The sequence below is a fragment of the Pseudochaenichthys georgianus genome, chromosome 13 (assembly GCF_902827115.2).
Source record: "Pseudochaenichthys georgianus chromosome 13, fPseGeo1.2, whole genome shotgun sequence".
NCBI classification, from domain to species: domain Eukaryota; kingdom Metazoa; phylum Chordata; class Actinopteri; order Perciformes; family Channichthyidae; genus Pseudochaenichthys; species Pseudochaenichthys georgianus.
The window spans coordinates 35174129-35241350 of record NC_047515.1 but is presented as its reverse complement, the minus strand read 5'-3'; the positions used below and the strand labels follow the sequence as shown (position 1 = coordinate 35241350).

General features: G+C 42.5%; 1 protein-coding gene across 1 annotated transcript; it reads left to right on the top strand.

Annotated features, from left to right (window-relative positions):
• Positions 1-15242: 15242 nt before the first annotated feature.
• On the top strand, positions 15243-59802 carry kcnj5 (potassium inwardly rectifying channel subfamily J member 5). Its single transcript, XM_034098194.1, has 4 exons — positions 15243-15446; positions 26944-27026; positions 29543-30416; positions 57319-59802. The coding sequence occupies exons 2-4, from the start codon at positions 26964-26966 to the stop codon at positions 57702-57704; spliced, it is 1323 nt and encodes a 440-aa protein (XP_033954085.1). The 5' UTR covers positions 15243-15446; positions 26944-26963; the 3' UTR covers positions 57705-59802.
• The last annotated feature ends 7420 nt before the right edge of the window (positions 59803-67222 follow it).

The window sequence follows — 67222 nt, the reverse complement described above, 5'->3', positions numbered from 1 at the left end:
AGCTATTGAGGCTATGTAAGTTTACTGCCAGGCTCGGATCAACCTGGATCAGCAAGGTCTCACCTCTACTGAAGAACCAGGTTCAATGAACTGCTGTTTCAATTCAGACTCCCGAAGGATTCTGGTATCAGTAATGAGGTGTGGCCCTGCCTAAGTGTGAGTGTGGCAGTTGTGCAGTCTTACCTTTAAGCAGGAGAGGAGAGCGCAGATTTATTTTAAGTTATCACAATCCAAAAAGGTGGGATGATTTTATTTGAAGAAAATGGTCCACACTTTTACAGGGTTTTTACCTTCTCTCGTTACAATGTGACAATCATACAAATATATCATGCTGTGGTCCTTTTCTAATATAAAACCTCAATTCACAGTTTTACATTTCTTACATTAAATCCTAACTTCAACTGGCTCACTTCAGTTGTGACTTTACATTCTAACTTCAACTGGCCCACTTCAGTTGTGACATTACAGTCTAACTTCAACTGGCCCACTTCAGTTGTGACATTTAAATTCCAACCTCAACTGGCCCACTTCAGTTGTGACATTTAAATTCTCACTTCAACTGGCCCACCTCAGTTGTGACATTTAAATTCTAACTTCAACTTGCCCACTTCAGTTGTGACATTACAGTCTAACTTCAACTGGCCCACTTCAGTTGTGACATTTAAATTCCAACCTCAACTGGCCCACTTCAGTTGTGACATTTACATTCTAAATTCAACTGGCCCACCTCAGTTGTGACATTTAAATTCTCACTTCAACTGGCCCACCTCAGTTGTGACATTTAAATTCCAACCTCAACTGGCCCACTTCAGTTGTGACTAGTGCTGCGTACCGGTACGCCGAACCGGTACTGGACTTGTAAAAAGTTTCGGTTCAAGTCCGGTTAAAACCGGAACGTCGGGAACCGGTACTTACGTATATTCTCCTTTTTGTTCTAAACCATCTAAAACCTTCCATAGATCGAGATATTTGCGCTGAGAAAAGACGAAAAACATTGTTTTGGTTTCTGATATGGCGGCCATTACTGAAGTCTCGCAAAATATCGCAACTGCTCGCGAGATCTGTGTGGCGTCAAGGGAAGCTGGCTTAGACATAGTGGACACTGACAGCGTGGGATGCTAGTTGCCATATTTGGTAGTGTAGCTTACTGACAGCGTGGGATACTGGTTGCCATATATGGTAGTGTAGCTAAGCTAACTCCTAAACACAATGCCGCGGTGCTTTAAATCCAGTAAGGTGTGGGACCATGTGACGAAACTGCCGCTAGATACTGCGAAGTGTAACCTGTGCGGGAACGTGATCAAGTGCGCTGGGGGAACATCGAACATAGCGAGGCACTTGAGGAGAAACCACAACATTGAAACAACTCCACATGCGGCCTCAGCCACATTGGCGGCGATGTTTGGCGACCAAAATAACAACGATCGAGGTAAGCTGAACAATACTTTTTGGAGGATTTTCAGTTCAGGAAATAGGCATTCTTAGCATTATAGCAAGATATACTAAATCAAATCAAGTTTTATTTATATAGCACATTTATAAACGATTTTTGGTCGAGCCAAAGTGCTGTACATAAAATAAAAATAGCCTACAGTAGAGACACTTTACAGCAAATACAACAGCACAGATTGTTCAGAATATCAGTATGAGAAAAACGACACCCTCTATCCTATTACATACTAGTAGTAGCATCGGTCCGACTAGCCGACTAGGGCGTTTATTCAGCGTCATCTTTTATTATTATTATATATATATATATATATATATATATGTATATATATATATTATATATTAGTATTATCAACTGATTCTTAAATACAACATTTTTTTTAAATCATGGCAAGTTTGCAACGATAGGTATTATGAAATCTATGATAGTCTTATTTATTTTGCATGATCACCTGGCAAGATAACTAATAAACAAGTAATAATATATTAAAGATTGCTTATTTCCTTTATTATTTACACAGTAACCCTGAGAAAGTAGGACTATGCTTTGGTTCAATTGGTTAATCAATTTTATTTTGCTTTCAGCCCAGGCCCAACCTCCACGTGCCCCACAGCCCCCACCTGCGTCCCACACTGCCACTACTGGGACACCTGCCTTACCATCACTATATTCATTACCGTCAAGTTCCACTTCCACTGTGGCCAGCACTAGTACTACTGTAACGCCTTTCACCTTGGCAAAGCTTACCAAGATGCCTGCAGAGAAACAGCATAAGATAACCGGCAGATTGTGTCATTACATTGTAAAATCACTGCGCCCATTCTCCATCGTGGAAGACACATACTTTCGGGCATTCCTAAGCGAGCTGAACACATCCTACAAAGTCCCAAGTCGTGGAGAAGTATCAGAGAGGTTCCTCCCCAAGATGTACGAAGCAGCCCTTCTCAATCTCAAGACTGAGCTGCAAGAGGTGGAGTACGCGGCCTTGACTGGAGATGGTTGGACATCTAGGGTGGCTGACCATTACTTAACACTGACTGTCCACTACATGAAAGGCTGGGAGATGAAAGTAAGAGTCCTACAAACATTGAAGGCAGAAGTTTCCCAGACAGGGGACAACATCGCGGCCGAGATTGGACAGTGTTTGGAAGACTTCAGCCTCAAGGGCAAAGTAGAGGTAATGACCACTGACAATGCAAAAGCCATGGGTCAATGCTACTACCAGTGCAGGGATTCCACTGTCTCTAGGATGTTTTGCCCACACTCTGAATCTTTCCACACAGAAGGCCATGAATGTGCCAACTGTAGGCACAATGCTAGCTGTGATCAGACCTCCCATCATATTTTTCCGCAACTCATATGTTGGCAAGATTGTGCTAAAGGAGAAACAGAAAGCGCTGGACAGACCATCTCACAACCTAATCCTGGATTGCAAAACCCGCTGGAACAGCTCTTACATGATGGTCGAGAGATTTGTGGAACAGTACCCAGCAATAGTGGCTGCATCATTCGATGAGAGACTTAAGAAGAAAGACAGCTTTAAGAAGCTGCAACGATGCACAGAAAAGGACATTGAGAGGATGGAACACTTCCTGGAGGTGATGAAGCTCCCTTACATGATAACTGTGGCCATGTCATCTGAGAAACGCCCAACATCAGGACAGGTGCTCCCCATGATTGACAAACTAGAAGTCCATCTGGCTGTAAAAGAAGAAGATGAGAAGTTCATCAAAGACATCAAATCAGCAATCAGGAATGATCTATCTACCCGGTACCAGGATAATGCAAGGAGAGAATTCCTTCAAGAGGCTACCGCCCTAGACCCCAGGTTCAAGGGTTCCCCTGTTGTGACTGTGGATGTGTGGGATCGGATAACAAACAAAATCGAAGTTGCCCAGGCCCAAGTACAGGTGAAGAAGGAAGCTGAGGAGGGGGGTGCTATGCCACAGTTGCCACTACAGGTCAAACAGGATGGTCTTCGTGACACTGACACACCTCCTCCTGCTAAGAAGGCAAAGCTAACAGCCATGGAGGAAATATTCCAAGATGAAGACGATGTCATGGTGAACCACGTTGAGCCACCCCTGCCTGTCCAACTACGTATTCAACATGAGATCCTGAAGTTCAAATGCATGCCAAAGCTGAAATCAACAGATGATATTATTGCTTTCTGGGGGGGGAAATCTGATGAGCTACCATTGCTCAGTAAATTGGCAAGGAAGTACCTGATTGTTCCTGGTACGAGTGTACCAAGCGAGCGTGTCTTTAGCACTGCTGGTGATATAGTGTCTGCCGAAAGAGCAACACTTCACCCAGACAATGTCAATATGCTGTTGTTCTTGAACAAGAACACATAGACTTGTACTACTCTTGCATATTGAGTCTTGTATGTACATCACTATGTATGTAGTTGTGTTGTGTAGTTAGTAACACATGTAGAGTTGTAAAAAATACATGGTGTAGACACAAGTTGGAAAGGATCACAATAAACCTGACGAGTTTGAATTTGAGTTGATTATGAGTTTATTTTCAATTGATAATTAGCTCACAATAAGTTCACTTTGGTCACACAACTTGACACAAGTCCGGACTTATAAGTCCGGACTTGAACCTGAACCTCTGGACTTGAGTCCGGACCTGAACCTGAATGGGAGTCCAGGTACACAGCACTAGTTGTGACATTTAAAATCCAACCTCAACTGGCCCACTTCAGTTGTGACATTTACATTCTAAATTCAACTGGCCCACCTCAGTTCTGACATTTAAATTCTGACTTCAACTGGCCCACTACTTGTGACATTTAAAGTCTAACCTAAACTGGCCCACTTCAGTTGTGACATTTACATTCTAAATTCAACTGGCCCACCTCAGTTCTGACATTTAAATTCTGACTTCAACTGGCCCACTACTTGTGACATTTAAAGTCTAACCTCAACTGGCCCACCTCAGTTGTGACATTTCAATTCTAAATTCAACTGGCCGAACTCAGTTGTGACATTTAAATTGTACCTTTTAAATTATTCCAACAGAATTTAGAGCAATATCCTCATAAATGGTCGGTGATAAAAAACACATTGAAACTTTCATTCAACAATACATTCAAAATCAAAGTCAATTTCAGAGAACTTACCAAGGAAAACCCCCGCTCTGGAGCTTTCTCCCTCTCAACCAGTGCTTTTATGCTCCACACAGGGACAGAAGACCAAAGACACACCTTCATACATGTGGGGAAAGGTCATGGCCTCTGGTGTGCAGGACTGGACATGTCCAGACATATTCTCCTATGGTATGGCCTAAACCCATTTTGGGGCTTCAGTACTTTTCCATTGAGTCAGGGGTCTCCTGTGCACAGCTTGCTGTGAGTGAAGACAACTGTCTCCCCTCTTTAAACAGTGACACCCATAGTGATAAACTATAATAGGCCTTAAACTCAATTGACCAAACCCCTTGTGTTTGTAAATACTGTGATTATAGAACAACATGAAATATAATGCATTTTCATTGTGGGTTATACAAGAATATATTTGATTATATTTGATTATTATTTGATAATATTTGATTATATTAACTTTTGTTTTAATTATTCAACTTAATATGGAGACCTCAACAGGTTCCAGAGATATGGCAAATATACCCAAAGGACCCCAGAGGTGATGGGTTTTGTTTTTTCTAAATCTCTCTAAAAATGTCACATTTCACTTGTTTTGCATCAAACTTGATACAGGGTACTTATTATATGTTTTACTTTGGATTCCTAAAGCTTTTAGTCTACTATTCCATCATTCAAGGGTGGTTTTCACTATAAGTAATGGGGTTTTTTTGGACGGAAACTATAATTTACAGTTTTTTACTATGTTCAATCTGAATTTACTTTAAAATAAAAACATCTATATTGATTCTTACTTTTCTACATCCAACTCACAGGTGTATCATTGCTTTCAGAAAAAATATATAGTTATTTGTTCTGGGCATGTCATTTTCGAGCCTGAAACCTGAAAAACATGCTCACGGCTTAACAGGTTAAGGAAGTGAAATCAAGACCAAAGACTGTTGTTTAAAGTCTGTTTACTCTTTATGTAGGCCTTCTTTTGATGCTGGTCAACATGTTGACATGATCTTTAAAGGGAGGCAATCCTCATGACACGCATTTTTAAATAATTATCATCCGATAAAACAGACCAGTCTCTGCCATTCTTTTTTTCTTTTTTTTTTTAAATCCGATGACGTTATCAGTGATTTTAAGCTGATTAATTACCGAAATAACATCAACCCTGTGGGCGGCGCCATTTTGACGAGTCACATGACTTATTTTACCGGAAGTGACGTGAACTATGCGTTTGGTGTCGAAGACAAATTGACGTATTTACATTACATTGCATTTAGCTGACGCTTTTATACAAAGCGACTTACAATAAGTACATTCGACCAGGAAGACACAACCTTGAAGAAAACAGAATCATATAAGTACATCAGGTTTCATAGAGCCAAGCATTTCAAGTGCTACTCAACTCGCTATAGATAAGCCAGTCCTTTATTAGTATATAAGTGCTCTGTTAGCAGTTCTTTGTTAGTAATTCTATCGCTCGAGGTGGAGTCGAAAGAGATGAGTTTTCAGTCTGTGCCGGAAGGTGTGTAAGCTTTCTGCTGTCCTGATGTCAATGGGGAGCTCATTCCACCATTTTGGAGCCAGGATAGCAAACCCACGTGTTTTTGCTGATGGGAACTTGGGTCCCCCTCGCAGCGAGTCGTTTGGCTGATGCAGAGCGTAATGCACGCGCTGGGGTGTACAGTTTAACCATGTCCTGGATGTAGGAAGGGCCAGATCCATTCGCAGCATGGTACGCAAGTACCAGTGTCTTGAAGTGAATTCTAGCAGTTACCGGAAGCCAGTGAAGGGAGCGGAGGAGCGGAGTGGTGTGGGAAAATGTAGGAAGGTTGAAGACCAGACGAGCCGCTGCATTCTGGATGAGCTGCAGAGGTTGGATGGCACATGCAGGTAGCATGTATGTGCTTTGTTCATGTTGTTTACTCTAGTTACTCTCACAATTCTATTGAAATATGCCTTATTGTATCGCGAAACATTGCCACAATTCGGATAGGAACATTCCACGGAATGCTCGGTTCCATCTATTGCCAACGGGTAAGCGTAGTTGGGAGGCAGTGACTAGCGAAATGTGCTCGGCCCGAACCGAAAGATCCACAGGCGCATGTATGCAGCGAACATTTCAAGTTTCCGGACGACTACTCTGAGAGTATGATGAAACATAAAATGGGATTTATTAATCAACCATAACTTAATGGGGATGCAGTGCACTGCCAATGCCAGCCAGCGTAAGCACATTACGCAGCAGACTTTACTTACTGTTTACTACGTAAGGAAGCAGGAATTGCAGGGCCCAGAGCGCACGGAGCACAGAGCGGACAGCAGATAACGGAATTGCAGTTTTATTGCTTATAGATTATCAGAACATTTCAAAGGGGACACAGTCACATTGGATATTAACCTATGGATTAACTACATCATCGTTTTTATCGTTGTAATGCCATTGAAGACCAGTTTAGACCATGCAAAGATGAAGCTAAGCCATGTTAGCCTAGCGCATGTTAGTACCTAGCGCCACTTGTTTTGATGTACGTTTTTGTTGATAACGTCACGAGTTTGTATCTTTCAGTGTTGAGGTGAGCACCGTTAGATTCTGTGTCTTTACGATCATAAACGATGTGTTGGATGTGCAGCTAGGATAAGTAATAAGGGAGCTAGGAGTGATTTTCGGTGCAGTAATAGGTTAGCATCTTTCGCTCGGGGCTCACTGTTAGCATTCGTGTGTTTTTTTTGAAGAAAAAAAATGAAAAAGATCAGTTAAATTAGTTTTTTCCCCGTTATAAGGATATAAAATATTCATGGTTTATTAAATATTAAGGTTCCTTAGACATTGTTTCCTGCAAATGATGCGATTTCGGCCCCGGAACCGGGTCCGTGGGGCCTAAGAGGATAACAGAGTATGTTTTTGATTTTTTTACAGTTGTATTTGGATGGAATGAATACCTATAGTGATAATTCAAAGTAATAAAATGATTTTTACAGTGAAAAAGGTCAAATGGAACTGATGGTTCCCAAATTACCCAGAGGTGAGTCCGCCTGGACTTTATTTTTCTAAACTTCTTCCTCAGCTGACGAGTCTGAACTCAAATATTTTAGATTTTATTGATCTGTGTGAATCTTTGCTGTACTGTTTTTTTCACGCTTACCCTGTTGCTGCTTTGTACAACTGAATTTCCCCTTGGGGATTAATAAAGGTTCATCTTATCTTATCTTATCTTACTCCGCCATGTTTTCGTCTAATGAGCTGTTCGTGTGTTTACAAAGTGAACGCATAGATGACGTCACGACCTAGTTTTTCGGATCATGTGACTACTGAAAATGGCCAAAATGGCAGCTGCCTGACGGAATATACAGGTTTTGATAAAAAAGAGCTATAAAATCATTATTTTCCGGGGAATATCGCTGATTTCTTCAGGGTATGGTTTAAACATAATGTTTTACTAAATACTGACGTTTTTGTTCTATCTAATGACTGGAGCCTTCCTTTAAAGACTCATATCCTGTCCACTTTGGCACCTTTGAGCCCCAATTGCTGACTGTCTAACTTTAATAATTGGATATAGTTTATGAGAAGTTGATGGTAAGAAAAGTTACTTTTAAGGATTTGATTAGGCAATGCAATGTAGTCATGGACTCTGACCTGAGTTTCAACAGTCACATTAAAACAGTTACTAAATCAGCCTACTATCACCTAAAGAATATATCTAGGATTAAAAGACTAATGTCACAGCAGGATTTGGAAAAACTTGTCCATGCTTTTATCTTCAGTAGACTCGACTACTGCAATGGTGTCTTCACAGGTCTCACTAAAAAATCTATTAAATTATGAACCATCCAGATCTCTCAGGTCTTCAGGGACTGGTCAGCTTTCTGTTCCCAGAGTCAGAACTAAACATGGAGAAGCAGCGTTCAGTTATTATGCTCCAAATATCTGGAACAAACTCCCAGAAACCTGCAGGTCCGCTGCAACTCTACTTTTAAATCCAGACTAAAGACTTTTCTTTTTGCCGCTGCTTTTAATTGAACTATTCACATCTTAAACTGCACTGTAACTTTTATCCATGTATTTTTTCTATTAATGTTTATTTTATTATCTTTTCTTTTAATGACTGATTTTAAATGCCATTTTCTTAATGTCTTTCGTTTTTTGTAAAGCACTTTCAATTGCCTTGTGTTGAAAGGTGCTATATAAATAAACTTGCCTTGCCTTGCCTAGGCAACCCTTCACTCTAGCTGCTCCTTTCACAAAAATTAAGTAATTTTTTCCCTTTACAAATGTTAAAAAGATCTTTAGATATCTGAGTGTTTTAATAAAAAAAATCCACTGCAGTCAGAAATAATTATGAAATGTAGCCTAGAGCATTGAGCTAAAACCTTTTAATTAACTTTGGTGTGAATAAAAATGAAGCCTTTGTTTTTAACTTTTGATTAGTGGTTCAGTCATGCTTTGCAACACATAGCTTTACCATTCACTATGTGCCTTCATAACTGTTGGTTTTCTCCGGAAGTTTTTCCTTGTACGATGTGAGGGTCTAAGGACAGAGGGTGTCATATTGCCATACTGATATTCTGTACAAACTGTGAAGTCCACTGAGACAAATGTAACATTTGTGATATTGGGCTATATAAGTAACATTGATTGATTCTATGATTTGCTTCAGTTGAACAGTAAAGATCTATACTTTGGGGATGACGGTTGCGTGTGTGTTTATCTCACTTTGCTGGGTCATCATGCCACAGATCATTCATATATTCCATATCTGTATTCTCAGAGTAAAAATGGCATTGTGCTAAATTCCAGGCATTGCAATCCTAAAATGTGCTTGTCAAGCATTTGCCTCCACAAACATATGCTGCAAATGAATTATGAGTAGAAGTACATGCACTTTGCTGGCTTCATTTCTGGATGTATTTGTTCACTATATCTGTAAAGCGTCTTTGAGCACCTGTAAAAGCGCTAACAAAATACATCTATTATTATTATTATTTGTGCAAGACATCTTGTGTGTAAACTCTGAGATGCAGGCAAGCTGAAAAAGGCACACTGTTTGATAATAATGATTGTATACTGTGCATTCAGTAATGATGCCTTAACCCTAACCCTAACCCTAACCCATATCAACAGAAGCCTATGGACATTAACTTGGACCGTCAGGCCTGAAGGAGAAACCTGGTCAATAACGTCTTTGGGGATTTTCCGCAACAACACGTACACGTACTCAAAACTAAAGGAATCATGTATTTTTTGTACCTTGCCATACTTCATCCCTTGGTCACGATGGTTGTTGTCCAAGACTGTCATAGCCTATTTCAGCTTCATAGACAGATGGCCGGCATGTAACTGCAGTATGTACAGTGGGTAATGATGTGTAAAATGAAAAGCATGACGTAAACATTTAGAGTACAGCTGTGTGATGTGTTAGGCAGCGCTGGAGGGAGATGCTTTTCAGTTATCTCTCTCTTTTGTTTTTTAAACACCCGGGTGGGATTTTCCGTCTGCCCTGTGGACATGAGTACGGATAAAGAGTAAGAAGTAAAAAGCTTGGGATTCGAATCCAGGAATTCAAAACAGAAAATCTTATTTAGACATTATGTTTCATTTCTTTATGTATCAGGGCATGACATATGATAGTATAAGTAATGGAGTGTAAACTCCATGCAATCGGTCTTTGGGGAATTCCTCTTTCCTTGCTGATTCAATCAATTGTGGGTTCCCAAGGTCACAGGGGGATCCCACATGTATTTGTATTCTGCACTCAATATTCTTAGGTCACATATTGCTATAGTCTTTTTTCTTCAGCCCACAACTCAAAGGACTTTGGCCTGACGAGGCAGCCAGAACAAGCAACTCAATGAAAAAAAAAAAAAAAATGAAATCCCTCTTAAAAGCTTAAAATCACCTTTCACTTGACCCTTTTTCTCACCCTCTCTGCTCTGCTGTGGCATGGTCAGCGGCATGAGAGTTCTGTACAATGTAAAGTGAGACTCAGCGACAAAATCCACAAGAGAACACTGACCCATTGTTCCACTCGAGGGATTTCACCTCTCTCAGTTGTGGATACAGCCGCGATATCACGTTTCATGTTTTTTCACGGGTCTTTTATTCCTCTTATACTGCTGCGTAATTTCTTTGTGTATCGAAGAGTGGTGTTCTCCGAATAAAGAATAAATGGTGCTGCAAAGACTAATCTCTGCTTTGCAGTGGTTATAATGACTGCCTGACAGCACTTCTCTTGCATATTTAAATGGCACTGTTGTAAAGGAGGTGTTTCTAAACCTGTATAAAAACCCTTCACATGAATGTCTTGGAGCTTGAGGGTGCTAGAGATCTCAAAGATCTTCCTGCCTGCAGGGATGCTCAGAGGGAACAAGACTTTGTCTCTCAGTCAGAACTCAACCTGACAGCAGTTCCCTGTGGACTTTATGTTAACACACAGAGAAGGAGGTTGCTCGAAAGCAGGAATGCCAACACTTTTTGACATTTGATGGACTGAAGCATACGGAAAAATGGGCGAGTGGGCAGTCGGACTGAAGCCGTCGAATTGACTATTTATTGCATTTTAGAAATACGCATTCTAAGGCTACATAGCATTGGAATATTTCTCCATATTATTGCTTTTAAAATAAGTACGGTAATGTGGTAGTTACACAAGCATATGCATATGGCCCTGCTTCGCACTCAAATAAACGTTATCTTGCTATAAATAATCTCTAATGAAATTGAAAAACATCTCAATTAATTTCTTTATAAATGGTTTTAGTCTGCCCTTCACTGAGCATGGCACATCAAACCACTGCCATGCACACCATTTTTGAAAGGACTTGGACTCAGCAGCAAATCTTTAAATAAGAAAAACAACAGAGAAAATAAAGGTTTTAAATGCAATTTAGCAAGCTGAAAGGTCATCAATTATACCAGCCACTGCATGTAAATTACTGTACAAGAGTCACACTTAATTCCAAAGTAGCAAAGATTAGGGATGCGTTACAGATGCATCGGCTAAACTTGCAGAGAATCTGACAGTTTTCTGTTAAAACCCTTTCTGCAACACCTCATTCCTCCACATAGTGTCACTGTGTCTGGACTGTAGTGGCGTCCAGGCAAGGATCAGTCACATTCTGTTAACCCACTTCAACATATACAAATTAAAGATAATGTATGCTTGATCCTTGGACACAGCGCATTTGCATGGTACATATTCTAATCATACCGTCAACTAATAGGTTATACATGAACAAATATTGTTCTATGAGCCAAAGAGAAATACTCCAAGCTATGTAGTTGAGTCATCGCACCCGCTATACATAATACATTTTACTATGAAGCTTATAATATGTAGTTTTAGAAGTAAAATGTTCATTTGATATGATTTTACGCAATGCTTCTATAGATTTTCTTTATGTTGAGACATCCAGCAAGAGTACTCAACTTTCTGTGCACAAGATAAAAACATGCATACAGTACAGTATTTCTAAATAATGTATTCACATATAACAAGCACAGTGCCGTGCTGTAGGTCTTTATGTTCATGTCATGCATTATTTAAACATTAATAGATGTACTTCTCTTTAAACAGTACTGCATGAATTTGACAAAAAATGGAGTACATATTGTGCAAGTTATATTAGCATTTTGTCTATATGTTTTTAAATGATGCATGTTGACACCGATTACTCTGCAAGGCTAAAGCTGTGCCAGCTGGATCAGACAGATTGTTTAATCATTTATCCAATTTCCATTGAAAACATACCTTAGCTCATGCTTTCACCAGTTCTCCATGCTATTACATATTACCCTCCATCTTTGCTCTTCGTGTAAGACCAAATGCAAAGTAGGCCCTTGGATGAACAGTTAAATATTTTAGATAATACAATACATAGTGTGCATTAAGAGCAGCTTCAACTGCAACTTCAGCAATTCTGCAGAACTGTTCACCCCTGACGCGTGTGACACATTTGTTCCATTTCTTATGGAATATCTCCACGCACACTCTGACGCACACACTCATCTAACTATCTCCATTATGCCCTTGTAGTGATATTTACTGTGGTTGTCCTCTGATTTCCTTCCACGCTCCTACTTGTTTTCTGGCAGCTAGTAAGAATGCAGTTCATCGCCCTGACAAGAGGATCAATCAGAGCTAATGGCGCCTGGGAGGAGGTGAGAAACCGCAAAGAGGGATGGAGCTAAAGGAGGTGTGCATGGCGGAGTAAGGATGGGGCTTCGGGGGGAGGGAGGGAGGGGGGAATGTTGGGGTTGCAGGGTGAAAAAGAATACCGGAGCCAAGGGAGCAAGCGAGAGGATTAAGAAAAATGACACTTCCTTCTCACCTCCTCGCTCTGTGCAAGGAAAAACTAATTCCCCCTTCCTCAGTTATGACCTCTGAAATAATCATTTTCCTCATCTGATGGCCTGACACACACTATCGACTGGGGGCTGCTGTTGCTGAATTAAAATGAGGCATTGTGATACTGCTATCCCGTCTGAACGGTTTCAGCAGAATGTTTAATTTATAAAAATGTTGTGACGTATTTCCCATTTACTATCTCTTTTAGGCAAGGCAAGGCAAGGCAAGGCAAGGCAAGGCAAGGCAAGTTTATTTATATAGCACTTTTCTGTACGCGACAATTCAAAGAGCTTTACAAAACAAATTAAAAGACTTTTTAGGAATAAATACAGTAAAACACATGATATAATGGCATTTTACAGGCATTATAAAGCAAAGATAATAAAATAATACAAATAAACACCACAGGTATACGATACATGTTTAAAAGGCATACTGTGTGAATATGAGCAGCTCAATTAAAAGCAGCGGCAAAGAGATATGTTTTAGTCTCGATTTAAAAATAGTAAGCGTTTCTGCGGACGTGCGTGATTTGGGTAGTTTGTTCCAGATTGTTCCAGATTTTTAGTGTCCGATCAAGCCATACATAGAATGCCTATAAACTGTGGTGATATGAGTAAGTGCTCAGTTAATTTCATATAGAGATTGACTGCATCGATGAATATCAAATCAGACTCAGAACACTTCACTATTTGTGTCAAGACGTTTTCATCCCGCAGTTCATTTCAGCAGGATAATACACACTTTGCTTTCTAACGGATCGTCTAATAAAGCACGAATGAAGAGCCTATCATGTCATTTCTAATGATGTTCACGATACACATGTTTCCTCCTGGCATTGGTAATTATGAATGTGCCAAGAAGCATTATGAATGTGTGATGTGTGATTAATGTGAGGTGGTACAGTCAGACAAATAGATGACTCCACAGAGGGAACAGTGGAGGCAATATAAGGTGGAGCGAGGGGGCTCTGCTTTGATCAATAATGGTGTAACCTCAGGGGGGGAAATAATTACACATGCCCCGGATCTGAAGCACCTGGGGTTGATCCACACAGCTGCATTTCTCATATTAAGACCACCAACAGTTCATGATCACTGCTGAGATTCTGCCACCTCGGGAGCGTGGCCCAGAACTCGCATCCCTCAACCAAATCCCACACCCCTCATTATCGCAGCCTCGCTCCTTGATGTTCCATAACCCTCTGTCATTGGCTCCCCGGCTGGTCGTGGCTGGTGAGTGTCTCCTGGACATCTCGCTGTGCATCGGAGACTCAGCAGGGGGGGGGGGGGGGGGGGGCTGCAGAGTTATAAATCTCCTCCCAAACTCAATGCAGGAAGTACACGGAGAGGCTTACTGGTGATAGCTTCTTCTGTCGCTCCTCCCTCACCCATCACCGTCTCCCTATCTTTCTCTCCCTTTGCTCACTCTCATTACTCCTCCTCTGTTATGTCATGTCCACATTCAATTTTCTCTATGCCTAATATCACCTCAATGTCAAGTATCCATGCACATGTCTCTGTCAGCACTGTCTTGCTCCCCCTATCGCGTATACTGAGCAGAATTGTAACGGGGGCGGGGGGGGGGGGGTTAATGAGCAATCCATCCATTCTGCTGCTAGGATTTTTGAATTTATCCTGCTGTTAACCATGCCTTATGAACACGCTGTTCATCACCACCCTGACTCACGGCTCACATGGTCAATCCACTTTCGATTCAGATTATTCAGGAGGCATCATTCACAATATGTTAGGAACTGCGATGGCAAATCATACTTGCTCCTCTAAACATTGTCACGTTTCTCTTACTTCTTTGCTACTTTCTTCCTGTTCTGTTATGCTCAGCTTTTTTCGTGTGTTTCTATCGAAATACTCTTTCCTCAGTTTCCACTTTCGCTCAAACCCTTGGGGATTTCTCTTTACCGGCAGTTTCAGAGCAATTGATTACACCACAGTCCTCCTCGCCATTTCTCTTTCCCTGTCTGAGCCCAAAACACTCTCATCTCTCTTCCTGCCTCACTGTTCTCTGCACTTTTCCACACGTATCACTGCCTTTGCAGCAAAGAGAAGGGAGCCATGTGGTGGATGTATTCACACACAAATATACCGACACCTACACACAAATCAGGGGCTGATGCTCTGTGCAAATAGGCAAAAACAAACACTCATATAAAGGACAAATCCTGAGAGACAGGAGGTCTGTGTGGAGAATGAGAAGAGAGGAGCATCCAAGAGAACACACGCACATTAAAATCCTTTCCATTTCTTCTCTCACCCACCCTGCCTCTTTCTCCCTCTCTCCTCTCTCTCCCTCTTTCCCTCAGATGCGCACACACGCGCATACACACATGCAAAGGCAGACCCCCCTCTCACACAGGAGTAGATCGAGAGCAGTGAAGAGCAGAAGGAGCAGGGTGGCAGGAGTGAGGCAGGAGAGCTGTTGTCGATTGAACAAAGCCAGGGAAGGAGTGCGCAGTCCTGGAGAGAACAGCAGCTGTGAAATGCCTCGAAGGGAGCCTGGCAGCAACTCCTGCGGAGACCTGAAGGTAAGCTTCATGCACCGCTGATGGAGCAAAAGCAGAGGAAGATGAGAGACAGAGAGAGGATGGCAAAAGAAGGAAATGGGAGGTTTTTAAAGCTGCTGATGCATGGTACAACTGTGGCTCCACGTCCACGCTGCGTCCTCTCAATGTGTCTGTGGATGGCATCGCATGCTGTGATTGTGTGTTTCATTACACATCCAAAAACCCCTTCTGGAGTGGCATATACAAAAGTGTGCATTATACTTGAAGGAAGATCAAAAACTAGAGCCAGGGAGACGAGGACAGAGAAGATGTCATTCAACGCAAGACACTTCAGGAGAACGAGAGCAGGGAACGGAAATTGGTGATGGCTGGATTACCCTCCTCCATCAGCTGCAACCTGTATCACCTCATCTCGCCTCCTTTTTGTCAGTTGTCACTGCAGAGCTCCATAGATCATCGTCATGCATCCACTTGCCCTCATGGCGGAGGCAGGGTAATTAAATCATCAATGGGTTTCTCTGAGCCTGTCAACACTGGGTATGCATACTCGTGCGACACGCTATAGTTCTCTCTATAGGAGAGTTACAAGCGCAGTAGCATCAGCGGGAGCAAACCCGGACTCTACATCTACAGTAGATGTGTGTTACTGTAAGTGTGTGGAGGAGGGGGTGCTGTCCAACGCAGCACAGCATGCTGCACCTCTTACATGTTTCTATAGCATCAATACAAGCAGGAGATAAAGGGCATTCACAAAGTTGGCTGTTTGCAGGGTTTTCATTAATATGGTAGGGTACATAAAAAGCAATGAGAGAAAATCATGTATATTGATTCCCACATCTCTCTGCGCTGAGGATTAGGGCTTCTTGCTTTAACGTAGGATGTACACTACCGTCTTCTCCGCATGTTCAGTGCACATCTCCACAGTTGTTGTTGTTGTACAACTTTGATGACAATGCAGTGGCCTTAGCAGCCACATTAATCCAGTGCAGGTTCCCCAATGCTGCTGTCCTTCCCATGAATGCCTCATTAGGGAATGTGAACAGCGTCATGGCAGCGAAAAGACTCAATCATTATTTTTTAATATCTGTTCTCTGGCACAACGTGGAGGAATAACAAGCCATATCCTCTCTCATCAATAACCACATTTTTGCATATGGTACATTCTAGAAATCCTAGTCTGACAGGGTGTTTTTCATTGCAGGCTTTGCAGCATAACCTTCCAACACTTGTTCAGGCTACTTTTATAACTGTAAAGGACCCTGCACGGTGAATGGCTAATTACAGAGTGTCGGGGGAAGTACATACTGTTTAGATATCATGGTTTTTGATGGATGGCCTTTTGGCCTTAATAACAGCACTATCTTTGCGGTTGCATTTGAGCCGTGTGAACCTTGATGCCCTCCTGTTCGGTTATAATCTATGTTGTAATGTCACTAACAAGTGGACAAAAGAGGCCAAGCTCCGCAGGGTCTTAGGAGACTCTCAGAAGAGAAGACACTGTGAATAATTAATTGGATCTGTTTATTTAGTCAGGACTGAGTCCCTCTATGGGACGTAGGCAAAGCTATGTTCTTCAAGCAGATCAACACTTTCTAATACCGCAGCGGCGCATTCATGTCAAGGGCTTATCCAGGCGTGAAGTTATCTTTTTTGTATTTTATACCCTGGAAAATGTGTATGTGAGAGTGTTGCAATAAAATAGAGTATTGTGCGTAAAGCCAATAGACCTACATGAAGATGCCTAATTTATGCAGCTCTACACATATATACTCTCCTTCAGTTCTAGTGCGTCTAAGCGTCCTTCTTTGAAAAAACATTGTGTATAATTCATAAGCCCTACAGTTTGTGATCTGTGTATGAATACAATACATCTCTTGGTATTTGGATGAAACAGAATAGCAGCATTCAATGTCCCACTCAATTTCATCAACCCTCAAGGATTCCCTCAGTGATGCCCTCATAAATCTGTTACTGATGTATATTTAAGTAGCCGTACTGTCTACTGTATTTTACAAAGTCACCTACTTGCTTGTGTACCAGATGTATGGTTTGTCCCACACTCTAATCAGGCAATGGCTTTACAATGAATGCATTTCTCCTAACACGTATGTTTGATACAGTGTACATGGAGGTGCTCCATTCTACATGCTGAACAAACAAATCTTCACCTTCTGTTTGGCAAACAGATGGGAGATTATCTCCTATACCAACACAAATGGACATGAAAGTGCACCAGATCCACACACCTTGATAGTCCAACATTTAGATAAGATATAAGGGCAGAATACAGCTCGCTGGCTCTGGGGGATTTTATGCAGCTGTCTTCTGTAAAAACATCAGAAAAAGTAAAAAAAGAAAATGGCTGTTTTCAGGTCACCTTGCTTTTAGCGGCTGTCAGTGTGCTCATCTGCAACAATACTTTTGAGGGGAAGGAATATCATTGAGGAAACTATCGCGGAACCTGTGATACTTTGAAGAAAATACATGATAAAGATTACATTTTGACAGTTTGGGATGAATTGGAAGTTTTACCGTGTCTCTTGCTGCAGGCTTAGCCAGTAGGGCTAAACCAGCCTGTATAATATTTTGATAAAGGAGGATCCCTCCTCCTATTTATGAGAACCCCTTTTGTTATGCATGGCAGAGATGCAGTGATGTCCTGAGTCTAACTGATTCACATTCAGGTCAGGCCAATTCAAACCACATGAGTTTATTGAGGGACAGGATCCATGCATTCATGTATGCACTGTAAGTATTATATTATATGTTAAATGCTAGCTGATATGGAAATTGTTTCGTTTGTTAAATGATTTAAAGACAAAAATACTACAGTCTCTTTAATTGGCCAGTATAATGAATGCCAATGAATATGATTTATTAATATTAAGGCTCTAGCCACATGGAAACGAAAACAAACTAAATTCGATATCAAAAAAGTCTTCCGTCAACACGCAATAGGCACCAGAAACGTGTCCTTCCACACGAGACCGCTCGACCCGCTGGAGACGCTGTAGTACATATGCCGGGCCTGTAAGTGGCGCTGTACTTCCACCACAAAATACACCAAAAGCAGCGAAGAAGACTTCCCGAGCATGGTTGCCATGGTTGCCCTTCTGTTTATTCTCCGCGGTGGATTTAGCAGCAGTGGTGGGGAGAGAGGCAGGGGCTCTGGCTCTTTCTCTTTTTCTCCCCCCCCGAGGCAAGCGTGTGCTCCTGCTGTAGTCCACCAGCGGATGAAAAACACCCACCTCTCCGCCTCTTCCAAGGGACGAGGGGACCGTGCAGCAGAGTTGCCGTTAGAATTGTTTTCTGCCGGTCAACATGTCCTTAAAGTTGAAATCTTCCGGACAAATTAGAAAAGTGCCGGTCAAAGGTCTTCTTTGTTATTTATTGAGCTTTAAAACAAATGAATAACGACGGAGCCTCTCTTTTCCTCCCCCTCTCCTGACAGCCCGTCAGTATTTTCGTTATCAGGAAATGATCGTATAGGCGTAATCACGGAGCCCCCAGAGCATTGCGTCCGCAGATCTACCCACCTTGGGGCCCGTTATCATTATCGTTATCGGTATCCGCGTTTCCCTGTTGGCCTTGTGTGGCCGAACAGTCTATAAGATAGAGAACTGTAGCGGATACGACCTGTTTCGTCACTGTGTGGCTAGGGCCTAAGGCACGTAGCGCCGCCAGCTCAGCTACATGGAAATACAGTACATGTTACTTGTTAGACGCTTTTATCCAAAGCGACTTACATACTCAATACTGTGGGCAATCCCAACAGGAGCAATTTGGGGTGAAGTGTCTTGCCCAGGGACACAACGACATGCTGACTGCAGGGCTCTATCCACTGCGCCACACGCCTCCCGGCACACAACCGCATTCAAAGGGATTTTTAGCATCACATGCAATGCAAATAAAGTACATTCATTATGCATACAATTAATGTTGAGGATTTAAAAAACATTCACATTGCTTATGACTGGGGTATCATTAGGATGTAAGAAGCAAACACGTTCAGGTTTCCACTACATCTGGAGGGATTCTTCTTCCTTTTTTTGTTGCATGGTTTACATAAGCATCTATGAAGCGTAAGCATTCGTCACCCAGGGGAAGCACATCCCCATGAATGTGCAGCTCATTAACACGGACACAGAGGAGGGAAATACCGTATGGTAAACAGGGTCTGTAAAGTGACAGCATGGAGTTTTTTGTATTTGACACGCTTCTTTTAACGATTAAATGTAACAACTTCCTTCAGATGTATATTTATTCTCACCATGATCCACTGCTGGCATGGGATGTTTAAGCTTGGGACTATAGCACACCTTGTAAAAAAGACACTGGGGAACTGTACTCATAGCCATATAAGCTGGTGTAAGGATTTTTAACACGCAGCTATAGGGTCGTGATCTAATATCATTGTGACTTGGTTATGTGATGACTATAGAGAAGGAGGCTCCTCAAAGGGACATGCAGGGGGACACAGTGAAGCATGTCAGGAATACAAATTAAGACCATTTGACCTATGGCTCCTCCAGCATTCACCATGCTTTGTCTTGTTCTGCAGCCCCGCCCCAACCGGCTCATTGCCTCCCACTCTGTCATCTTCCCCTGTCCTCTACAGTAAGGTGAGGCCTAGCATTAATGAACCATATGTAGAATAGTAGCATCATGTTCGATGCAGAGAAGTGGTTCGGATTTAAAAACAATTATCAGATTTATTTTGATATAAAAATGTCATTCTAAATGTTTATTTTGCTCAGTAATCATCAGTTTCTAAGACGGAGCAGTGGCATAGGAAATCTCGGATCAAACGCAATGAATCCCATCAAGAGCCTGACAGAAACGCCTGATAAGAAGACGTATCAAGGTGTTAGGGAGCATGCCCAGCCACCCAACATCACACACACGTCTCTAACCCCCTGTCTCTTTCCACCACATCTCCAGGCGTGCCTGGTTGAAGAGGGTGTCCTTTGGCTCTGGTAGGTGTTGGGTTTTAATCCCATCCAACAGCAGCAGCAATGTGAAATATTGGCCATCACTTGTTTTTTGTTTTTGTAATCATTTCATCTTAATGGAATCAGATCTGAAGCAACGGAAAAGCTATTCTTGTCTTCAACAACTGAAATTTCTTTCAAAATGTACTGTAAGACAGGAGATGGAGTGAGGGACAGCGGGAGAGAGGAAGAGAGTTGGACATGTCATTAGGGAAATTGTGTCTCCAGTGTGAGTCGAACGTCTCGGTGCAGCAGTGTCACTCCAGAGAAGGTCACCCATGAGAAGGACACAACTGGATACACTCAGCTCACTATCGGGCATAATGGGAAAAGGGAGGGAGGGATGTTATGAAGTTTGTGTGTGTGTGAGGTTGTTTGCGTATGCGTGTGTGTCTTTGCAAGGCCTGGAGCCAAACTAGCAGGGGACGTTTTTAGTCATTTGACCCGCCTGACCTCAAAGTGTCATAAGTGAGCACAGATAGGGATGAGGCCATGTTATTTCATGGGCCAATCTTAGCCCGAGACATTACCATGACAGGACCTGCAACCATGACTCTTTGCTTTCACTCAAGGGGAGGGATGAAGGAGATTTGGAAATAAAGGAAATGTCCAGTGTTTCCATGGCCAAGGAACAGAGGCAGCAGATAAGCCTGGACGAGTGTAGATCGGATCGGATGCAGTGATTTGGGAAATACTGTGCAGTTGCTGTATCAATACTCCTAAAGGCTGAGCTCTGCTACAACCCTTTCTCCCTCTTTTTCTCCCCCCCCCCCCGTTCTTTCTATTTTGCCTATTTGTCTCAGTATTTCTCATTGCAGCACTGTATTTGATGAACTGACAGAAAACTGCAGACTCTGACCTCAACAATCTATGGATGAGTGCTCACCAATAGTCATATTTGTATTTTAAAATAGGGGGATACTGCTGAGGTTGCAACACCCGGCTGCCATTCGTAACCCTGTCATGCCCAGTGGCAGGTTAACAACCCATAAGATGAACTGTAAAAAAACATAAGCAATATATTCAGGTCAGATCCTGGTAATAAAAGGGTTTTCTGAAACTTAAAAATATAAGATACATCTATAAAAAATGATTGACTTTTTTTTTTATTCCTGAAAAGTTAATAATTTCAAAGATACTGTACGCAGCAGCATTTGCAAAACAAGCACGTCTGTGCACATTTCAAACAGGAAACAGTGTTCCTCCGCAGATTAGAAAAGCAAATGGATTGCCTCCCGTATAATGGTAACAGAAAAGTAATTCAGAGAATTAAACTGTTTACAATTATGTTAATCAAGTGAGTATAATTCAGGTATTTAATCTGTTGCAGGGGTTTCATTTGGGCAGTGATTCATATTGATAAAAACCTTCCCTTCGCTCAGCTCAAAGCCAGAACAGAGAACACACAAAGCTGACAACACAAGTTCTGAAATGTTGAACATTTAATAATGAAGCGAGTGCTATTCAGTACAGGCCCTAGGGTAAAAGTATAGAGCTTGCTACTGTTTAGACGGAAAAGAGCTACAATTCGCTGTGCTCGGTGCAGGTTATTGTTTACAGCGCACAGCGTCAGCACATGAGCAGAATATATATCCCGTAGATATCCCTTAGGAAGTAAGTTCAATGGTTTACTTGTACCCCTTTAGCTTCAAGCAAAACAGATGAGTGCTCTTGTTATCAGGACACAAACACAATTCAGCCGAAGCATCCTGTCACTCTCCCAGTAACAAGATAAATGCTTGTTACCCTCTTAAAGCGCTAAGATAAAACAACCCGGCTGGTATCCATGTTCGAACACCTCTCACTTGGGCTTGCTGAAAACGCTGCTGCGAACAGACACCGCAATCACAGCCTCGCTGAAAATACATGCAGGTCTGGAGTTCACAAATCTCCAGGGAGCCATGTTTAATTCATGAGAGAACCTAAAATGAGTCAGAAAGCAAGACCTCACAAACCCTTTTAATGTATTCAGTGAGGTTTTTCAGAGGCTTTGTGTGCGTGTCCCCGCGCCTCTGCTGTCCGTCTGTCCGTAATGTCCCTACTCAGATGCCTGTCACGTCACTCTGCCCTTTGCTTTGGGCCATCAATGTCAACACTACATTCCTGTGTGGATCTGATTTGTGACGTAATCCTCTCGCTTTCTTCACGCTCGCTTTTGCATTTCCCAGCTCGACTTGTCAGCGTTCAAACAGAGTAACATCAAAGACAGATGACGAAGAAATGTCAAATGATGTTAAGGTCAGGAACAGGCAAGAAAATCATTTACCTATGTTCCTTTGCTTGTTTGTTTGCAAGGCCCTTTGTATACCTTGTTCTTTTAGTAAATTAAAAGTTGTTGATTTTCAAACGACACCCAGGGGCTCTATAACTTAATTGCCTCTTGTGGAGCTGCAAAGGTGTTGTACGATTGCTGCTAAAAGTAGGGCTTTATCTGAGTTCCCCTCCAACATACTCACACCCCCCACCCACCCATTGCAGTGGCTGTTATTAAATCCCACATCATCCAGGAGACATTAAAAGTGTTGCATTTCTACTTCTCCTGTCACGCTGGACCTGAAATAACAGATGTTTAAAAATACCTGTTTTGCCATACAACTCAGAAGCAGAGAAAAACTATTTTTTTAAATCACATCACACAAAGCGTAGACTGTCAGCACATCACCTGGTCGCTCCAGTGGAGCTAAAAACAACCACAAAGATAATATGTACACTCGTTTTATATTAGACCAAATGTAAAGAAGGAGACTGGACTTTCTGTCACAGTGTTTATGTCTCGGTCTACATCTGATTACTTAAAGCATCATTGCCTCTGATCTGAAGATTGGTGTGGTTATGGTGGAGCAGCATGTGAGCAGTGTGTTTGTATAAACAGTAGAGTTGTGTTTGTGTATGCATCGCGTGTGGGCACATCTTTTCATTAGTCATGTATGGCACAACTGGCGATGCTGGCAATGACGAGCCTGCTCTTTGGGAAAATGACTCTATTAAAAACACTGCAGCTGAGCCTGCCTTATTGTACAGCGGACAGTGGACAATGGCTCATCTCCCATGAGGTCTTAACAGCTAATCCTCTCTCACATCTTCCAGCAGTAAAGTGCTGCACTGGTGATATTATAATAATAAACATAATGCTAAAGATTACTTTGTTTTTATAGCACCATTCCTACGAGGGTTACAAAGTTCTTCACAAATAATAATAATAAAACAGCACATAGGACGGCTGTGGCTCAGTGCATGTGCTAGACTTCAAATCAGGGGGTAGCAAGTTCGAGTCCCACTGCAGTCAGCATGTCACTTCACCCCAAATTTCTCCTGTGGGGATTATCCACAGTACTGAATGTATGTAAGACAACAAATGACATGTAATGTAACATATACTCACCAAATGGATTGTCTCTCTCAGTGGCGGCTGGTGGGAAATATTTTTGGTGGGGCTATTGATAGAGTGAGTAAAACATTTTTTTTTTAGAGAAATGACCCCTTAAATTAGGACTTCTGGTTTTGTAATGGCGCGTTTCCAGTGCAGCGCGGAGCTCGCTTTAATGCTGCGTTCAGACCGGACGCGATGCGAATATTCGCTTCGCTCTAAACGCTCCTATCGCATCGCTCCTATCGCATCGCTCTAGTCGCTCGAGTTTCACCGCAGCTGCCAGCTGTGTTTACTCGCATCATTCAAACAAGACGCGCTGGCTCGGGAGCTACAACTACAACAACATGAACATATTTTACCGTGATTAAATTGTAATACACGTTTCTAAATGATGCCGACGTAACAACATACTGATACCGGTTAGTAAAAACCATGAATTAATGCTTTGACAAGTCTGCAGACAGACTGCAGGCGAAAAACCTTTTAGAATGCGTGTTTCCTGAATGGAGCTTGGCTAAGCTAACGCTATATATGCTCCGACCGTCCACACTCACAACAACGGCCTACAGACATAAATAAACCAGCGACTGTATTCTCCATGACACAGACAGTCTGTGGTTTGTACTTGTTTAACTTTTGTCTAGTTTCTGAACAGATCGTATCTGTCCCCGGCTGTTTGAAGAGCAAGCATGTGAAACAAAAGATAGCATTTACCTGTTTGCATCCAGCTAGCCATGTGAGAAGCCTTGTTGATACGTTTTGTCTTTTTCACGAGCTTGCTGTGATATATACAAATCGGGTTGGTCCGGTCCAAGGTCTTTAAGTATCAATTTATCTCCCAAACTTCTCCTTTAAAAAGGATTGGAGAGTAGCTCTTGGGCGGACCGAGGTTCCGGCGACTCCACCTGCACACCATTCTCATCCAAATACTGCGTCACCTTGGTCACTCACGAGTCTAAAAAACAACTCACGTCAACGCACGTAAGCAACATGGGCGCCAACGTGAGCGCCCACGTGACCAAAATATTTGACGGCGCTGATTGGCTGAAATTATGTTTCGGCGGCACAGTTTACTATTGAGACTTTTGCAACCTGCTGGTTGCTGCTGTTTCGCTCGGGGGCTCTGCCCCGTAATGATAAACTAATGCCATGGGCAAGGCCAGGCAGGAAACCGGTGACTTATCAGTAACTTTAGCCATCGTAACACAATTTTAAACGAGATTGTATTGTAGATTATACATTTTTGTGATACCAATTGTATGATATTTACCTTGTTCATTAAAAATAAAAATATAAAATATATTTTTTTTTTAAATATATTTTTTTTAAATATATATTTTTTTATTTAATATTTATTTTTATTTTTTATGTTGTATCTGGCAAGAGGTGGGGCGGCGCCCCTAGCGCCCCTAGGGGCCGGCCGCCACTGGTCTCTCTTATGGCTCATCATTAGTGTGCTGTAGACTACACGTTATAAACAGTTGTGCCAAATGGAGCTGGCTTTACTGGCTTTTTTAATGTTTTTTTACATATTTTTCATTTGATTATAAACTGTAACTATGAAAATATATAAATCATTCTTTAGTTGCAACAAAAAAACAAGTTATACATTATCAAATGATCAGTCTACAGCCCTAATAGCTGTGAGGCTATGCTTACAAACAATTATGCTTTGACTTAACCACTAACATTAGCAAGCTAGCATGCTCACAATGGCAAAAATAGCATGTTGATGTTTGGCAGGTACAATGTTTACCATGTTCACCGTCTTTGTTGGTAACAATTAGGGTTTAGTAGCACTAAACACAAAGTACAGATGAGGCTGATGGTTTTGTTATTTAATGGGCATTACACTTGTTGGACAAACAGAGTTGTTTACAGTAGCTGTTATGGAACAAGATGAAATATCAAGGGATCAAGGTTCTTACAAATAATCATCAGGGGACCTTGAAGGACCTTTGCAGTATATTTCAGTCCGTGCCACAAATGTCACCCTAATGATGAATCAATCCAGAGTAAAAGTGAGATGGATCATAGAAGTCAGAAGGGGTCATCCTCTTAAAGGCGTGATGCTTGTACAAAGGTTTATGACAGTTCATGTTAAAGTTGTCTTGATGTTTCAGTCTGGAGAAACTGCGAGACCAACAGACCAGCCAAAACGCTGCTAGCTTTGTTAAATGTTTTATTATCAACTTGATAAGAAGCTGAATTATGTCTTTTATTAATTATTGTTTTTTATAGTCATGACACAATTACTGTTGTGGGAGAACTGAACCAGTTTCACTGAAAGTAAAGTAAAAAAGTCACTGAAAGTAAAAGTCTGAAATGTTGAATTAATGACATCAATGGATGGAAATACAACACACTATGTCGAGAATATGGATAATATCCTGTATCGAAGTACTAGTTATAATTTAACTGATATTCTGGAAAGGAAATTGTGTGGATTTTATATTATATACAAAATACAAAAAAATAATGTAAATGTTTGAATTCCTCAACATGTAAATCTTTCACTGAGCAGAGGCTTGGGAATGTTCCATTTATTTTATTTCAAAAATATTATTAGTAGCTTTCTACTTCCCCTGTTGTAACTTTACTGTACATGACTTTACATCACTATTAAGACAAAATATGACAACAAATACAAAATGTAAAACCTTTCTTTATTGACTTTTTCAATACTAATAGTTGAAAGTGCTCTTCTATGGGCTCCTTTGCGTTCTAATTACAGTACACTTGCTTGCAAATATTGACACATTGAAAAAGTCAATCGATTTAAATGACAGGTAGAAAATAATATGCCTGAAAGGGTTGCACTTCATCAACACAACATTGTTGTGCATTTTCCCTCTTCAAATAAACGATTAACTGAAATGTTAGTGAGACATAATGTATGTGATTTTCAAAGAGGAGGTATAATCCAAGAGCTAAGTGTGGAAGGCTGAAAGGTCAAATGGATTTGCGTTTTTAAGTGCTCTGAGGGCAGGATTTGACCTTTTTTATTTAGTGTATTGATTCATTGTAATGTTGTTGATGAAATAATTTAGGCTTATTGTGCTGCTGCAAATTCCAACAAAATAAACACAAGGTCTTCAGACTGGTTTTGTTAAGAGCCCGAAATAATTTGTCTATCGTACGTGTTCATGTCTTGCAGGTGTTGAGCTTCAGCTGAGGATGTCAGGAGGTTCTCGAGTCCTCATGGACCACAACATGGAGATAGGAGTAACACCTGCGCAGGTATAATGCACACTCACTACATGGTCAAACACTGTACTGATCCCAACGCTCTCACCACAGCGGGTAGAGAGAGTGTGAGAGATGAGAGAAGTGATGTGAGATGGGAGCACATGGAGGAAAAAAAGGATTGGAGAATATATAGAGAGATGGGAATTATCAGTAGAGACAGATGGATGTGTGTAAGTAAGGAACACAGACTGGCTTCCATAGACAAAAGGAAGGATAAAAAGGCTGTTTAACATAAAGTAGATATCCTGTATACTTACTTTATAGATTAAAGGTGGGGTAGGTCATTTTGGAGAAACCAGCTCGAGTGCGCTAGAATTTGAAAATACACAACCGGAAAAAATCTGCCTCTTCCTCACAGAGCCCCTCCTCCAACACACACGAGCGCGCACATGACCAATGAGGGCACGAGATAAGTTTGTGCACAGATGGAAGGCTGACAGGCAGGTAGGCCATCCAGTTACTTTAGCCGGGCCGGCTAAAATGATTGGTCCTGCTTTTTACAGTATTACGGCTTCCACAGATGAAAGTTTCTTATGGATTTTTTGTCAAAGCACTTAAGATATTCATTGCTATCGGGATGTTAAGAGCATTCCATGGAATATAACAAAAAGTGTATCTCGAGTGTATATCTTCTCAAACGTACCTACCCCACCTTTAAGTAAGCAAACAGATAAAAGATCAAGCCTCTTAATGTATTACCAAACCTGTTTCTTTAGCTCACCTAAATATAGAGCACAGTTTACTTGGAGGATAGGAGGAAAAGACACCCCACTCGATGGTGGAGTTGCACTGGTCATCTGTCCTGAATCCCCAGCTGATTGCAACGAACGCTGTCTACCCAAGCGCAGCTAGAAAGGCTCAATGGCGGGCAACACCCACCACTTACTTCTGCCATGCAGGGTGAACTAATGAATTTGTCCCCCCCAGACACCGTATTGACTACAAAGGCCAAAGATTGGTCGCCAGTGCTGGTGACAGCTTCATCCATCACTCAATTAGCCACATCCTAAAGTGTAGAAATGAATGGGCCTCCTTAAGTGGTCTTTCACTTAAAAGCAGTGAAGTAGAGGATAACAACAATTTGAAAAAACAGTAACTACGTTCATTAACTGATGTGGAGAATTTCACTTGGAAAAATGTTGGCCTGATTGGGTTCAAAATCTATATTATCCCTAAACGCAGTGGGTAATAAGTGCACTGGTTGAAATGTGGTAAATGCATCGTCATCCAGAGACTAATTGCGATGCCGGTCAATAGGCATTGTCTTTCAATTCTTCTTTGTCAAAATGTTCCACCAACTGGGATCACTTTAAATCAATACCTGACAACTCAATACTGCACACTTAGGCCTGACTGGTGGTGCGTGTAGACAGGAGAGCAGTGAAACAGCACCTAACGTCTCCCAAAAAAACATCCTGGAAAAAGCTGAAGGACAGGTTTTATTATCCATGCTCTGCAAGGATACCGTAGTGCTTTATGTCCTTCCCAGGATGAACTGTGACAGTGATGGTTCTGATAGAGCCGTCAGTGTAACAGCAATAAGACACAGCTTTTTTCTGGTGATGTGGGCATGACTCTAGAGAGATATGAATCCCAGGTGTCGTCTTAAAAGTGTGGGATTCAGAGGGCCCAGGAGCTGGTTTCTTGCCTCCAAAGCATTTCAATTATCAGCTCAGATTGGAAGGTGTCAGTGTGCTGCCAACATGTCCTCTGTCTGTTCAAAATGCTCATTGCAACTGTGCTCCCTATATTTATTTGTCTGTTAAAGGCTTTTATCAGAATGAAAGCAAAAGCAATGCAAGACTACATTGTCGGGCTGTGTGGCAGTCATTGATTTTCAAAACCCTTCAACATACAACATCAGAATATATGTATGTGCATGAAAGCAGATTTCTAGATTGAGTTCAATGTGATGGCCCAGGCATATGCCACTCTTTTTGATGATGCCATAAGGGGCTGTTGAGGAAGGATGGAGGATCTGTTCCTATCCAGGCTTGCCAATGTCCCATAGGGTGTGAGGGGAGGGAACACAGGGGACGAGGAGTGAGACAGGGCACAGCTGTGGAGCCAGATCGCGTCACTGGAGCTGGGCCAACATAGACAAAGACCTGGATGTCCTTGTGTTCCTGTTATACCCTTACTCTCCTTTTCTCCCGCTGCAGACAGTGACACCTACAATGTCATTGAGGAGTAGCATGTCGCAGTTACTTTATAGCAGCTCTTAATTGTATTTGCCATCCTGCCAGCAGCACGGAAAAGTGTGGTTTTGCAAAGGCTGGAAGAAAATCTCATTAAATAGGTTAACACTGACATCCTTCAGCACAAACTCAATATAGCCTTAGAGACAATATTAATGAAAAGAAATCAAAGTGGGTACTGTAAAGCACACCCATGTGGAGAAAACCTTAAATTGCAGCGGCCTTCACTCGCTCTTTTGTTGTGTCTCTTCGTGCATGCTTTCTTTCACTTGCCTTCTTCCCCTCCCCGTCTTTCTCTTTCTCTTCTAGGTGAAGAAGCTCCCGAAACACATGCGGGATGCTCAGATCTCTACAGAGAGAACACATTTGATTTCTGACCCTGCTAGGAAGCCACGTCAGCGATACGTGCAGAAGGATGGAAAATGCAACGTTCATCACGGAAATGTGCAAGAGACCTACCGATACCTTAGTGACTTGTTCACTACACTGGTGGACCTACGCTGGCGTCTTAGTCTCTTCATTTTCACCTTGGTTTATATAGTCAACTGGCTTTTCTTTGGCTTTCTATGGTGGCTGATAGCGCTTATTCGAGGGGATCTGGTGCATGGTGATGAGGACGACTGGACCCCCTGTGTGGAAAACCTCAACAGTTTTGTCTCAGCCTTCCTCTTCTCCATTGAAACAGAGACCACCATTGGGTATGGTTATCGTGTAATCACAGAAAAATGCCCTGAGGGTATCATACTGCTTTTGGTGCAGGCCATCTTGGGTTCTATTGTTAACGCCATGATGGTGGGCTGCATGTTTGTCAAGATATCACAGCCAAAGAACCGCGCCGAGACCCTCATGTTCTCGCACAAAGCTGTCATATCGGTGCGTGACAATAAGATGTGCCTGATGTTTCGGGTGGGGGACCTGAGGAACTCTCACATCGTGGAGGCATCAATCAGAGCGAAGCTGATCCGCTCGCAGCAGACCAAGGAGGGGGAGTTCATCCCGCTCAACCAGACTGACATCAACATCGGATTTGACACGGGAGACGACCGGCTGTTCCTGGTGTCGCCTCTTATCATCTCTCACGAGATCAACGAGAAGAGCCCTTTCTGGGAGATGACACTGGCACAAATGGAAAAGGAGGAGTTTGAGATCGTCGTTATCCTTGAGGGCATGGTGGAGGCCACAGGTATGATGGGGGGATGATAAAGGGAAGACATATGGGGGCAATGGGGAATGGATCAGGGAAAGGGTAGAGAGGGAGTAAGGTTGAATGGGAAGACATATGGAGGATGTGTTAATGGATAGAGCAGGGGTGCCCAACCTTTTTTGAACCGAGAGCTACTTTTAAAGTTGCCAGTCTGCCGAGATCTACCAGTCCAAATAGAGAGGCGTAGCCATTACTGACAGCCTAATACCAGGTACATACACACTTCTACTTGTATAGAACTGACCTTTGTACGATTAATACTACACACATACAAGTATTTAACTGAAGCTACACAACAGTGTTGTTGATACAGAGTTGGAGTTTATTCACACGTCACGTACTACAGTGGGTAATGTTTTCAAGAAACATTGAACAGTGCTGCCACATATGACACAGGAAAAAAGAAAAGACTCTGAACCCTTTCTTTGCCATTAAAATTAGGCTTACTAATAAGACAACTCAGATCTGAAGCTACTCAGGAATCTGCTGCCAAAGTGCAATAAAAAATACAAAATTAATAGAATCAAACTCTTTTTTTGTTGCATTTTAGTATAAAAATAAATACCTTTTTAAAATAGGATGCAAGCAACACTAGTTTCTTAACCTGAATTGATAATAGACTATATAATCAATTTAAGTTTGCATTCTTATACCATTTTGTACAATAATTATAATGAATAAGTTCAAACAAACAAAAATGTACAGCTGATTAATAACGGTATCCAACTTGAGTTTTTATTAGATCAAAAACCTGTTGAAATGTTATTTTTACTGTCCCCGAAAAGCGCGTGGGCAGCCTCCAGGAATGCTTCTTACACAACTTCGCCATCTTTGAAAGACTTCATGTGTTTCGCAAGAACGTGACTGACACGATAAGATGCTATGGTAGCAGCCAGAGATGGGGTCGTTACTAAAAAAAAGTAATATATTACATATTACATATTACTTTTAAAAAAAGTAATATATTACACTACTTCGTTACTATCTACATAAAGTAATTCGTTACTTTACTCGTTACTTTACTCGTTACTTTACTCGCAGGGCCGGCCCGCCCCTCCCTACAGGCAGATCACGCAGACTGCTAAAGTTTCAAATGTTCTCTTTAGTTCAGTTTCCATTGTCGCATAAGACTGATCCAGATAGCTCCTGAATGTTTTCCTATCTGACCATGGCTGTCCTCTGTCTCCTGCTATCTGACCGTGGCTGTCCTCTGTCTCCTGCTATCTGACCGTGGCTGTCCTCTGTCTCCTGCTATCTGTATATTTTGCGCAGTCTATCTCTGCTCACGCTGTTACATCAGCGTGTTCTCCTGCGTGTTGGCCATGTGTTGCACTGGAGCCAGACTTCAGCCGAGCACGTACGAACTGCGCATGCGTGAGTGGCAATAACTCTCCTTACCAGCAGGCAGCGGTAGTGTGTATTCGTCATTCAAAACAAGCAACAACCGGAAAACAGAGAAGAAGAACTACGTGTGTGTGTGTGTGTGTGTGATATAAATAAACAACAGCTATGTGCGTTAGCTTCACCTAGCATGTGTTCTTTGCAGGTGTTTGTTGAGGTTTGATTATGACTGATTTTAGAAAGTAACGAAGTAACGCGTGTCGGGGCAATGTTAGTAACTGTAGTGTGATTACTGGATTATAAAAGTAGCGCGTTACACTACTCCGTTACCGACAAAGTAATATTATTACAAAGTAACGCGTTACACCCAACTCTGGTAGCAGCCTTGCTGTTGTTGTTGGGCCTGGTGTGAAAATGGACTGTTGTGCATTTAGCTGTCCTCTCAGGCCCCTCCCCTTTTGGGAGCGTAGGGCAGAATTAGGAGCGAATTCTGTCTCGTAACGTTTGTGCACTGTTTAGAAATTCCGCTCCTAAATTACCGTTCTTCGATAAAGCCACGCTCGCATTGAAGATGAGACAGATGGACTTTGAATTGGAATAGATACAAAAATAATCATCCTCCCACTCGGAGTGAAAATAATATATTTTGGGCTTTTTTTGCTTCTGCCATAATTGCGGTCTTGTGTGTGTGCGGACTGCACTCTTGTTGACACGGACAACGTCAGCGAAATAGTGCCCACTGCCAACCAGCCACACCCCGACACAGTCTAGCCGGCCAATCACAAAGCTTTGATGTTCAAATGCATTATTCTGGCACGGGAAGATTATGTTATAGGTCAGGGGGGTATACTGCGAAGCAGGATTTTCGCTTAGCCGGCTAAATTCAGGGAAAACTCCGGCTTTCCGGTCCTAACCTGGTCGGGACCAGGTTAGGTTGCAGACTAAGAGCTCAACTCAGTGAAAGCACCGCCTGCTGACCAATCAGAGCTCAGTGTGCGGAGTTTAAAGCGATCAAGTCATATTACAGGAGAAAGGAAATACAGAAAAGCTGCCGTCGCAGGAAAGACGGCCGGCAGAAATCACCGACTGTGTGAACGTGAACATTAATAGAATATCACCTCCCATCTTCAGAGCAATCTGACTATTATAACATTAGCGTTAAGAAAGCTTACTTAAATATCGGCCACAACATAAGTAACCGGATCAGAGTACATTAAGTACAGTCCGCGGCATATCACTTCATAATGTATCATATATTTCCTTATCTGAGTCAGCTGAGCCGTATCTGGCCGTGCAACACTCAGTGTCACATACTGTATGCAGAAGTATTATTTTAAGCAACACATAAGTTGACGAAACATTCGAGACAAATGTAATTGAAGTCAGATCGTGTTTTAGACGGGGCAGTGATATCATAAACCTGTTAATGTACGCATTCAAACACTTTTTCTTTTACCAGCTGTATTCACCTTGCAGGTGCAGCTCTGAGGCTTTGATCCTGGATAAAGTGTTTAAGTCATGGATGTTTAAAGTTTAACTTCTTCATTTTTGACTAGTATTAAAGTTCACTTTTCATTCAGGAAGTATGACGCTGCGCTGTCAGTGCGCTTCTCCATGTTTGTGATTGGTCGAATGCTCCAGATACCACCCCTTTCATGTGAACGCGCACCTAACTAGATAGGACACGGCTGGCTTGAGCGATCCACTTGATAACCAGCGTCGTAGGACAGTTTAGCGAGAGCGCGTATGTTTTGGATTAGGCCAACCGGCTAACTCAAACATATCCAGGTTAGGTTGAACCAGGTTCGCAGTATAGGCCCCTGGACATTAACGATAAAACTGAATATTGTTGTTCTATTTTTAGACACATCTCGCGATCGACTGGTTGGGCACCCCTGGGATAGAGCGAGACAGACATTGATGACATGTTTGATACAGGAAGTAAGCTGAGTGGGAGGGATGGTAAGATAGATCAATGGATGGAAAGAGAGAAAGAAGAGGCTCACATGGAGGGGTGGATTGTTCAAAAGAGGCGGGGGAGGGCAAGAGGGAGTACCTGTAAGTGCTGCAAATTGCAAAAGATGTAATGTAATGTAATGGATGGAAAGACAGGGAAACTCACTACCGATAATACTCTCAAAATGAGACATAAACCGTAATGCATTCCACTTTGAAGTAACATTTAATGTGGAGTTTATTATTTGAACGATTTCATAACAGCTCGCAAATATTTTGACAGAGGTGGCAATTGTTTTTTCCTCGCTCCTTCAACTGCAGTCTGTATAATCTTGTCCACACATTTTAAGGTTTATTTTAGGACTATTGAAAGCTTGTCACGCCACACATGCCTTGCCTTTGTACTCACTGCAGAGCCTGCATTTCCACTGTTACTACTTCAAGGTTATGTCTTGTTTATTTTTCAATGTATGAAGTGAAACAACCCACAATGTTGGTCTATACAGTATGCTTTGAGTAAAAAAGCTGTCCTAAAAATTGTTCCAGGCATTTAGAAGGCAGACATGGCCAGGTGTGTCTGTAAAGTTCCACAAAGCTCCCAATTATCCCAAGTCATGAGAGGTAGCTATTAACAATCAAAATGAGATAAAAGAAGATTGTAATGTTCAAGTTTTATCCAATGGGATTTTCAAAAACACACAATCTCTGATAGAAGCAAGTGTTTTTCCATGTTTGCAAACCATTATCATTCTTAATTATCATGATATTGATACAGAAACCCTACAGCATAATGGACCACAGCTAGCTGTTAATGGGCCGTTCTGATGTGTTTACAGCGGGATGTTGGCTAAATGCAGTATTGTTTATATGCCTGAGCTTCATTGTTTACTGACCTTTGTTGAAAGACTAATTACAATCCTCTCATTTGAAATACAATGCATTATACATGTTAGTAATTTGCTTTATTGGTGTTCATCATCCTTTGAGTCAGTAAATGAGACACACTGGTTGTTAAGGTGTGTTTAGTCTTGTGCACACAGTTGTTTTTTAAAAGACACGTACAATCCACAGAGCTCCCTAATGCAATCAGGCATGGCTTCGCAAGCATCTGAACATTTATTTTGTATTATTTATTACATATTTGTTCTTCCTCCTAATCACCAGTAGTCATCATGTTTAATGCTCATGCTGCTGGATACTTGAGTCATTGAAACGCCATTCGCGTCACCAGCGTAGACCATGACCTCATGCATGTCGTCACTGTCCTTGACCGCTAGGAAAAGGACTCACGTGAACATCTCATGCTCCCTTTCCATAATTATCTTAATGAGGCATGTGTAACAGGTCTAGCCTAAACCATTCCTCAATCACGGTTAATTTGAAAATGTTTTGCCATGCTTTTACTTATATACTATATGCGAAGTCAGGATAAAAGAGAAAAAAAAAACAGGTTTCTGGTTTGAAGCCTATATAAGTATTTACCATGTATTTTTAATTGATGTTTAAGGTCCTAAGGTTACTAAGCACCTTGAATTGCCTGGTGCTGAAAGGTGCTATATAAATAAACTTGCCTTGCCTTGCCTTGCCTTACTAACCTTCACATTTTTCGGCTGAATACGCACTCACTGCTATTTTTAAAGTGATATGCATGTTTTAACTTATTGTCGGCTAATGTGTTATTTTGACCTGACCCAATAGGATAGCATATTCATATTTAAAATAATCAGCAGCAATGCCAGGGGAGAGATACACTCCAAATATAATTATTTTTTTTATACGGAGAATAAATATTAATGGCTCATATCCAGCCAGTAATTATCTCGTAAAAAACTCAAATTGAGTTGGATTACAATCAGTATCTGATAATGTTCCTGAATTGCTCAGGCTTTATAAACCCTAGAATACAAACTGACTATTAAATACATGTATTTTACCACATCACGAGTGGGATGCTGTCAAAGAATGTGACAGATGAGTGGGAGGTGAAAAGGTTTCATGTATTTTTTTAAAGGCCAGCCGCTTATTTTCTCCGTTGACATCCAGAGTATGGTTTAAGCTAAATTGTGAGTGAGGCTCTGCAAATCACACATAGCATTTTCTTTCTCAAGTACTCATTTAGGGATAAAAAGCACTGAGATATAATCATAATTAAATATATATAGTAAACTATTTGATTAAACTGGATATAAATCAACCTAACCACCTGAGCCATATTTGTGGTAGTGTGCGTAAAATGTTAATTGTGCATATCATTCTCAGCCCTAATTTATATTCACCGGTGTGTATAACTTTGTACGGAAAATAAATAGAAAATGTCTGCAGGCCTGCCAACTCTTACTGAATTGTGAGACTTACGCACATATTTCGCAAACTTTCACTTTAAATGTCCTTTATCTCATTATGTTAGACTTATTTCAGTAAGAATCAGACACTGCATGGCTAGGGTGCATAGAATAAAAGATACATACATCAAATTGTGCAACAAATGGGTGCCGGTACAAACAAATTGCTATATTTCTTTGTAATTGTCCGTTTGGATAAATGTATTTATTTACTACAGAAAGAAAATACTCCCTCGGTACATGCTCAAGGAATACAATGTGCAAAAAGTTACAAAATGTGGCTTTTAGGGAAATATTTTAGTATAAAATGTAATCACTAATCCATCCAAACATTTATCTGTATCACTTAATCCCTCAAATCTGCCATTTATCGCTTCCACCTATTGTTTTCAAAACATTCATAAGAGTGAAATTACAAGAATTGGAAAATAATGGGATGAAAAGTGCCGTTTGCTGCCCTGTGGCTCAGTTAATGTTATCATTAAAAAATGAAGTTTTACCTTGAGAAGTGATCCTGTATTTATAAAATTAAAAATTGATTAGGCCTTTATAAGATGGACATTTTTGTATTTAGTGTTAGAAGAAGCAACCAGACTATTTTCTCTGTTATCAAAGCTGCCTCTGAACATAATTTACAAGCACCGAGGTAACTAATTGCTTTTGGTAGTCCAAGGTTGTTCTAAAAAGTCAGTATAAAAGCATACTTTCAGCAGAATACTGAAAACAGATTCAAACTTGAATGTCATTGTGTGCCCTCGGTCCTCCCAGACTGTCCTTGTAGTTATGGTAGGACAGGTGTTCATAAACAGATTTCATGTCTCCACAAATCAAACTTGTCATGAGACAATCCATCGGTTTGAATGAATCAAGTTAGAGTTGCAACTGCTTAGGTCGCGTGCCAATTCTATGCCGAGTCAGCACAGGAAGCCTTAAGCTACAAAAGGGCATACTACAACTAGTAAAGAGAAAGAAACCAAAACATGGAAAAAATGCTAAACACATTTCCATACAAGTATAACATATAATAGCTTTACTATTAAGCTTAGGTTGTGTTCTGTTACATATTATGACGTATAGGCATTGCCAGCCCAGTAAAAGGCTATAGGTGGATGTTTGTGTGGCCATGCAGTAAACCCTTTTGAAGTGCTACGAGGAGCAGCAGCAGTCAACATCTGCATTGACGGCCTGACATTATGATGTGTCAACATTGGTTAAGCAAAGTGTCACAAATAACATTAATGACGGGCTTTTTCCATGTTGATATACCAGTAAGCCAGCATGCACAGTAGCACAACCCCAATACCGACACACCTACATGGAAAGCAGCCATTATTTATGTTTATTCTTTCATATAAATACACGTATTACAGCTCAGAATGTGTGTTGTGAGAAAGTTGTGCTATAGAAAATTGACTTGTGCATTTTTTATTCTTAAAACCTAATGCTGATGCTTGTACATGCTTTTCCCAGTGTGTACCATGTGTGTGGTGGCTTACAGGTGTTCTGACATTGAGGCACTTCTAAATGTGCCATTGGATCTGACAACCATACATTCATATTGCAATAAACAAGTGTAGAAAAACCTCCGTGAGCATCTCCGCAATTCCACCGCCCTCATGTTAGCTTTGCGCGCAGTGTTAGTTGCCTGAAGCTTTGTTTATACATGGCCTGCAAGATACCACCATTCAAACCGTGTTTTTCCAGGTAGTCATGCTCCTTTTCACATTAAATAATTGTGTAGTTGTTAAGAAGATGGGAACATTGGAGTGGAAGTGTTCGGGGCACAGGTACAGATTTAATGCAATCATTTGTCAAACTTACAGCCTGCCTAATATGTGTTTCTGTTCTACAGGTCTAGTGGAGAACCACAGTTAAACATAATGAGTTTAGATAGCTTGTATTTCCAAATGACAGAAGTTGAAAGACTACAGGAGAAAAGGTAGGAGCTGCTTTTTGTCTGCACAGCAGTTTGGTGTACATTTGCTTTCAGACATAAGTGCATTCACAAACTGCATTTTCAGAAAATGAAAGCAATAAAATGGCACAAGTACAGACAGTCCCAAGTATTCTGTAAAGCCCCTGTCACACTGTCCCGAAATTGACACCCGATGGACACACGATCAAGGAAATGTTCAAATTCGGCTGTGATCGTAGCAACATCGGGCCATTCGTGAGGGCATCTAAGCCATCGTATGACCGCCGGTGGAGTTTCTCAGGCTCCAGCAGCAACTTCGTGAGCGGCAACTTCGTAAGGCACTCGTGAGGGCATCTTGTCAAATCGTGTCATCTTCGTGTTATCATCGGTGCATTTACCCTCACTCTGATCGGGGCGAATGCCGGATGGCACCGAGGATAACAAGATGCCCTCACGATGGCCTTACGAAGGGCAAAATTGACACACGAATTCAACACGAAAATGAACCTTCGCAAGGTCCTTCGGCAATTTGTTGGCATGCGAAAGATTTTGCCACCGCTCACGAAGTTGCTGCCGGAGCCTGAGAAACTCCACCAGCGATCATACTGTAGCGTCTCGCTACAGGAACACAAGGAGGCTTAGTTTGTCCTTTATCCGGGAGTTTATTGCACAGATCACAGGTTACTGTTGGCCATAACCACACCAAAACGATGTACTAACCCTGTCGTATTCTCACACTCCGTCGTATTCTCACACTCCGTCACGTCTCCCGCTAGCTTCCCGCGTCCCTCTCCCCAGGAACCTCCCTCTTCCAGCCCCAACCAACCAGACAACACTCTCCCACCCAAACCCACAGGTCACAAGAACCGTCCATCGAAACAGTGGCACGTTCACTGACACTCTGTAAAATGCAAACAAACTCTGAACAACAAACACATCAAACATCAACATTATAACCAGTCCGTTACACTTTCCCCCCTCCTCAAAGTCCCTCGTCCTCGAGGGAATAAACAAAGTCTCTCAGGTGGTTAGGGGATCAGCAATATCTCTGCGGCCGTGCCTTGTCTGCGGCAGGGGGAGACAGGCCCACTGTGGGGCTCAGAGTAGGGCAAGGGAAAAAAAGTCCAGGTTGTGGGGAACCAGGCGAGGTCCCCGGGTCGTGAGAGGGGGGTTGGGAAGAAGACAGAACAGTATCCATAGCCCCCTGTGTCTCACCACCTGATCCTAGTGGTGTCGCTGTACCCCGATAGGGTGCCAACCTGTCCCGGTGAAGAGCAACTATTCTCCCTATCCGCTGCAGTTGGACCCTGTAGACGACCTCACTCAGTCTCTCCAGAACCCTGCAGGGCCCTTCCCAGTTGCTGTTCAGCTTTGGGCATCTGCCCTTCTTCCTCTGTGGGTTATACACCCGGACCAACTCGCTTGCACTGAAATGCCGTCCTCTAGCATGCACGTCGTAGTTCCTCTTCTGCCTCGCCCCTGCACTCTCTAGCTGACAAAGTCGTGAGCAGACTGCAACCGTTCTTGGAGTTTCCTGGCATATTCGAACCCTGGGGCGTCCACAGGAGCGTCGGGGGGCAAGCCCATCATCATCTCGCCCGGTGTGCGCATCTCCCTTCCTAACATGAGGAGGGCAGGGGAGCAGGAAGTGGAATCTTGGGTCGCAGACCGGTACGCCATCAGCACGAGGGGGACATGGGCGTCCCAGTCTCTTTGGTGTTTTGCCGTCACTATGGCAAGCTGTTGAGCCAGTGTGCGGTTTAACCTTTCCACGAGGCCATCGCTCTGTGGGTGAAGGGATGTGGTGTGGGTCTTATGGGATCCCAGTTTTTTGCACATAACCTTAAACACTCGGGACTCAACGTTCTGGTCTGTGTGACTTCAGGTGCCCCGAACCTGCTAAACATTCCCTCCACCAAAGCGTCCACAATAGTCTCTGCCTCTTGATCTGGTAGGCTGTATGCCTCAGGCCACTTAGTGAAGTAGTCCATGGCTGTGAGGATGTAGCGATTCCCTTTTTCTGTGCGGGGAAACGGCCCAAGAACGTCAATCCCGATCCTCTCCATTGTGCACCCTACCGGAAACTGCTGGAGCTGGGCATGAGATCTGTCGGTAGGGCCCTTACGTGCAGTGCAGCTGTCGCAGCGGCGACAGTAATCTTCCACATCTCGTCTGTGCCTCAGTAGAATCTCTGTCGCAGGCGGCGGAGAGTCTTAGAGACCCCAAAGTGACCAGATCCTGGAGTTCCATGCACTGACCGAAGTACCGTCTCCCGCAGGGTCCTCGGCACCACCACCTGCCACCTTGTCTCTCCTGCAGCCGGTTCCTTCCACCCCCTCTGCAGCACTCCATCACACAGGCGCAGGGCTTCAAAACATTGACCATAGCCCTTTAGTGGCACGAGAAAACTCAGAGACCTGTTCCCACCGGGGTTTGTGTTGTGCAGCCACCCAAGCGGTTACCGGCCTGATGTCGACATCCCCCCTAGGGATTTTTTTTTCTAACTAATGGACAATTTTCGATTTAAACTTCGATTTTTTTCTGTTTTTTTCTAAACAAACCAGACCAAGGCAACATTTCAATACATATTTTCTTTAATAACACAATAAAAATAAATGAGATTACTAAGTAGTCTAGGCCTATGTGAACAAATCAGTTGTTCAAGAATAAAAAAAATAAAATAAAAACAGCACCACGGCACTTGGCTGTTATTAATGTGCAAAGATTTTTTTTAAATCAAACTTGTAAAAAACTTGTAAAATGAAATACAACAAATAATAAATAATGATAATGAAATGAATAATAAAAAAATACCCTCAAACAAAATAACATCCCTCTAACTTTCTAGAAAGTTGTCTTTCTACAGACCTTACACAGAACAGTTGTTTGTTCTATGTATGACCGCTTGTACCCGAACCACTTCCATACAACTGAAGTAGCACCTTTTTTAGGAATGAGTTCTTCATCTGTGTTCGTGGACATTTTTATGGTACGTCTGTCGGTGAAGCGGTGAATGTGATTGTAGTAGGCTATGTGACTACCCGATCTGCAGCTCTGCACATGCGCACAGTGTTATAAATTAAAATCAATGTTTTTGATGGCATAAAGTACCTTAAACATACCGTCAGTTTAAATGCTGTTTTATACTGAAAAACCAGAAGTTCTCGTGCGCAGTTGTTATGCTTTTATTCTGAAAATCCTTCATCTCCGGTTAGCATTTAGCATGTGGCTAATATACCATTTACTATAGAGGTGAATTTAGTAGCGATATGACACGGAGTGTTGCACACCGAAACCTACTGATTTCAACACTACAACTACTGTATAGACGTCGAGATATTATTATTGCTGAATATTAAATGAAGGTACAGTTTATTTGAATACGTTTGTTTACAGACGTGGGTAGCATGAGACAACATCCGGAACTACCAGAAATGAAACCAGCCGTGAAGTTTTTCCTGTCTTGAGTATTGATTACAGCGTTCAAAACCATATTAAATTAAAGTCATGAAAGAGATAAGGAGGAGAAAAGGCGTGTTTAGTTATATATGTAATGTACAAAGTCTGAGTCCTCTGTTATGCTCAACAACGAACACAGCATAACAACAGCAGATCGGGCAGAGCTGCAGATCGGGGAGTCACAGTCAATGTGGCTGAGTTTTGTGCGCGTTCTGGAAAGTGAGAGAGTAAGCTACTACGGAGTCCCTTAAAGCAAAAACAAATCTGTGGAGTCTAGAAATGTTTTAAAATCGCGATTTTTCGGTTCAGCCATTTCACAAACCGTAGGAAAGTAAAAATGCAAATTAATCGTGAAAACCGAAAAAATCGCCCAGCCCTACATCCCCCTCCTGATTCTTCCTCCAGTCGGCAGCATCTACAGCTAAAAGTCCATGGTCAGTTGATGCCCCGACTGGTCCCACCGCTGCACATATCACCTCAGCCTGTAGACATTCCCTATCCTGTGTCTCTCTCTTCACGCAGTAGCGGCAGTCATCACTGTAGCAGGGGCGGCGGAAGAGTGCATCAGCGTTGCCGTGCTGCACGCCAGGTCTGTGAATTATGGTGAAGTCATATGCTTGTAACTCTTCAATCTAGCGTGCCAGCTGGCCTTCTGGTTCTTTGAAGGACATGAGCCACTGTAAGGCAGAGTGATCAGTCCGGACTGTGAAGTGGAGGCCCCCTAGGTAGTACTTGAAGTGCCGGATGGCGCTGACCACAGCAAGCAGTTCCCGTCTGGTGACACAGTAGCGGTGTTCAGCTTTGTTAAATGTTCTGCTATAGTAGGCCACTACTCTCTCTCCTTCTGGTGTCACCTGGGCCAGCACGGCTCCTGCTCCACTGTTGCTGGCATTGGTGTCGAGGATGAAGGAAAGGGTGGGGTCAGGGGGGAAGAGGATCGGTGCCTCCACTAGGGCTTCCTGTAGTAAAGCAAATGCTGCCTGACACGCCACTGTCCATGAAAACACCTCTCCTTTCTGTAACAGGCGGAACAGCGGCGCAGCTATGCAGGAGAACCCTTTCACAAACCTCCTGTATAGGAGGACAGGCCCAGGAAGCTCTTCAGGTCCTGCACAGAGCTGGGGGTGGGCCAGTCCTTTACAGCCTGTACCTTCTCTCCCATGGTGCCGACACCGCCCTCCGTTAGCCTGTGACCGAGAAAAGTCACCTCACGCTTCATGAAACAGCACTTCTGGGGGTGCAATTTCAGTCCTGCTCCAGCCACTCTCACCAGCACACATTTGAGGGCTCCGAGAGCTGATTCGAGGGATTTACCATGGACGGGAATGTCGTTCAGGTAAACAACACACTCATGGCGGGGGATGTCTGCCAGCACCTGGTCCATAAGCCTCTCAAACGTGGCAGGGGCATTAGACAGGCCGAATGGGAGAACTTTAACACTAGAACCGCCAGAGGTCGCTGTATACCTATATCCGCCAACGGGTAAAGTTTACCCGCTATTGATTTCCAAGGTACAATGTACCATACAGAACGGTGAGTTTTAATCGCACAGGGATGACATGTATACCAATATAATCTGTGGACTCTCAGCTTTTCATATTATGTGACCCGCTCTATCAAAATCAGTCGGAAGTCGCAACGGCTCATTTCAGAGTAAACGTGGATTTACGTAAACAACTATTTTTTTCAGGGTTCGGGTGTTTTCTTTGATTTTAAACAAACAAAGTCTTGGCTTTCAGAATATGAAACTTTTATTTCCAAAATCACACGATAAATACATTTTTGAAGCTTGTAAAGGGACGAAGACAGGCACCTCTCACTCGCAATCTGCTCTTCCAGCAACGCCGCCCCCTCTCCCTCCGGCTGAAATTATGAGCGTAAGAGTAAAGTAATCATAGATAACACGGCAGGGTCCGTTACAGTTTGTTTTCATCTGATTTAAATTAAACAAAGTCTTGGCTTTCAGAATATTAAACTTGTTTCGGCAAATTCAGATGATAAATATAACTTTGAAGCTTCGGCATAATTACAAGCGGAGAACGGAGTAACTTGACAGCAGGCAGCAGCAGGCACAACAACAGCCGGTGTTTCTCGTGAGGGTTTTCTCTGGGAAACAAACACAATACACACAAACGCAAAAATACACAAACACACACACGTATACACATACACACCCACTCGCGAGCTTCCCCTCCAAATGAAAATATCTTCCCTCCGTAGTATTTTGATCATTTTGATCGCGAAATCAATAGCGCGAGGAGCGTTGCATTTCTATGAGGTAAATATTACCCGCTGGCAGAAATAGGTATAAATATCAATTTTTTTGGCGATTTTTTCAATCTGACTTCATATTGACCATTTTTAACAACACAGGGTGTTACATAACACACTTTCAGGAAAAGTCACGGACTGGGAGACGTTAATAGTTTATTGAAAAAAAGTTACATACAATAAAAAAACAGTTGCGGGTAAAATTTACCCGTTGGCGGTTCTAGTGTTAAACTGCCATAAACCCCCGTTGGTGATGAAGGCTGTTTTCTGTCTGGCCTCAGGGGCAAGGGGGACCTGCCAATATCCGCTGTGCAGGTCCAGGGAGGAGAACCAGGAAGACCCTGCCACTGTATTGAGTGCCTCATCGATGCAAGGAAGGGGGTATAGGTCCTTCTTGGTCACTTTATTGAGCGGTCTGAAGTCTACGCAGAACCAAAAGGCCTCCTTCTTTTTCTTGGGAACCATGACTACTGGAGCGGCCCAGGGGCTGTTGGAGGGTTCGATGAGTCCAGCCCGTTGCATCTCCCCCAGTGCTTTATCTGCTGCAGCTTGTCTGGCCAGAGGGAGGCGTCGTGGTCTCATCCTAATGGGCTGTACATCTCCAGTGTCGATGTTGTGTTAGATGAGATCTGTCCGGCCAACATCGGCCTCAGACAGTGAAAAACAGTCTTTGAGTTCCAGCAAGAGCTGCAGCAGCAGGTTCTGCTCATTGGGAGTTAGTCCATCAGAGTTTCTCTGCCAGACGTCCGTCACTGCCGAAACTCTCTCATCTGCGACAGGTTCTGCAGCAATGACTGGGTGAAGGCAAGGGTCCAGGGTCGGCAGGGTGGGGGTTTGTGCAGGTGCCGTCATCTGGGGGTCGCAACAAGCAACGGCGTCGGTCACTGTCTCGGTTGTCTGTGTTATAATGGTGTGGGTCACACGACAGCCTGTCTGGGGTGGCCGCCTACACATCTGAACGACCTGTCCATCTGGAAAAGTGAGTGTACCCCTCTTTGTATCAATGACACAGTCTAATGTCCCAAGAACATCCAGCCCCAGGATGCAATCTTCCAGGTTTGCAACCCACACTGGGCAGCGAACAGACTTCTTTCCCACCCCCATTGTTACAATTGTCTCTCCCACCATCGGAGATCGTTCCCCGGTAACTGTCTGTAATTTCACTATGGTGGGGCAGTGTTTCCCCTAGGACGGAGTCATAGCAGCAGTGCTAAGGCACGTGGGCCCAGCATAATGTGAGCGCGGAGCACGTGGAATTTAGTGTGTGCATGTGCGAAGTGCCCCGCCAATTTGTTTCTATGTGTCTGCACAAGAAAGGCTCTTGAGGCCTAGTACCAGGGCCGGTTCTAGCCAATTTGCTGCTCTAGGCTAGATTTTATATATAAAGAATAAATTAAAAATCTCTACAAAAGACAAATACACTACAAAAACAGAAACGTATTGACATAGGTGATATACGTCAACATGGCTTCAAATGTATTCAGTATTGTATGAACATGTTTGAATTGGGGGGTGGACGTCACATCCTTTAGGGGAGTCCGGGGGTATGCCCCCCCCCCCGGGAAGATTTTTAAAGTAAAATGCTTCAATCTGGTACACTTTGAGCACACAATTACTAGAGACCTGATCTAGGGGGTACAACTCTAAACACCCATATGAAAAAGATCGGTTTACATTTTAATAATCAAATATGTATGTGCCTTGGAAATATGTGTTTACATAATATGTGGTCAAAACGTTTGAGACCCACTGAGATGACTTAGACTAAAATTAACTATCTAAACACTCAGAGAGTCCTTTAACTCACTGAGCCTCTCAGTCCGACAGGAGAGCTCTCCTCCACCCTGGTCGTAGAAACATCTGCTTCTCATATCCGTTAGCGCAGCTAGCACCAGATTCTAATAACAACAGCGCCGGTACCGGTGCGCACTCTCTCTCTCTCTCCCTTGCTCGCTCTCTCGCTCCCATGCTCGCACTTTGGCTGTGAGCTGCGGGCGCCTGATAAGCCAACATCCCCCACTTTCACCACTTACAGCGCCCATCGTACAGGGCAAATTAAAAGTGTAACCGGGGTGAAAAGGGTGTTACATTTACTTAATTATGAATGTTGTTACATCAAGGCCGAAAATTAGGATGAGCGCCAACGGTCAAAAAAAAAATATCCCCTCCCAGGGCTACCAGCGCAGCACCCCCCAGATCTGGCGCCCTAGGCGACCGCCTATGCCAAAAATCGGCCCTGCCTAGTACATACAGTGGCAATGTCTCAAGATTTAGCAAAATTACACCTTTATTAACATACATACATACAGTAACACAAATACTACAAATCCACATAACAAACAATCAAAAAGGAAAAACGGTCACCAATTTTTTTTTTTGGGTACCTGGCTGGGGCCCCCTAGTAGCGGCGCGCATATTTCAGCAGCGGCACTGCGCCGCGACTAGTTGTATATAGGGGAAACACTGTGGGGCAAATAGTTGTTTTATTTCTCACCGTTTCAGGCTTCACCAGGGTTGCTGAAGAACCTGTGTCGACCAGCGCAAAATAGGGATGGGAATTTGAAAGCAAATGTATATTCGAATATTCGATCCCCCAAAAAACGGTTAACCGAAATGTACATATCCTATAAAAAAAAAATGTGGGTAAAAAAAAACAATTAAAAAAAAATGTCTTTCTTTTTTTCTTTTTTTTACCCAATTGTTTTCAAGAATTTTTGGAAATACGTACATGTTCAAATAACTGTAGAAACTAAGTTGAATTTGTCAAATGTATTGAACTGGTGATTACAGTTTGACAGCTAGGCCTACAGCTTTCATGTGCGGAGGTGATTCACAATCAGCCCAGCTGTAGAGAAGACCCTCTCAGCTGGAACGGAGGTTGCGGGTATAGCAAGGTATAGCATTAGGGATGCACGATAATTATCGGCCCAATAATTATCGGTCCGATATTAGGAATTATGACGTCATCCCGATAAACCCGATACCAGTATTAATAGCCCCGATGATATACAATATATTTTTTGGGTAAACAAAATGTGGGTGGATTGGGATGAGGGGCGCTTGTTTTTTCACTCGGCTCCTCCCGTTTTGCCAGTACTGTGGTATTAGTGGTTTAGGAAGAGGGGAGTTCTTCACAAATCCAGCGCTCCCCAATACTTCGAACCTGATCAGTCACCTGAAACATCGCCATCGCTACGATGGTGTGTTAAAAGCGTACGAAGACAATACAAAGTGTGTGTGTGTGTGTGTGTGCGCGCGCATTGGAGCTATGTGCAACTCAAGGCATATGCTCGAACCGGAGCTGCCTGGACGCTGCAATCATGTTGTGCACTATCCGTGCTGAGTGTGCTGAGTGCTGACTTTTCGTACAATGTCCCACTGTCTGGCTTCCTGCATAAAGTCAAGTGCTCGGCGCAGTTGTGGCGAAATGTCGCTCCTCTGTTTTCATTTAAACAACTCCTTATATCCGTTAGCGCAGCTAGCTAGCACCAGATGCTAACAACAACAATGCGCGTAAGGTCTCTCTCTCGCTCGCTCGGGCCACACATACACACACCCTCCCGGTCCTCCAGATGGCCAGTCGGTGCCTGCCGGTGAGCGTGGAAGTGTGGTCTGCCACTAAATGTAACTCTTCTTAGAGTGTAAATAATTACCGGACTATGACTGGTAAAATATGTTGAATACCGGCAAAACTAAATCTCTCCAGTCAAAATGTCTAGTACTTTGCCGCCACACACGGTTGCCAAGCAGCGCTTATTGTTGTTTAGGCTGGCCATGTGTCGCGAGTGTTGACAGGGGGCGGGGGAGCACGCCATGAACTGTTAGCGCCGGAACCTTGCAACGGCTGCGGAGCGCATTTGCGCCACATTTGGGCATAAGATGAGGTTTGAGTCTGCGTGATCTGCATGTAGGGAGGGGCAGCAGCCATATCTTTGGCTAGAACTAACTAGATCTGATGGATTTGGACGTAAACACGAGTAATAATAATAATAATAATCCTTATATTTATTATAGCGCCTTATCAAAGACTCTCAAAGCGCTTTACAGATACACATTACACATACAATGGCCATCTACTGTGGACAATACCCACAGGAGCAAATTCGGGTGAAGTGTCTTGCCCAAGGACACAACGGCCTGACGCAGTGGGGCGGGAGCGGGTTTCAAACTGGAGTTCCCCAACGCCCCCTTGATCTGATGATCAAACGCACAGACCACTGCGCCACCCGTCCCTAGAGTGAAGTATAACCGGACGCGAGAGAGAGAGATCAGCACCTGCAGCTCTGCCCCGCTGTGAGGGACCGGTGAGCGGAGCAAAACACACCTTTAGACGTCACCTAACACATTTAGCTATGACACTGTCGTATATATATATATGCATTGAATTATTCAATTTGATAATCAACTTAGGCATCACTCCCAAAAAAAAAAAGTATACAAATATTCATAACTCATATTCGAATACATGAATAATTATTCGAATACCTGAATAATTTCGATTAATCGTTCCCATCCTTTGCGCCGCAAAACAGTCTGTTCCCGCAATAGTCACTGGGGCATACCAGCAGTCCTCGACCCAGGTTCGGCCCAGCCTGATGATTCGCTCAGGCTGGCCGCCAGCCTCTTCTGGTTGTAACACTTCTGCTTGGTTAATGCTCTGCAACGTTTCCTCATTTGACGAGGGACGGGACACATCAGGGGACGGCATTGTCCCGGTTATGCAGACCCGGCCCCGTTTCCCTGGTTAGCTGTGCTGCGAGGGCAGGCTGTCCACACCCCCAGCAGATCCTCTGACGGGGTCTCGGAGACTGCTCCTCTCTCAGCGTGGTGGCACGCACAAGCTGTGTACATTTTTCCACCCAGGCCGGCTCTGCTGTATTCAGCTCAATACCACATGCAGCGCTCACCTTCGGTGTGTGGTCATCCACACTCCATGAAGCAGTACATAGTAGGGATCGACCGATATGGCTTGTTCAAGGCCGATACCGATACCGATTATTAGTAATCAAGGAGACCGATAACCGATATTTGGAACCGATATACATTTGCAGTAAAATCAGAAAATCTTGGTGTCAAAATGTAGAATAACACAAACTCCAACACAACTCAACACAACGTATTTGAAATGCATTTAAGCATATATTATGTTTAATTAACTTTTAAACATCTTACAACTGGTTTCCTCTCTGTGCCCTTTTCTTTAGTGCAGTCATCTGCAATGAGTTAGAGAGAGAGACAAGAAGTGGGGCTGCAGGCTGACATGCTTAACTAACAATAATGCTTAATTTATTATATCTGTCTATCTAGCATAAAATCCCAATAAGCTGCTAGCAACTGCAAAACACTAGTGCTAATGTTTTGCAAACTATTAAAAGTGAGGCTATTACAGTAGACCTAACATTAGTCTAGTATCCTCACTTATAATATTTTGCTAAAAATTTGCTAGATACATGTTGGCTAGCTAATGAGCTTCACATATCAACCTGAAAAACTGTGAGGCTCCACTCGCATTGCTCGTGTACACAGAAGGCTTGTTTGAGACAAGCAAGACCTGCGCAGACCTGCGCAGACCTGCGCAGTTGCGATCAACGTCTTGCTAGTGCGTTGCATGATGATTAGTCATTTTGTCCAACTTGCTCTGGAGGCTTGCCCACATGAGACTTTGAAATCTCGCGGGACAAAGACGCCCGCAGCCTTGAGAGCGAGGCGAGGCGAGTTGGAGCAGTTGCTCTCCACGAGCTGCGGAAGCTAAATGCTTGATGGGAAACGGCTCGCTGGTATCTCGAGCTGAGCGCTCATTGGTGGTTTTTACCACGTGCTGCTGATTAAACTCTCCAATTGGCTGGCAAAAGTTTGTTGTTGTTTTGTGTCAATTTTACATCGCCACTTCCATTCCCATTTTTCATCATTGTTCCACAATGTTTATCATCATGAAATTAATATCTATATATTTTATACTATACTGCTTACCGTTTTCATACTTTATATATCTTAGCATATTCATACACACTGTTCACACTGCTCACAGGCTGATTTCTAGTGTATTCATACCCCACTGTTTATTCATCATTCAATTCATTCTATGTTATTCTGTAGATTGTGTACATTACTTTCCACTTCACTGCTTGTTGCACCTGGTTAGAAGCTAAACTGCATTTCGTTGTCTCAGTACCTGTAATCTGTGCAATAACAATAAAGTTGAATCTAATCTTGAGCAGGAACACATGTATTTACTTAGTACATATCTGACATTAACGACACAACACGTGTGCATTCTTTATAAATGCAAACCGAGTCAAGCCGACTCCGGAGGTGGCGGTATGCACCTTAAAGTTGTTTGCAATCCGCCAAAAACCGAGAGAAGAATGCGAAGAATGCGAAGAAGAAGATGAAGAAGAAGAAGCCGGCAATGTGTCTCAAACAAGCCTAGTGTGGTGACTGCAGCCAGAGAAACTGCCGCATCAGAGCCAAAGTTTTATCGGCAATTTGATTAAAAAAAAAGGCCGATACCGATAATCGGTCAAATGCGGAATATCGGTCGACGCCTAGTACATAGCATCTCTCTCTCTGTGGCTAGCTCCAAAGCCTCCTGTAGAGACTTGGGGTGGGCGAGCAAAGTCTGTGTACGCAGGTCGGCTGGTAGTAGGCCCTGGAGGAAGTAGTCCCGGGCTAACTCACTCTGGATAACAGGAGGCATCTGAGCATAGGTGCGGTGAACCAGCCCCTCATTGTCATTGGCGAGGTCCCTCAGCGGCTCCCCAGGCCGACGCTTGCGGCTACACAGTTCAGAGCGGAGCAGGCTAGCTGTAGAGCATAGTCCAAAGCGCCTCTTTAAAGCTCCCACCAATGCATCATAGTCACTCCTATCATCAGGGTTAAAGTGCCAGTGAAGTGCATTTTTTTGCGCCAAAATGAAATGGCAGTTTCATTCCTTACATATCATTGTGCCTGTTCATGGCTAAAATAATTTTAATTATTGATTAATTAATTATGAAAAATTAAAAAATATTTTTTAATAATAACGGCCGTCTGAGCCTACCGGAAGTTGCAGACGATAGCGGCGGTGACGTCACAAGATGGGCCCAGTTGTGATTGTAAACATGGCGGAGACTTTGGAAAGTGATACAAGTGTGAGAGAAATGATTGATTTTGACAGTTTTTCTCGATTTAATTCCATTTCCTGCCTTTCTACAAATATATTAGGGACTATAGTGTTAACAAATCCAAGAAAAATGTGTAATGTACATAATGAGTGTGCACACTTATCTAGTATCCTATCCATGTGAACCTGTTTTATTTGTGATGACCTCACACCCTCACCCGGGAAGATGTTTTTCTTTAAATTGAAGTTAAAGGCATCAATCTGGTGCACTTTGAGGGCAACATTAAGAGATTTATGGATACAGCTCTCAACACTCATATCAAACATATATTTAAATAATCAAAAAACATTGGAAGGATTTCTTAACCTATTTTATACAACTAACATAGATGGAAATATTTGTTTACATAGATGACCAAACCAACTGAGATAACTTAGGCTACAGTTTACAATCTAATCACTCAGAGTCCTTTACCTCCCTGAGCTGACATTATCTCTCTCAGTCCAACAGGAGAGGACTCTCCCTCTTGAAACAGCTAATCTCCGTTAGCTCCGAGCTAGCACTAGATGCTAACAACAACCCTGTAACTCTCTCAGTCTCTCTTTCTCTCTCTCTCGAATCGACCAGTGGCCTTTATTTGTCATGAACAATCAACGAATCTACGAAACAATGACACCAGCCAGACTCACCTTCATCTTTTGGGAACAGAAACATCGCCACTTCGGCAGACTTGACATTACTACAGCCAGCGGCAATGCATCGCTTCCCGTGTGTTTTTCCTCCCTTTTTCTTCACTGTCGCCTCCATTGTCAGGTTTTCTCGATTGGCAATCACTTCCAGTCGACTCCGACACACTTTCCAGTAAAATACTCGCTCAAAAACTTTGATAAATTCGACTTTGAAACAGAGAAACAATACACTGTGATGAATGTAAACACTTCGGAAGCGACCATCTTGTGACGTCACGCAGTAGCTCGCAAGCCACGCCCACGAAGGCGGAGGTCAACTGCGGATCTCACGGCAGCAAATTCAAAACTCATCAAATTAGTTGCTATTCCAACATCTTTTGATATGGGTTTCAATGGACAATTTTGGTCATTACTATATGTATTAGCATAACAGATCATGCACAGGCGCACACTTCACGGGGTCTTTAAGTAGCAGCAGGCTGGTTAAAGCATCCCCAGTAACGGAGCGTCCACACTACAGCTTCAAAAAAAGCTTGGAGCTGGGCGTGTCTGAAGCTTGGGGATTTTATTCGAGCAACGCGACCAACAACCAATCACATGAATCTCCCACCCCCGACATACAAAGTAAAAAACCCCGGGGATTTTATGCGAGCAATATATATATATATATATATAAACTCCCCAAACAGGCGAAAACCTACCAGTTTCACCCACTGTTTCTGCCACCTCCCTCTAGGGGTGTTGAAAATAATCGTTTCTACGATGCATTGCGATGCGGACGTGGACGATTCGGTCTCGATGCAGTGACGGAAGATAATCGGTTATAGAGTAGTAACGTTGCTTCCTGATTTTCCGGCCGCGGCTTTACTATAACGTTTTTTCTGTCACTTTAATATGAAATCGGTCGGTGGCGCAGAGATCAGGGAACAAACGTGACAGCGGCACAGCAACACCGAACACCGAGCAGTCTGCTTTATCCACCAACACAAGAACACCAGTCCAGAACCAACAGCAGAAGGACCCAATCCGAATCACTCCGTGTCGCTGCGGCTCAGAGACACAGACAGGGATTTATGTTTTTCAAAAATAATCGCGTTACAATCATGTCAGGTTTTTGGTGGATTTAATTAAGTCTTGGATTGCAAAGTATGAATGTCCTCTATCAATTTTCAGACGATATATACGAGTGTAAAGTTTGTGAAGGCAGGAGGAAAAAAGCTTCCGCGATCACCGTCTCCTCTCCGTTCCTCCAAGCCCCGCCCCCTCCCTGAAAATAATGAGTGACATGCTGATAGTGACCCGATAGAAACTTTATTATTCACTTAATCACTGAGATATAATGAAGCTAATTTAATCTCATACATTCATGGGATTTATGTAACAGTAAAACAGAGAATGTAAGTGTGCACCCACATGCAGTATTTTTGTTTGTATATGCTGTTGTCTGCTGTGTTCAGACTCAAGTCCTGTGTGTGATGCCACATTCAGGACATTCAGTGTCCTTTCTTAACAGAAGACCGTGGCTAGAAGCTGCAGCTAGACTGCAGAAGCATTAGCTTTTTGTTTTTGAGGATGGAACAACTTCACACACGGAGGCTAGACCTATACAATTCATTAATTTTGGTTTATAGATTAATGTCAAGACATTTATGTTATTGATTTCTGAAGCACTTTCTAAATAATAAAAAGAGAGTTCATATGTATTTACTGCATGTATGCATTGATGAAAAATAAGCCATGTGCAGTAATATAGAAAATTGAGGATGCAACGCATTGGTATGAATCGTGATGCACCGGGATATCGAACCGAATGGAATCGTTGACAGGATAATCGTAATCGAATCGAATCGTGAGACCAGTGAAGATGCACAGCCCTACCTCCCTCCATGACTGGTTCTTCCGGTTTGTATCCCGGTAGGTGAAGAGGGTCTGGTCATACAAAACCGGGTGCTTTGCTACGGCGATAATTTAGTTTCTCCTCCATCTTTTTTTGAAATATAGAAATGAACGGTGGGATATCTCTCCCAGCTTAGACGCGGTTTGATTGGCTAGGGCTTGAGCTTTCAGATTTTCAGAAACGGGATTTGATTGGCTGGCGCTGGCTACTCCGGCGTCTCCGGAATGTTCAACTGCTGACGCCGGAGACGGCGGAGACGGACCACTATGCTACCGACAATTGAGTTCGGCGAAAAAGCGAGGCAACGTGACGTCACCCCATTCAAAGTGAATGGGCAGATTGAAGCTGTCGACACTGTAGTGTGGATGGGCCGTAAGGCACATTGCAAGCTGGAGGGCCTTTTCTTCAGCAGACCACCTGCCAGCCTTGGCTATCAATTCAAATTGTGCCTGGAATGCTTCCCAGTTAGCTTTGCCATCATACCTGGGGGTTTTCATAGATGAGGGGAGGGCTTCTCTGTGCTGCTCAGTGTGTTGACTCGTGCCTGCCCTCTTTGTCTCTGTTTTCCCGCGTGTGGCGTATCTATCGGGGGAGTAGCCAGAGCAGTCGAAGCCAGCCTCAGCGGCCATTCTCATGGTCATTTCTCTCACCCGCTCTCTGTGGCTGTCCGTTGCCCGACCCTCAGCAGCGCCGAAGTGTTGCCGCTGGTCAGCTTCCTCCTCCCGTTTAATTTCAGAGTAGTCCGACAGCGACATGTTCTCACCGAGATGGAAACTGCAGGCTGTATGGCAGCAATCACTGTAGCACGCCGCTAGTTAGCTGCCGTTAATCCGAGTTGAACTTTTACTTCTGACACCAAATGTAGCGTCTCGCTACAGGAACACAAGGAGGCTTAGTTTGTCCTTTATCCGGGAGTTTATTGCACAGATCACAGGTTACTGTTGGCCATAACCACACCAAAACAATCTACTAACCCTGTCGTATTCTCACACTCCGTCACGTCTCCCGCTAGCTCTCTCCTAGCTTCCCGCGTCCCTCTCCCCAGGAACCTCCCTCTTCCAGCCCCAACCAACCAGACAACACTCTCCCACCCAAACCCACAGCTACAGGTCACAAGAACCGTCCATCAAAACAGTGGCACATTCACTGACACTCTGTAAAATGCAAACAAACTCTGAACAACAAACACATCAACATTATAACCAGTCCGTTACAATACGATGGCCCTCACGAATGGCCCGATGTTGCTACGATCACAGCCGAATTTGAACATTTCCTTTATCGTGTGTCCATCGGGTTGTTTTATTGCACAAAAAAATCATGTAAACATATTATGTAAATAACCCAATTTGTGTTCTGTGAAACTAAAAAGGATATAATATATTATTTTGAAGGACAGTTGACAGGAAGTTGTTGTTGTTATGGAAACAACATTACGGAGAAAACATAATATTTTCTACATATAAAGACGAATAAAGTAAAGAACAAAGTCTGAAGATATCAGTACAGTATCATAGTACTGTAACATAATTGTTTTTGGTACTTTCATTGTAGTTGTATGTCTTAAATGTAATGTAAATGTTGCCTTCGTGTGTGGTTCGGGGCCAGCTTCGTGCGAAATTCACAATTCCATATTCGTGTGTCCATCGGGTGTCAATTTCGGGACAGTGTGACAGGGCCAGGGGCTTAACCCATTTTAGTACAATGGCTACTGCTCGTATTCCAACCGTCAATTCTTGAAGCACCCTGCAGCACACTCTTTTCAATTGAATGTTAAAAACACCAAAACAGGTATTTTTTAGAAAAGATGCAGGAGGAAAAACGTAATTCGCTGATCTGGCACCAAGAGCAGGACAGGAAAGCGGGACACATTACACATTACAATAGTTGGAACCTTTGGGTGTGAAAAATGAAAAGATTGTCTTCAAATATGGATAATCGGAACTAGTATTCCTAAGAGCTGTATCTGACAAATGTATGTGTGTTTCATATTGGAAGATGTGGGATTGTACTTCTTTGTTTTTGTAGTGAATGATCTAATCCCTTAGAAAATTATCTAAATGTGGTTCAACATTAAATCAACCTTATTCCCGTGCATTAGCAACATACTGAAGCCATGAATGTGATGACTTTCAGTAACCCTGTTCATTTAACATCTTGGAGTCTGAAGTCAATAGCACTTGGACTATTGGAATGTGGATTAAACCTTGATAAACATGATAAAAATGCGTGCTTTTGAATGCTAATAGGACATTATACTAAAAGAGCTTCACAAAGTAGAAGGGTTCAAACCAAGACATCAAACAATGTGCCAACATCCTTAATAAACACTATAGAAAATATATCTCATATGAAAGACGCTATATTGTCTTTGATGATCCAGTGACAGAAATAACAAACATTTCACAAGTTAAATGTGGAAACTAGGCCACTCATTTCCACAGGGGAAAGCTGAAGAAAAGGTGCAAAAGCCCCTCCTCTCACCGTGACATAGGACACCAAATCAATTTGGCTTCTTACTTACAGTACATCTATTTTAGAGCCCATTAAAGTTTGAAATTATTTGTGATGCAATGCATTTAGAAATAGACAGAGCATTATGTAACTAAGCAGCTGGGTGAGTTACCTATGGTGAGTCAGATGTTTAGAGTTAAAGTGATCCACCACCCAAAACCTGTCTTTCTCACCCTTTTTAAGCATGCCAGTTCCTGATTAACTTCATAACTGTGTAGCCAAAGCCAACAACACACAGGGGTGGTCTCGCCAAAGCAGAATGGTTACAAAATCGTAGAGATCCTCGTTTCATTCACGTTGGCGGCACCCAAGCAATAGTTTAAGGTGTCTTTATGGATTAATGGGAAAAAGGCTCACTGAAAATGGTCTTACCTCATGTGATAGTGACTCAACAGATTTGTATTTAAGTAAAAATTTCAAAATAATTAATTTGGGAAGCTAAACGTTTAGTAGTTAATAAGTGTGAGTGTGGACTAGATGCTAGTTTCATGTCGCACATGTAGGCTGTCTCCGTTTGTTCATCACCTTTCTTCTTCTTTTTTTACAATTAAGGCAGGCATTTGTTTAAGCCATGAACGGCAGTGTACAAATGTTTTTTAAAAATTCAATTTGCATCTTAATATGGCAATGTTGAATCCCCCAAAAACCTAGTGCCCTACCGCTAATGCTAATGAGAGTGCCTCTGGTTACCACTAATCGGAAGATTCATACTGTAGTAACAATGGGCTAATTCATGTTTGATTAATTATGTGTTTGGTTCTAACTTTGAAGTTATTGTTTTGTTTGTTTTTTGTACAACAAGCCATAAGTTGCTTGGCAAACTTTCTGTAGCTCAGGTGTACCTTTTACATTACGTTTACGTTGCCAGCTCTGGCTAACAAAGGCTTACTGGGACATTTCATATTATAAGTTTCACCTTTTGCTGCAATAATTGAACAAATGTACCACCTGTACAAAGCAAGGTGTTTTTACAAATAGACCCTTGTGAATGATGGCAATATCAAGAAATGTACAGTATCATTAACATTACAAGAGAACAAGTCTTCCTCTCTTTCCATTTCTAAAGAAAGTGCTAATATTTCAGAAAATAAACACAGATCACTTTTATACTGTTGTGTGAGATTTTAGCACAAACCTTATCAGCCAAACAGCTCATACTTTCTTTACTTTCTTTTTAGATCAGTAAGTTTAGCGAAAACACTGTGTAGGTCTTGGCCTTTTCTGTCTACAGAGACTGAATAACCGTTAATATTTTACTGATGCTGTCTCTCTTTCTGCTTCTCCTTCCAACTTTTTTCATCTGTGTGTGTGTGTTTGTTTGTTTGGTTGTTTGTCCATTCTGATTGTGTCCTTGTGTGCATGTGGACACCTAAACCTATCCATACCTGTGACAGGGATGACATGTCAGGCACGAAGTTCCTACCTGGACACAGAGGTACTTTGGGGCTACCGCTTCACACCGGTGCTCTCCCTGGAGAAGGGCTTCTACGAAGTAGACTACAACAACTTCCACGAAATCTACGAGACCAACACCCCCACCTGCAGCGCTAAGGAGCTAGCTGCTAAGCTTCGGGAGGGGCCACTATTGCCTCAGCTCACGCTCCTCAGCCCTGAGCCCAAAATGCATACTTTTGACACCCTGGACAGCATGTCCGAAGGGGACCCACTCAGCCCGGATGAGGAAAAAGAGGAGAGAGATTCAGGGGGTGACAGAGGAGAGACTAATGGCTCAGCTGCTGCTTTGGAGGATCTGCCACTTGCTGATGGACTGCCTGAGTGATGTGACAGGGCGGCCACATCAGCCAAAAAATCCAAGAGAGACTGGGCAAGAGGACAGGACAATATAATGCTTTATTTAGTCAATGGCCAGCTTGTTCCTTTGCAATGCTTGGAGATACAAGACATCCAGCCCCCGACTCATGCAATACTCCTCTACTAGAGTGTCAATCTATAGTGTAGATTGGTTTTGTAGACACGTAAGTACATACACAGACACACACACATGCAGTATCTATATCTACACTTAAAAGGTTGGTGGCTCAGATTGTCTTTTTATAATCGTAACGACCACTTACTGCTCTAACAGCTCAAGTTGTATAATGTGAACTTGAGTTGAAACTGGTAGCCATGACAGAGTACCATGGGCTTATTATGGATACTCGATTATTCTCATTTTAGAGTGTGTTGATTCAGCTTCATTTGAACAAAGCATCAGCCTCATAACTCAGCTAATGTGTCTGACAGTCCGCTTCTTAGTGTCAAAGGAACCTTGTTATTGACACTTTTTAAAATATGGAATATTATTATTTCCTTTCTCTGTCAGTGTTGTTATTATTCTGTGTCAGTTACCCAATTCACCCAGGGAAGAAATGTATGAGGCTCTTAGTAGCATTTGCATAAGAAAACATAGGAAATTGTAAAAGGCAATGTGCACTGGCAACCACTATCCACATTTTCTTTCTTTCTTCACACCTTCCTCGTGGTTGTACTGTCATGAATCCCCAATCATAGTGTGTCGGATTGTCTTTATAAAATATTGGGAGCGTGGACCTAAAATAAACCAGCTAGTACCTCATTTTATACTCATTTAAGGGTTTGAAATGAACAATAACATCTAGGCAAATGCTGGTAAAAGCTGTAATGTTACTGACCGACTTTCAAAACATCTTGACTGGTTAAAGATTAAATATCACTTCCAGCTGCAGCAACTAAAACATTAATTCCAAGCCCTTTTCTTGGTATGTAAAGCACAATTTCCCATGAGGTGTCTTCACACTGACCTGTCCACCTACCTAGCCCCCGCTTTAGGCTGGTGCATGTCAGCCCCTAGTTAAAAATGACATTCAGATGTAGATTGAAATATGTATATGAAAAACATCGATGCTCTACTGCTGTTTCAATTGTTCTGGATTTGTACACACCACAAACACATGAATATTTCAGATGCTCTTTAAGCAATATGAAATACATGATGTATGCTTTTGTTTGTTTTGTTTTTGTTTGAAATATTAAAAGATATCCAACCTTGATGCTTTTCAGCTACATGGAAGTTGAGTCTACTGAAGATAGGAACAGGTTTTCTTTCTAATCTCACGAGTTTAGCATATGGCTCATCAGCTGCAATATTTGCCTTTTCTGTAATTATTTCTTCTGAACTTCATCTCTCGTGCTCACCTTATGATTTGAAGTATTTATACTCACACACACACACACACACACACGCACACTTGGCTCAATCTGCACTTGGCCCTGTTCCACCAACCGCCCCTGCATCTCTTGCTTGATATAGTGTTGCCCTTGTGATAAGGCAAACACTTTTCTTGCAAAGGCCATAGCCTACAATATTTGTTTAGATTTCTCTAAAAAGGACACATGGCTTGCATGCATGAACCAACCCCTATGTGTCCCATTGATGAGTACGTTTAATACAGTAAGAAATACAGGGTATTTTCTAGGCATGCAAATTATGAGATTTCTATTATATATATATGATCAGATAATGTTTTAATAATAAATTATCATTTGTTGAAAGAAAAATTCCTGATTTAAAATCTCCCGCTCCCAAATTTAATATTAAATTGTTTTCTTTTTCTTCTTACAGATGCTTGTCTGATCAATGTATTTATTTCCACTGTGACAGTTCAGCATCTTATAATGTATTCCATTTGCTACACTATACTTTTGTCATGAGCGAGAGATCATCTTTCATTGCTGGAATGTCATCTGTTGTCTATGTGTTCTCATGGGAATAAACATAATATGGCCGAAAGAACAACATGTTCCTGTTAGATAATGTGTTCATGCATGAGCAAATGTATGAGAGTGGGTAATAATTTGTTCACCTAGCTTTGCAACTGGAGGATCAGAAAGTACCTTGATTTACCACGTGTGACGTTGCTATCAGCTTAGTGTGACAAAATGAATGGCCATTTCTTAAATAGAACTGTGTCTTTTACCTAAAAACTGGATTAGTTGTGTATCAAATCATAAAAAAAGACCTTTCATTATCAGCACAGAACAATCTTGTCTTGTCCTGAAGCTTGAGGCAAAACCTGCTTCAAGCATGCTAGTGGAGCAGATATGAGGGATAACATCAATAACTTTTTACGCCCCTTTTCCTTGCTTAAATTTGAATGAATTATATAAAAGTATACAGTGAATGCCTTTCAGAAGCAACCCAAACCCTTCCTGTGCTAAACCCTGAAATCTAACAATAGTTGCCCAAGCCTGTGAAGGAAAAAGAACCGATGGTTTCTCGTGGATTAACATGATTGCGGATGCTGGAGTCCTCAGGAACTTCTACCAGCATCCCTGAGTCAGCGTTGTGTGTTGCGAGACTACAATTACACAGACACATGCACACACGCACACACACACACACACACACACACACACACACACACACACACACACACACACACACACACACACACACACACACACACACACACACACACACACACACAGGAAGACACAATCACAGAAAACAGCCGGCAGACTGAATAAGAAGGCCACAGCTTCAGAGAAAACACGGCAGAAGTCACAATGGTAATCGCATTTTTTCAAGGGTACAAGCAGTCATAAAATGAGACATGATGTTTCATTTGATGGCTAGTGTGTCATAGAAAATCACTGAATCACAGCAATGTGCTGTCAAGGCTATTCTTGTCCGAGCTATTACATTTAGGACAGCTGACAGTCCCTGATTCAAATCTGAATAATGTACGATGATGAATATAAGGCGCCATTGATTTGTGCATTGAAATAGGTCCAAGGCAGGTGCATGTGGGTGAGCATGGGTGTGTGTGTGAGAAATTAAGAGATCAGGATATAATCACGCATCACAATCACAAGTCAAGAAACACACAATAACACCCATAAACACACAACAAGACGCAGTTATTCATTTAAGCTTTTGCCAAGTTAGATGTGCCCTTTTAACAATGAGTAACTTATGAAAGGATACGAACAAAGGCAGATAATATTGCTTAAGCTAATGAATGGCCCCCAAAACAGTATAGCTATACTTCTTTCTTTTATCATGGCAAGCTAATTCTTCCCTTCTCCTTTAAATAATGAATGCATGGGACGAAGAAGGAAGCGCATAGGCCATTAACAACTGTGTAGTCCGAATAAAACATCCTGCACAAGAAAGAGAATTATAGACACAGTAAGAAAGAAAAAAAAGCAAGTGGGAGGAATTTTACTCTGGTGCAACACAATAGTGCAAGCTCTTTCCGTATACTTGCTCCATCCTCGGACTCCCCTTATTCTGCTCAAACGACTCCCACACAGATAGAACACACATACAGAAGTGCAATTCCCTATTGCACTTATTTTTCACAGTATTTCCCACATTTTTCGATGGGTTGCCTTGTGATTAAAAGGCAACCTACCAGACCCCATTGTCCACTATTTGGCAACTCTGACTCCCTGCTGCAATTATGTCTTATTAAGCATTCAAATATGCTCTAATGTAATGGTTCCTGTGTCTTCATCCTATTAGAGTCCCCACTGGTAAAAAAGAGGCTTTATGCATGTCATTTGTTTCTCTTCTCTATTCGAAGCTTGTAATATAACACTCCTTGTGCACATGTTCTGGTGACTAGGTTGAGACCTCTTTTGCACGCTCATCGTCATGTGCAGCTTTGTGTCGCATCCCATGGGACCTGGTGGATTTCCTGGAAATCTCCCACTGCACTGTTACAGCTTGTACATCCTTTCTGCGTTTCGTGTCCGTGCAAAGCTGCTGTCAAGCAGATGTGGTTTCATTTATACTGCACTTCAGGGTCAGTCGATCTGGTCTTCCATGCTTGCGCTTTTCCCAATCCACACTGACTTCTAGTAAGTTGTTTTGCAGGAGTTTATTGCCAGTTGTATTTCTTAAATGTTGGTAACGGCCAGATTCCCTCGGCGGATATTGTCAAACAACCTCTCTTAAAAAAAAAGTATTAACTTTGTTACCTTCTTCTTTTTCTTGGCAAACCTACGGTGGCCGACAGGTGCACACGCTTTACGATCCCATCACTTTTAGTGTCCCGAGGTTTCTGTTGTGTTTTGAGCTACTTGCAATGTATTTTATTTTCAGCATGTTGTACTTGCAGTGTTTCGTTTCGTCAGCACTTTTAGTAAACCCTGCGCATGTGTTTTCAAAGTGGTGAAGATGTTTCTTCATCTGCATGTGTTTTAGCAAATTAGTTTTTTTATATTTACATTTAAAAGTGCTGCGCGTTTCTCCTAATGAAAGTGTTTTGCATGTTTGCACTTCTCGGCCATCGAACCAGCTCGAGGTGCATAAACTGGACTAGAGTATGGAAAAAAACTGATGACACTATGTGACGTGCTTCCTTTCAAATGCATACCGTCACAAATGTTGAGCTTCTCTTGGATGGACCCTCGCCAACATGCGGATTTTGAATGTAGTCTGCAAAAAAGTTACAAGACTCCAGGATCCAGCCGTGAACAGGATACACAACGTTATGTAATACAGCTTCGCACAGAGCAAGTGAACCAATCACAAGAAGGTGACGTTCTTCAGTCTGCTGTTTGTTCATGGTGAAAATCAGTTTGGAGCGGTTCATTCAGGGGAAAAAATGTATTAAGAAATATCGGAAATCCGAGTGAAACACAACATAGGATCTGATTTTTCCCAGGGCAGAAACATGACACGCTTCCATACAGCACAACATACAGCCTCAGCACACATTGCTAACACTGTCTTGTCATGTGTGAACATACATTTCACAGATCCTGGCTAGAAGTATGAGAGGAGAAAACCAGCACTGGCAAGTCTGTTGGGTTCTGTATAAAAGAAGCGTAATAAAGGATGTCTTTCCGGAGTTCTGAAGGCAGCAGGCAGACAGATGCACAAACACAGAAAGAGAAACCTTTGCCTTTTCCCAGCCAGAGGTCGGTCCTTTGATGTGTTAGGACGATGGCAGCCTTTGATGAAGATTTCTATGGCCACAGAGTGTCTGCGGCTTCGAATTAAGCTTGCTAAGCTTCTGCTGAGAAGCAAAGGCAGGCATCCGCCTCCGTCTGTTCTGTCATTTCTGCTTGTTTTCTTGATTTTCCGGTCATTAACCTCTCCTGTCATTTCAGATACCTGACATTCTCCACAGACCCTGTAGTTCCCTCAGTGTTCTTGCTATTACCTGCCAGATCAGCCGTCCCCAATTGCCTGATTAGCTTCCCTGCATATAAACCAGCCTTCTTACTCCAGCAATTTGCCAGATGGAATAACTTGCTGTGAAGTTTTCAGGCTAAATTCAGCCTGCAGGCAAAAGTGGCCAAATCAGATTCGTTTTGCATATATGTGACTCAGATCTGACTTTTTCTCTGAACATCACAGATACCATGAGCACCAATGCTTGCCCTGACACTTTATATGGATGAGCTTTTCCCAGCTCAATCTGACAGCCACAAAGCGAGGATGAAGTGGGTGCATGACACGATTCGTCAGAGCCAACAACACCGTTAAATACATCGTCTTGCCAACGAGCTAAAAGGAGCAGGCCCAATTATGCATTCAAACACTGTGGTGACAATTTTGTATGAAATGTGCCTGCTAGTGTTATTCGTCTGGAGGCAGAAAGAGGTGAGAGTGAATAAATGAAAATAATTAAACAAACAGCATGACAGCATGTTATGTTACATGTTTGTTATTCTCCACGCATGTAGCTCGGATCAAGACCATGAGCAGTTAATACCGGAATCTGATATTGGCCACATTTAAAAACGATAATCTTACCAGCCAAACTAAAAATCCAGATCAGAGCATTAAATCCAAAATGAAGACTGAGGCGTACAATGGGAATGTAGCTTAGCGTTCTAGCCTTCATACCTAACCATATCGTGTTTCCAGTTCTGCTCTTCTGCTTCTTGCTTGCTTTGTTAATCTTTGATGAAGTACCTGTTGCCAAACTCTGCCTTGATCTTCTCACCAAGTAAAAGACTGCTTGCTTTCAACCACCCTGCCTCTGAGTCTTGCTTTTGTGTCCACACATGGTCCACATGTATGTAAAGAACCATCACAAATACTCAAGGACGTAAACTGAATCCCTGAAACTTTGGTCAACATTTTGCAAATTATTTATATTTGCCTTCTCACCAAGGGTTATAGAAGAAGATAGTAAACACTGATGTCTCTACAGTTAATATTAAGCTGATCAGCTGGCTAGCTTAGGAGAATGGAAACAGCTAGCATGGCTCTGTTTGACGATAGCAAGCTAGCTTCTTACCCTGTGTTTCAGTGTCTAAGCTAATCGTCATATATTGAATAAAGTTATGAGAACATCCCAGAATGAATATCTGTTGTGTTAACAGTCTTGCATGTAAAAAGCTCACAACCTAAAAAGAAACAACAAGGGAAATTAAATATTTTAAATAATGTTCGTCATGTCAGAAACTAATAAGGCTCTCATTTTTGTTGTTATGCTCTGTAAAATAATTACGTCACTGCAGTGTCTTTAAAGAATGTACTAGAGTTCAGGCTTAGATTAATTAACAATAAGCTTTTAGCATCAGAGTCAGTCATACGTAACTTCATCATTATAACTGAACACGAACAACATTTTAGACTCCGGCATGTGGTGAGTTTGTAATCCCGAAGCTCACTGACTCATCATCATGACACATCACGGTGAGATGCAGCAAACATCGGATGTGGGGGAAAACAAGAGATTATGCTGAAGGTGTGTTTGTTTTTTTGCGTTTTCTTTGCTTTTTAGTTTGTTCGACAAACAATGGGGATCTGTAGGTTCCAAGGAGGAGCAGGGGTAGAACGTTGAAAAGAAAACATTCAGAAAGTAACTTGGAAGACAACTTTTCCATTTGTTCGAGCTAAATATGAACCCTATCTCAGAGATAGAGAGGATTTGATCAGGTGACCCTTAGCCAGCTTTTGAAACGAGAAATTGTACATCAAACATTTTCTCAGTTTTTTTATATTAACATTGCATTTAAGTTTGTGGGAAAACAGGAATGCACTTTTGAACTCACGGTGGTTTGAAGCACTCTTGAGAACCTTTTAAATGTGTAGGAGAAAGCAAGTGAAGTCTGTGAGATGTGAAAGATCCCACATCAATGATAGTGATGAAGCAATAGTCCAACACAATGGCTCCAAATGAAGGCATCGGTTAGCTTTGTCTGGTCGCTCTGTAATAAAGGAGCACCTTATTCTAACAGGATTGTTAAGCCTCTTCAAGACCTGCTTTATGTGCATGTAAGGTTCATAGATTGAAACTGTCTGCCATTCAGGAAAGATGCAAAGTTTGGCAGTAAGTTGAGAGCAATGTAAAGAATGTGCAGACAATAAGGACACATAAATACCTTTGAACGCTTTAAGGCTTTATTGATTCAGTAACAAACTAACTGTCTGAATCAATACCCAAGCCAATAAAGCAGTCCTTCTTTTTCTGAGGAAATCATTCAAATGGAATTATGCAAGGTTATTCATGTATTATTTACTCCCCACAGTGAGGGCATAGTGTCTAATGTGGTAGTCGTTGTGTGTATACTGGCGGAAATCATCGAATCACATGAGAAGTGGTTTTACGTGCATTTAATTGAGAAGATGTTGTGCACTGAAAGTATAATAAAACGGAGTTAATTCACTGCATACTGAGCAGTTTACCAGCTTTAATGTAAAAGGCAGCATCGGGAAACCAAATTACCTCATGCAGAGATAGATTTGCTCCCTACATTTATCCTTTTATTTCTCTCTTTCTATCCATCTCTCATTGAGTAGATAACCCGCATGGCTCCCTCTCCCTCCTACGCACCAAAACAAAACAGCACCGGTGGAACGAGCGCTGTCCGGTTCTATCTGTGGATGAACATCACAAGCACAGTCATTCAAATCAATCTAAATGTTTGACGTTGCTTTTGAGAGAATTTGAACACCAGAGTATTTGAACACCAGAGTATTTGAACACCAGAGTATTTGTCACAGGATCTGAAACAATGAATCAAAAGAAAGCTACCTACGTTCCAAATTGCTCGTCTCCTGTGCCTCTGATGATGGGGAAGATTGCAAATCATATTTCATTTTCTCCTCAGTCACCAAAATATCACCTTTTTGAGGCTTTTTCTGAAAGTCTGTGATACAGAATACAGCACACTAACAGCTGAGAGAGTAAGTATACCGCCAGCCAAGACTCAGATATGCTCAGATACATTACGCATACCGCCAATCACATCGCTTTCGTAGAACTCTGCCTCACCACATCTTCTGAGGTGTTTTGGTTTTGAGAGAAAAGTCTTAAATATGTATAGATGCCACATATCTATGCTGTGTGGAATTGTACGGAATTGAAGCATTTTTAAACTGGGGTTATTGTCTCCTTAGGGTGCTGGCATCTACATGCATCTGCTCTGTGTTATACCTCTTCATGCATAAGGCAGCCATCCTTTGTGAGTCATACTATAATCACATCAAGCATGTAGAGCACTACACAGACGCTCCTGCTGTTTCCGACACGTTCACAGCAGGACACTCAGAGTGCGCTGCGGAGGGAAACACTTCCTACATTTCGTTTCCTTTATGCAAACTTCAGCGATGGGGTCTCGAAGACTCTTCAAATCCCGGAAGATGTAAGCATCTTCAACATGCGCTTCCTTGTCCTTCCTCCAGCCCAGCTAGTTGTTTTGCCTGTGACCTTTTAACTGATTCCCCCGGCATCCATGCAGCCTGCAGTCCTTTGCAGTGTGCTCTATCACAAGCAGCATCGCAAACGTTTCCAAAAGGGTCATAAATTGTATGTCAAGCATCAAAGGCAGGCGTTTGAAGATTCGGATACAGATTGCGCATGTTGTTGTCATGATAAAACATTTGAAGGGTGAAGAATTAGTATTATGCTTCCCACACACTGTGATTTGTTTGTTTGCCCTTCAGCCTTGGATTAGGACTATATTTAGACAAGTGAAGTATGCTAATGAGCACCTAGCTTCTGGAAGGCATATCTGACAGCCTCCACCACAGGCTCTGCCAAGTCCATAATCTTTACCCCAAATCCTTCTTTTTCCCAGCTTCTATTTTTTTCCCCTCGTTCCATTGTGTTCTCATTGTTAAAATGCTTATGGAGTTACATAACATACAGGTTGTTCACATGGATATAGGTGAGAAGGGTGGGGGGAGTTCTCACGTTTATTAGTCGCTGAAGTGCATCTTAATTTGACACTTAGCCTCCGGAGAAAAAAAAGAACGTTGCGTAACTGTGCTCTCTCAGATGAGGTGATAAGAAATTAGTCCCCTGTCCGAGCTGTGCCGACTGTGAATCACACTCACACTTACGTACC

Bases quoted from the DNA above. Each gene is read 5' to 3' on its own strand.
- kcnj5 (XM_034098194.1), top strand. From the start codon at position 26,964: ATGTCAGGAGGTTCTCGAGTCCTCATGGACCACAACATGGAGATAGGA. The intron at 27,027-29,542 runs GTATAATGCACA...TTTCTCTTCTAG, and splicing joins TAGGAGTAACACCTGCGCAG to GTGAAGAAGCTCCCGAAACA. The intron at 30,417-57,318 runs GTATGATGGGGG...TACCTGTGACAG, and splicing joins GGGCATGGTGGAGGCCACAG to GGATGACATGTCAGGCACGA.